The sequence below is a fragment of the Dendrobium catenatum genome, unplaced genomic scaffold, assembly GCF_001605985.2.
Source record: "Dendrobium catenatum unplaced genomic scaffold, ASM160598v2 fragScaff_scaffold_651, whole genome shotgun sequence".
Classification (NCBI taxonomy): domain Eukaryota; kingdom Viridiplantae; phylum Streptophyta; class Magnoliopsida; order Asparagales; family Orchidaceae; genus Dendrobium; species Dendrobium catenatum.
The window spans coordinates 676,833-748,921 of record NW_021319113.1 but is presented as its reverse complement, the minus strand read 5'-3'; the positions used below and the strand labels follow the sequence as shown (position 1 = coordinate 748,921).

The following is a 72,089-nucleotide window of genomic DNA, read 5'->3' as shown; positions in this document are numbered from 1 at the left end:
CAATCTGACTCCACAAACTAAAATTTGATTGTTGAGAAGATCCATGTGAAGACCCTTCTTCAATGGATGCTTGATTTTTGTGTATATCCCTAAGACATATGTATATATCTTATAAAATAATAATATACTCATAATGATATTATATAAGATGGTTGTGAAACCTACAATGCTTTATGGTGTCGAATTTTGGCCATTAAAAGAGAAGCATAATACTAAGTTAAGTGTTGTAGAGATGAGGATGCTCAGGTGGATGAGTGGCTTTTCTCTTAGAGATAGGATACAAAATGAGCATATTCGTGAAAAGGTTGGAGTAGCTCTAGTGGAAGATAAGATTAGAGAGAGCGTCTAAGATGGTTTAGTCACATAAAACGGCGGCCTTGTGATGACCCAATTAGAAAAATAGAGGTATTAGATTTGACTTATGTTAAGAAAGATAGAGGTAGACCTAAAAAGACTTGATTAGAAAATATTAGAAATGATCTTTTTTTATTATATTTAAACAAGAAATTGACTTTTAACATGACACAATGAAGAAAAAAGATTCATGTAGTCGACCCCACGTAGTGGGACAAAGGCTGGTTGTTGTTGTAATGATATTATATATTTAAATAATTTATAATAATAATATATTACAATAACTTATAATGATATATCTAATAATCATCCTCTATAATTAGTAATAAATTTCTCTAAAATTTAGTCATTATACGTCTGTCATTTTTCGATCTATGAACACCTCATTTCTATTAAAAAAGTAGCCATCTTTCGAATGCCACCATATTCCTCACAACTTGGCCACCGATAGCGACGTCTTCTATAATTTAGGTCTTTACATTATATTGATCTTTATTCTTAGATAAGAGCAACCAATTATGATCACATATCTACTATTGACTTTCATTTTAAATAATAAAGTACATAATTTATTTCATTGCAATAAGTAAAGCAAAAAGGTTCGAATGCATTCATAAATTTCATAAAACACTATAATGGTAAGCAACACAATACTGGTTTTTTTTTTCCGGAAAATTTTTTCTGCCCGGTTTATTCCAGAGGAATATTTTCCCTCTGAAATTTACTTGAAAATTGTTCGCAACATATCCGACAGTAATGAGTGATTTTCATGTAGTGTAAATTATAAAATCATTAGATTTATTTTGAGATAAGCAAAATATAAATTATAATTAGTTATTATTTATTTTATGATTTCAAATAAAATTTAATAATTTTAAATTTATTTTGATCAATTTATAAACAAAATATCTTAATTTAAATTTCCTATTTACTATTCCATTTTAATATAAAATGTATTTAGACATGAGAAATTACCATTATAATTAATCATATCTCATTTATTCACTATTAAAATGCAAAATAAATTTGGATGGGATATAATACAAAGGAACAAAGTACGGAATATTGTGTGCATTGTTCTTCGTTGGTATAATTAATCATATCTCATTTATTCACTATTAAAATGCATAATAATTTTGGATGGGATATAATACAAAGGAACAAACTAAGGAAATATTAAAAAAAAAAAGAAACCAAAGGAAAAATAATAATGAGATATTAAGGAAAAAAATCAGTGAAACTTTTCTCATAATGATTGTTGATCATAGCTATTGGTTTTGATATCAATTATCAAAATCTGGTTTGGCATTATTTTCTCTCTAATGTAGCTATTATTATTTGTCCTATTTTATCATTAATCTTAGGGGTGATTGATGTTTTTTCTTGTATGGATGATACAGGGATCAATTATCCAAAATAAAAATAAAAACATAACTAGCAAAAAGCTATAAATAAAAAGAGCATTATAAGTTTACCAAATAATAGGGCTTAGAATAACTCACAAAATTTTTTTTAAAAAAAGAGCATCTAGCATAGCTAATTCAATGACGATTACTATGGATGTCAAAACGGGTTGATAGGTCAAGCTCGTCCGAATCGAAATTGACTTGACATAAATCCACTCAACTCGAACCCAACTCGTTCAATTAACGAGTAAAAAATTAATATTAACCCGAATATGACCCACTGGCAACTCGAATGACTCAAACATGACTCATTAACCCGTTTTGATTATTTTTTTTATAAATTATTAACTATAAAGTTTATGATATTTGATAAAAAATAAAAAGATTTTAGCCACAAATTAAAAAAAAAATTAAGAAAAAAATAGATTAAACGAATCATTTTCGCGTTAAAATGAGCTCGGGGGTCAACCAAAATTTGATATGTTTAATAAAAGACTAAAAAAAACTTAACCTGAAGTTGACACATTTATTAAGCAGGCTAATCCGAACCTAGATATTTTGAGTCAGGTTCAGATTGGATTGGTGGGTTGGGTCGTTTATTACCGTTCCTAATAATTGTTATCCAAGAAAGCAAAATTTTAAATTCTATTGAAGAATTGTCAAATTAGTGTATGCATACCAAACATATTATGCATGCATGGTTCTTATGAACAATAAATGATAATAAAAACCCTATGCAACATATGAAAAATGAATAGAAAATTATTTCTATTAAAAATAAAGGCTCGTTTATAAAAGAGAGATAAAGAGAAAATTTTATTAAAGTAACCATTTTATGATGATCCATCCAACTTACAAGGACACACTTATAATTGAGGGACTAATGTTCTTTGTATTGTTTTATTTATTATAATATTATATGTTGAATTATAAATTTTGAAAAAGATGATATTCAAATATTTTAAAAGTTTGATAATAATTTTTATGATTTTTATCAATTAAATTAATTGGCACTAACTTCTTTGTATTAATCTATTGTCCTATTCACTTTATTTGACTTTAAATGTTGGGTTTCAATTGGTAAGAAAAATATTAATATATATTATGAGTTTTTTAATGCACTAATAAAAAATCGGCTTGATCGTGCACGAATGTCAAAGCATATTTAAATTAAAACTTTCAAAATTAAATCAAGGACTATCCTAAATCTAATTTCAACAAATTTACAGTCAAACTGAACATTTAAACATGAAAAACCAAACAATAAAAAAATGACCAATTTTGAGTTCAAATGAGCCCAGACCAAGCACTTGAAGCTTAAGTGAAATTAAATTCCATGGCATTAATTGAGTAATCAAATAATCTCCAAATTTGATATGCTTATAATCAAATCGACCTTCTCGACGAGACAAATCAAACGAACCCAATATCTACTAATTATGCCCTCCTCCACGGCTCCACCCATAGGTATGTTGAATTTAATTTTAGACGAGACAAATCTACTCACATGTCTATTACAATTCATACACCTCTCTTATATCTGTATGTATGTTAGATGTTCATATAAAATTAAGACGTTAAACTTTATCTCTCTACTGCCATAAATATTTTGACACCCAATAAATTTGATATTAAAAATTTAATAACACACTAATATTTTTAAAAATACATCAAATAGGCATAATTTCTTAATTTTTTATTTTATTTATTTGACCAAATTAAATGTACGACAGTCCCTATTGGACAAACATCTAAGAATTAAATGCTGATATCTTACAAATTTCAGCTATTTAAAGGCCAACAACATTTTGAAAGTATCAATGACATCACAAGAAGGTGGCGAATTTATTAGGAGGCAAGATTTTCCACAGGGAGTTGTGTTGTCCTGTACATTTTATTATTATTATTATTATTATTATTATTATTATTTTGTCCTGTACATTAGTACATGTTAAATTTGACATTTAAATTTATATTTATATTTTTTATATTTATATTGTATTTTTATTAAAATGTTTTTTTAGAAATTATAATTTATATTTTGCTGCTAAAAATGTAAGAATATTTTGATAGAAATTGTATTTTTAAAATTATTAAATTTATTTTGATATAACTATATTAGTACAGTGTACTAATTTGGAAGCAAATATGTTTAATTTTAATTTCGATATAAATTATATTAAGATATTTTGAAATAATATTTTTAGTAAACATTATGCAAAATATTATTTATTTTTTTTTTTAATTTGGGTTTTTCCTTTTTAATCCCTACAATTCAATTATGGTAATAACATCTTTTTAATGTAAAAATAGGAGAAATTACATGCATAACATTTAAAACTAATGGAAATTTTAAATAATATAATAAAGAGAATAAATTTTAATCCAAATAAAGTAATAAAAATATTGATTTCCACATATGTTCGAACTCACGATTAAACTTAAAATTAGCTATGCGATTGAAATTATTATTCGTCCTATTTTATTTCATGCCTAATTATTTCAATGGTGCTTATTATTTATTGCCTTCAATTTTATATAACCAAATATTTAGAAATTTTAATTCAAGTCAAGTTAGCCCTTTTCAACTTAAGCTAACTCGGTCTAGTCGATATTACATTAAAATGAACTCTCAAGCGATTACTATCTATAAACTCATCCTTAACAAAAAAAAGTGAGGCCTATCAAGTCGATTCTAATGAGTACAATCTATCAAGTTGGACCTAACGACTACTTAAGTGTACGACTTCCTTCATATGGATATTTAGTTGTTCATTCATCTATACATGCCAAGCCAATGAAAATTGCTTGGTGGACGACTTTTACAAATTTGAAGTTCTAAATGTGCTTGTTTTTATATTTTTCATTCAATTTTTGTATAGTCATATATGTATATAAATTTTGCAATACTCAAGCCCCAACCCCTTTTTTTTAAAGAAATTTTCATTAGATAAAAGAGGCATTACAACACAAGCCCAAAAAAGAGGCCACATATAAGGCAAATACAATGAGAGGATAGAACAATTAGTGTCCGGCCAAACAACCTGAACAAGACAATGAAAAGGAAAAATCCCAAAGCAAATAGACTCAGACCGCCACTTGGTTGCCAATCTTGTGTCATCCAAGGAGGAAACAGAGGTAATCACGTAGATTCCAAACACATCAGGTTCACCAAAGTAAACTAATAAGGAAAAGGACCACCAATGTTGAAAACCAAGCCATGGCCATCCTCGGAGCATGCGGGGATATTGCTTTATCATAGTTCAAAGCCAATTCCAAAACCTCAATAGAGCAAGAAAATAACCCAAGCAACCGAGCCATAGCTCGATCACCAAAACCAAGCCAAAACGAGCCGCGCGCACCTGAGCATTCCAACCCAAAAAAATCGAGAGTAGCACAAGCGAAACAAAAAATAGCCAGCCCTGCAAACAAAAACAAAAGGGGAAAGAAAAATATTCTTATCTCCTAGATTTGCATCGACGCCGTTTGCCACCACGGGAGAAAGGGGTCCAAAGCACGAGAAACCTCAAAACCATACAAATATTGTGTGGCCCCAACGTCACCCCCCAAGTCATCCCTCCGAACGAAGAGTCTTGAGAATCATCCAACCAATCAATTTGCCTCAAACAGGACTCCCCCGATCTCAATAAAATTTGCGACTTAAGAACATTAGACGAATTTTGCTCGACAGAAACATCAACCAAAGAATCACAAAAACAACACTCCCCCCAACAGAGGGATGTTTGACTGGAGCACCATGATCCAAATGGTCAACACCATCAACCTCCTCCACTCTAGGAGCCAAAGCAACACAACAATCCTCAACCACACTATCTTTAATCAAATTAACATCCACTGACTCAAGGAAAGCTACATTAGAAGAAACCAAATTATCAGGGTTAAGGCAATCAACATCAACCAATGTAGCCATATTTTCTTGCTCCCCAGCATTAATTATAAAAGGATCACCCCCATCAGCACTATTGTTATCTAGAGGGACATCACCAACACAATGATCCACCACAATGAAAGGCAGAATATCACCATCATTTTGTGAAGTATGAGCACCTATCGGAGGTCCCTCCACCATAAGAGGGCAAACATCTTTCAAATGACCCAAATCAGGAAACATAATCGGGCAAACATCTCTCACATGACCCAAAGATTTATAATGGGAGCAGTACAGGGGAAATTCTTCAATCTCCATAGACTGAATGTACCCCACAGAATCAGAGCCAATCCACTCTTGATTAGGATAATGTTTAGTAATATCTAACTCAACAAGTATACGAGCCACCAAAGATCTAGTGCCACTAATAATAGCATTATTAGTACGTAAGGGTCTACCAAACAAAGACCCTAACCCAGGAAAAATGCGAGGGAAAAAGAGATGCAGGCGAAGGTAGGGAAACGACACTCAAATAGGAATAACATGAGATTTAACATTCACATCAAAGTGATAAGACCACTTGAAAAGCTTCATATAACAGTTGTTGATAAAATATGAATGGTGGGAGAACACCCGACAGTAATCCAAATAATTTCTCAGTTTAATCAAAATATTCTTAGGGTTCAACAAAGTAACAAAAATTTCACCAATCAATTTCAAATTTAGACGAGCAGGGAACTTCCCAACTAAAGCAAACTCAAACGGAGTAACAAGAGAACTCATTTCAGCTTTTGAAATCAACAAAGCTGTCAAACCATGGCGAGAAAAAGGTTTGAGCGGAGGAAACAACAGAGAAGCCGACTCACCAGACAAAACCTCACGAAAAGACTATGATTTGTGTTTATCATCCAAAAATTTGGGGTCACTTAAACGAAGAGCATCCATGCCAGCTTTTCGGAAGAAAATTTGAGAAAAAAAGGCATTAAGAAAGAAGATGCGAGGTTACCCGGCCCGACTTAAAGATTCATGAGCGAAAACCCTAGACATCGCAGGAAAAAGGTGAAATAGTTCGGCTTGGATATTTGTAAGGAGGTGGAGGCGGAGAGTGCAGAGCTTGGCTTTGTTCACGTGGAGGAAGGAAGTCGAACATGTGGAGGAGGAAGACCGACTGGGTCTCGATTTTGGTCGAAACAGAAGCGAATGGTCATGGGATTCAAAGAGGAGCAGTCGCTCCCTGCCTTGTGCTTCCCTACAAGCCAAAAACCCTCTCTCATGTTGCCTCCAGCGTCAGATGTTGCACCGAAGCTCTTCCTCGCCGCTCATCAGTCATCAAAACCCTAGCATTCTCTTTGAATCTTTCCTCCAGTTGTTCTGATTTTTGGAAAACTAAAAAATGGTACTCAAGCCCCAACCCTAAAACTATAAATAGGAGGTCAAAGGGTGAGCTCAATTTATGAAATTTTTTTGCACTCAAAATCATTTTACACAAATGTTAGAAAGCTCATTGAAATAAAAGTGCCTTAATGACATTAGAATCGAAAGATATTGAACTCTTTAGATTTCTCTCATTTAGATACTCATTTTGACTCTAAACATGTAGAAGTTAGACATCATTTTGTCCTTTAAATATTATCATGAAGTTTTCAACGACTATGTCTCACGTGCTTTATTTATGTTCATTTGGACTCAAATGAAAACGTTTTTTGTGTTGTTGGGATCGTCTAATAAATATATTCATTTTGACTATAAGTTTGCTAAAACATGAGTTTGAATGGTCCCAAAATAGATCGTCAAAGTTTCTAATTCACATACTTGCATCAAGATCTATGTTTGATTAGATGTATATTTTGGTGATGTATCAATAGCCTTTTTTGAAGCATTGAACCTCGCAACTTTAAATTCTAAATATGGGATCAAAAGATAAGCTTAGCTGAATCTAACAAATTCATGTCACGTCAATCATATAATTTTTGACACTAAAGTTTAACAAGATCCTCGGTAGTTCTCTTTCTCTCACTTTTTTTTCACTCGATATGTTTTCTCTTAATGCTCGAATTATGCTTATTAGTAAGACTTAGATGCCACTCACAGAGTCAATAATCCAATAAAATCAATCCTTTATAGGTTACATTTATGGGGCCAAACAAGATGTTGAAATAATATATAAATAAATATAAAAATAATAATATATTAAATATCTAAATGAATAAGAAATATATAATATGTAAGTGAATCTTTAAAAAATGGCTCCATAAAGAATTCTTTCTTTCTTTTTTTAATATAATAATAATTCACAATGATTAATTCCATCTGATAGTACTAAAAATTGCAAAAGGAAATTATCCATTGAAGGGAATTTGATTAATCATCATTGAAGCCTTAGGTCTAATAATTAGTGCACGAAGAAATAGAGGAATAATATATATATATATATATATATATATATATAATCAATAATTGGACTAATTTGTATTTTGTAATTTTCATTTCACCTTTATAAATAATATACTAACTTAAGTTGCTACTAATTAAGTTTAATTGGGTTATTTTTTATTTAACTGTTATCAAAATTATTTAATTAAATCTTATTTATATTAAATATATACTCTCTCATTCATATTTTAAGAAGCAAAATGTACTAATTTAAGTATATGTTAATTAGCTTTAGTGATAAAAATTGATTAAATTTCATTAATATTAAATTATATTTTGACACTCAACGTTATTTAAAAAAATGCTAATTTAATCGAGTAGGATCTGACCCGTTTTAAGAGAAAAATTTTGATTAGAATATTAAAGAATACATTATATTTCCAATCATTAATTTATAAATAATAATTATGAAAATATTTATTGAACAAAATTAATCATAATACTTAAAGCTCAATGAATGTTCTATACAAATATCAACAATATATAATTTACTTTCATAATGATTAAATAATATTGAAATATAAAAATCATAAATTTAATATAATTGAAGCTATCACTCAAAAAAAAATATTGATGCCTTTGATGATAATAAATTTCAATTATTATTCAATTTTAGTATAATAAAATATGAATCAAACATAAATAATATTAATTTGTATTTTCTTCAAATTTACATCATTCATTACCCAAAAATTAATTTTTATTTTTTATTTTTTATTTTGTTAAATCATTCCACGTGACTCTCACATGTGATATCATGGAGATAGAAGTTTAGAGCCAGATTTGTATAATAAATGCTGTAAATATTTAGGAAATTTAGTACTCCATTATTGATTCAGAGGTTCCTTATTTAATATTATTATTGTACGAAAATTCCTTGTTTTGTAGGGCACTGCATGTTACCTGCTTCTCTTGCTTTGAGCTTTGGCAAAGGGGCTATTTACTAAATATAAAGATTAGTTATCTCTTATTTTCTAGCAAGCCTGTCGAGGGAGCCCACGAATTGAAGTGTTGAACATGCGAGGATGAAGAGGGTGAGGAGAGTATAGAAAAGTGCTATAGAATGCTCAAGAAAAACTATAGATTTAAAACTAATAGAGTATTTGTTAGAAGTAAAAAAAGTTCAAGATCTTAAAGTCTTCAGATTATTCATTATCACTCCTTATTTATAGGGTTATAAGAGTTATATGAAAGATCGCATAGAGAAAAAGTTAAAAATATAGTGCGACACATCATATTCATACAATGCTATATGTTACTCTAGACATTTGTCCCCTCCCGATTGTCTAAAAGACAACGAGGTCGGAGAGCTTCATCGAGTTACTTCCAGGAAGTCCTATAGTATTGAGTAGACATGGGCGAGTGTACTCGGGCAAGTTCTGTGAGCGAGTATTGGCATGAAAGGGGACCGATGACTGGCGTGCTTGCAAACTTCGTCAACAATTTTTGTGTGAGCTCTTGGATTGCCTCAGGAGAGAGAAATGGTCATGACAAGGTAAGCTAAGGGTCCCATGAGTAACACTCTTATAGTTGAGTCTGGTCATTCTCAGGAGGAGCGATCGAGTGATTAAGGTGGTAGTCTAGGCATGTGGTGAGTTACTAGCCTGATGAGGAATTCTCGATTCTCCGCACACAAGATGAATTCCATGGTACGCCCTAAATGAGTAGTGCTTGTTGATTACTTTGGGAGAGTTCATTTTGAGTTCCAAACAAATTTTTATCGTTAGGAGAGTTCCAAATATGGGCCCTTCTTGAGGATGAGTTCTTTTGTCATGATCAACTAGCTTTGTTAAATATCCAATGTGGCCTATATGAGTATACAATATCGGGAAATTTCTATATGTTGACCCATATATTTATACATATAAGTCAAATATTATATATTAGACGCTATCTAAAAATTGCGACAATTAAATTCGTGACCTATTTAAGAATTAAATCATTATTTTTGCTTATGTGTCATCTCATCTTAATTTGTATGAAAATAATTATTTGTGTAGTTGCCTAGTATTTTATTGCTGATCCTAATAGTCCGCTTTTGGGCACCTGATGTTCTTAACTCAAAGATGAGAAATGAAATAATTATACTAAATTATGTATAATTTCATTTTCACTAAATTATGTATAATTTCATTTTCACTAAATTATGTATAAGTTTTTATATCTTAGATTGTTTAGTAAGTTATTGTAAATGGGTCAGGTCCCCTTAGTTTTTCTCATTTAGGATTTTTCACATAAAAAATTCTATTTTTTTGCAGCTTTTATCTATACGTACTGAATTTTATCCAAAACTAACATATTAATTTTTTTATCCTAAATCCATGCGAAAAAAAAAGCTTTGAATTTCTTAAATATAAAAAATTTGCTTAATTTATATTTATCATTTTAACTTTGATGCTATAAAATCCTTCTAACAATTTTCCTCTTATATGTTGGTCTAGAAGAAAATCAGTTCAAAGCTATTTAATGTTCTAAATTATGCAAATTCAACGCTATGGATTTTTCTTTAAAAAAATTTAATTTCTGTGATGTTTCTTAACATAGATGTTATATTTTTTCGAGTGGTCATCGGTAGTCAACATTCAAACTTGATGAACGCTGACCTTAATCCTTATTCCTTAGGTTTTATAACTCCGCAATTTAATTCAGCAAAAATAAATTTATTTTTTATTTTTTATTTTTATGATGCAATTGTAATTTTTTATATTCTTAAAATATTAATTTATGTCTTTAAAAATTTTACTTTGATCAGTATGAATCTTAATGCAATATTTGAAAGTTTTTAGAATTAAATTTTGAATCCTTCGAATATTGATTTCATTAATTTTATAGTCAAATCGAGCCTCTTGATGAAATAAATCTAATAACAGTAAAGATAATTTGATCCAAGTCCAATAAGCTCAATCAAGTGATTGAATAATAGTTTAAAGTTTTGGGACATTAATTGGATGACCAAATGGGCTCGGAATTTTGCATTCTTATAGTCAAAATGAGTGATTCAACGAGACAAATCCAACAAGCCCAAGATAACTTGATTCCGAGGACATTACAATGCCTGAATGCTGAATAAATAATTTATTATTAAAAGATTTAATATGAATTGTCTCATTAAGTGTTTTGAAATTTGAACTAAATTTATAAAATGCTCACATTAATTAAAAGTATTATAAATAAAGCACTATTCTCCACATAAGAGGAACCTAGAATTAAGTCAAGAGAGAGCTTAGAGCACTAAAAACTCTAAAGCAGCCAGTCACTGCAAACCACAACTGTCACTTGATTGTCATCGCGCTTGACTATGATCATTCAATTATCAATCATTATCGATTGGCTTCTATTGTATGACCTCAATCGCTTGACTATCGTCATCAAACTACCAAGAACTTCGTCCAACTTCAATTATCTTACTGTCATCACCCAATTATCATAATCTAATCATCATCTTCTAACTATCATTATCTGATTGTCATTATCTAATCATCATTACTCGACTAACATCATCTAATTGTTATATCTCTAACATTCTCCCTCAAGTTTACATAAATACAAACTTGTAATCTCATCTTCTTTAATTGAGCGAGAAAGCAAATTTTTGTGACAAATTAAATTATTTCATTTGGGCTAATCCTCGTGATTTTTTTTCATGTTCTTATTTTCCCAAAAAAATTAATTGTTATTATTTTTATTATCTATGTGTGTATTGGATCTTTGTAAAAACTAAGTCTTTAAAATTTAATATATATCTCTACGAACCTTCAAGCACACAATTAAATAGGTAAAATCCATGAAATATATAAAATAAAATAGCAAAGGAAAATGATAAGTAAATAATATGATAAAAGTATTTATCATAAAATTGAAGAGGTTATATATATATATATAACATTTAAATTTTTATATTTATTTATATAATAACATGATCTTTAAATCATATTAAAATATTATTAATATTAATTTATTTAAACTAAAAATAAAATTTTATGGCCTGCCCATCTCATATCTCAACGACTGAGGAGCATCAACTCCCACATTGTGATGCAGTATTGGCTGTTCCATTGATAATTTTTTTTATATTAAAATTTTATTTGAGATAATTTTTTAATTGTTTTATAAAGTATATAAAATAATTTTTTAATGCCACTGTGAAAGTTAATTTTTTATTATAAATTATTTTATTAAAGAAAAACAGTTATAAAATAGAAATTATGGTTGAAATTTAAAAAATAAAATAATTAATAATTATTTCAAACCAAAGTAGAAACCTAAATATATAAATATTTAAAAATTTGATAAAAGGGACGGTCGTCCCCACTTCAAGTGGTCTTCTTCATGGAGTCTTCCACTTTCCTTTGAGGTTCAAGCTTTCTCAGCTTTTCTTTAGTGCTCTTTCCCCTGAACCACTTCTTTCGCGCCCCTTTCGTCCTTCTGGTAATAGAAAACTCCCGCCTAACTAAACTCCGGCGTCATCAAGGCTCCACCGTTGCACTAACTCATTTCTTTTTTTCTTCTTCCCCGCAGCCCAATAAAAACTCAATTTTTATTATTTTTGGGAGCAGTTAAGCCGATGATTTCACAGACTGCGATCAAGTTTCATCATTCGTTTTTTAAAATCTCCCTCGAATGCGACTAGCAAACGAGATTTTAGGTAGTTTTCTTCTGCTCCGTTTGTTTTTTTAGAGGAATTCCGGTTCTTCTGTTTCCAGGAGTTTCTTGTTCTTGTTCTTGTTCTATTATTAGGTAGGAGTTCTGAACCCTTTCATGCCCAAAGTCGAAGCGCTTTTCGATTTGTTTTGAAAAAAAAAAAAGTTCTTTTTTCATGTTGTTCAGGTTGAACAAGATTTCAGAGATCCTTTTCTGTTTATAGGAGTCAGAAAATCAGGATGGTGGTTGAGAAGGGATTCGCTGAACAGGAAAAGGACAGGAAGGAAAGATGTATTTTTGTTGGGTTTCGAATTGATGGTGATGGAAGAAAATTGCTCGGTTGGGCTCTCGCAAATATCGCCAAAGAAGGAGATTGTGTAATGGCCGTCAATGTTTCCCCGAATCATCCAGGTATTTGAAAACCCACCGATTCAGAAATCTCTTAAAACTCTTGGATTTTTGTTTATTTCTGTTTCGTATGCTTTCTTCTTTCAGAAATAAGCAGAACTCCAACGCTTACTTTGTTCAGAATCTTGAACGAGTTCATGGAAGACCATGAGGATCTCTGTACTAGGAAGAAGGTGAGCTTTGTAAATGAAGTAAAATTTTCACCTTTTCATTAAGAAGCTAACTACCAGGCTTCTCTAACTAGTTCAATGATTTCAGATAATTCTTGGAGGCCGCATGGCCCGGGGGAGCTCAGTTAAGAGAATCTTGGTGAAAGAAGCTGAGTTTTGTGCAGCTAAGACAGTTGTTCTTGGAGCAAGCAAGAACTTCTCTTTTGGGTATTTTTTAGGAAAAACACACTCATAATTGTATTTCTTTTGTTAAATTGATACTCGATTGTTCTTATTTTTTCACTTTTTCAGGTTCTCAGCATCTGTGGCTAAGTATTGTGCCAAGAAACTCCCTTCAACTGTTTCTGTAATTGCAGTTCATAAAGAGCAAATAATCTTCGAAAGGGCGCCAAATCAACCGAAACCAATTTCAGGTTCCATATTCTGAATTCATCATCTCAAATTTCATTCTACAAGTTTATAGAATTTTAATTTTCCAGAGTTCCAATAGGAGTACAAGGGAAGCAAAACCTTCAAAGTTTCTTGCATCCAAGAATTGGTATGGATACTAAACTCACAGCTCCAACTTCAGCTCGAATATTATCAGATGAAAGAAAGAAAGTTGCAAAGAAATCTATGAAAGAATCGAAGGATTACTGCCTTATTTCTTATGATAAGATGAGAAAAAGTAGCAGAAATTCAGTTTCAGCTTTGTCAAGAAAGTTGCCTGAACCGAAGCCTGGTTGGCCGCTACTGTGCAAATCTGTCACATCCATTGAAGCTTTGAAGGACAGTGATGAGAGGAAAATGTCTGTAGTCCAATGGGTGATGAACCTGCCAGATAGGTCTTTCTCTTCTATAAAACCACAGGTTAATCTGATTAAGGAGTTGGAGATAATTGTGGCACTAAATTCTTCAACTTTCAAATTTTTAAAGTACGAGGAACTGCAATATTCTACTAATTACTTCTCAACAGGTCCCATTTCTGCTTCTTAAATGTCTCTTTTGCATATCAAATACATTTGATGTTTACATTTCTTCACTTCATGAACAGAAAATTTGATAGGCAAAGGAGGAAATAGCAAAGTTTATATTGGTTGTCTTCCAAATGGTCATCAAGTGGCTATTAAAGTATCAAAATTTTCTGAAAAATCATCAAGAGATTTTCTTCTTGAGGTAGATATCATCACAAGGCTTCAGCATAAGCACGTCATGTCGTTAATCGGTATCTGTGTTGAAGACAGCAATCCTATCTCTGTTTACTCTTTCTTCTCAAGAGGAAGTCTTGAAGAGAACCTCCATGGTGAGATTCTGCAGAAAATTTTATCAGAAATTTTGCTCAGTGAATGATTTCTTTTTCTCATTAATACAAGATTTTGAATTTTTTTATTGTTTCAAGTTTAATTGAAAATTTTCAAAAGTAATTGTTTAATGTTTGAAATGAGCACAGGTAAACGAGCCAAGACTCCACTAGATTGGGATATGAGGTTTAAGGTGGCAGTTGGAGTTGCTGAAGCTTTAAACTATCTGCATAATGGCTGCCCAAGGCCTGTGATTCATAGAGATGTCAAGTCTTCCAACATTCTTCTTTCTGATGAATGTGAACCAGTGGTAAAAATTCGATCAGAAGTTAGGATGCCTGACCAAAAGTTTGATCCTGATGGGATTTAGTTTTCATTTGGAACAGCTTTCTTACTGCTTTTAAAGTAGCTTTTTGAAACTTTTGTACTAGAAAGCTACTTTAAGAAGTATCAAGAAAGCCGTCTCAAACAAAGCCTTAGTGTCATTGGATTTGCTTTGAGATGAGTGTAATATAAATTATGTATTTTATGCACTCATGTTAAGGTAAATCCGACGGTTTTGAAATTTGATCAGAATGCCCTGATTTTTTTTTCTTTTACCATAATTTAAAATTTTCTAGAGCTAATATGATGTATTTGACACATGTGATTCTTTTGTTTGACAGTTATCTGATTTTGGTTTGGCCATATGGGGACCCACTTCTTCACCATACCTAACTCATGGTGATGTGGTTGGAACTTTTGGGTAAGTTGAATTTCTCCAATTTGAATTCTATTTGGATTGAATCTCTTCAATTGATTTTCTATTTTAAGCTTCATTTGAAATAGCTTTCTTCTTGCTTTCTAAAGCAGTTTTTTAGTACAATTTTTTTTTAGTTAAAAAAAAAAATTATTCTAAACAGCTGTTTTAAGAAGCACGAAGAAAGCTATCTCAAAAACGAAGCGTTGGTCGCAAAATGTTTAAAATAGTTTTAAAATTGATTTTATTTGGCAGATATATAGCTCCTGAATACTTTATGTATGGAAAGGTCAGCATCAAGATTGATGTTTATGCCTTTGGTGTAGTTCTACTTGAACTCCTAACAGGTAGAAAGCCAATCAATGATGAAAGCCCAAAGGGGTTGGAGAGTTTGGTCATTTGGGTAAGTGATAGACTCTTCTCCTCTCACCATTCCTTTTATTCAGCACCAAATAATCTGTCAGAATTTTGGTTATTATTATTAGGCCACGCCAATATTAGAGAGAGGAGATTTTATGGAGCTATTAGATCCCAATCTTGATGGAAAATATGAGGAGAACCAGATGAAAAGAATGATTTTCGCTGCGTCGCTCTGTATCAGAAGATCGGCTCGTTGCCGTCCTCAGATGAATCAGGTATCAATCTTACCAAGAAGCCATGAAAGTATTGGAGATAAGGAAGTTGGCCCTCACTTCTTCTAAGTTTAAAATTTTTTGTAGATATTGGAGATTCTTGAAGGGGAACAAGAGATTGAGCCATGGATGGGCTCAAATGTTAGCAATCTCACTGAGCAAGATTGCCATGATGAAGAAGCCTATCCTTCATCAAGCATGGAATCACATCTTGACCTTGCATTGCTTGATGCAGATGATGATGCTTCAGTGATTAGCTTTGAACAGAACCATTTAAACTCTTTGGATGAATATCTTCAAGACAGATGGAGCCATTCTTCAAGCTTTGACTAGCTTCTTTTGTCAAGTGTTGGGGGGCTAGATTTTTCATAATTGTGTGGCATTTTGAAGTTTTTTTCTTACTTGAATTTGTACAGTGCAGAATAGTATCTCTTTGAGCTGGATGGCCAAGAGCAACCATAGGTTAGAAGAGGTATTGAGAATAATACAAGCTTGAATAAAAATAATATTCTTTTTTTTTTGGCATTTTTTCAGCCTCTTTTTTTGTTTGTTTACTTTTGTGGTAGAAATGGAAGGATTTTTTTTTTTTTCAAAAATTTCTTTATTGAAAATAATTTTGAGGAATTATATAAAGAAAATTGTTTTTTTTAATTATATTAAAGAAAAATAAAAAAGCATGAGCCATCCTAAATAAAATCTTAATTTTTGTCATAAACACTTTGCTTAATTCATTATTATATGAAGGCCATGGGCTAGGAAATGTATTAAGGATAGTAATAATTAAAAAAATAAAAGACTAAAAAATTAGATATGTTTTTAATAATTTTGCAAAAAAAAAAATAACAACTTTGGCAATTTTTAAGTGATATTTGTACAATCTCTAATATGCTTAAATGTAAATTATTTATAGCTCAAAAATATATAATTATGCAATGCATTCTTTTTTTTTTGTATTTTTTATTATTTTTTTTTATGCAATGCATTCTAGTTTTGTATATTTGAGTTCTAATTACTATGTTCTAAATGTTATTAAATTCCATAAATTTCATCTTCTCTAAAAAAAGAATAATGTGAAATTGAAGAGGGTAATTAGACCTTACAATCAAATAAAATTGAATATAAAAATATAGTTCAATTCTGATTCTATTCTCATAACGCTAGCCTTCTGATGATCCTATTAGGAGGGTAGATATATTAGATTCAGTCTATATTAAAAAAAGTTGAGATAGACCTAAAAAGATTTGAGAAAAAATATTAAAAAGGATTTTTATTAGATTTAAATGAAAATTTATCTCTTAATTATACACAATGAAGAAAAATGATTCATGTAACCGACCCCACATAGTATGATAAAAGCTTTTACTCGAAATCATAATTTTAAAGATACAATTATTTTTTTTAACCAATGAGTCACAATGTAACAATCCAAATTTTTAACTATAAGGCATTGTTCACTTTGGTCTAATGACCTCACGATTTTATCATGTTGGCGTAACTTTCCAGAATATTACCCATCTTAGAATTGTTGTCGCTGCTAGCACACTTAACTTTAAAGTTTTTTTTATAGGAATTTCAACCATTACACCAAAAAATATATTGATATTTAAGAGTTTAACTTTATTTTCTTAAGAGATTTCACGCACAGATAATTCAAAAAAATTCAAGTTGATTTTTTACTACAATAATAGTAGAAGTAAATGGAGTTAGTGGGCACTAATTTGATACCAAAAACCCTAATTCACACCTTTATCTTTTGCTCAATTGAGGGCCCACCACCACTATCCTAATTTTTCATGACAAGAAATGACAAATAAGTGACTGAAAAATTCTATAATTAAGAAAATGTCCCCATCCCCTTTCAATAGAGCCAATCCAAGCAAGCTCTTAGATTGGAGGCATTGAATGATTTCATACAAATGAGCTATCCTTTGGCCGGTGGATGCTGATGCACATGCCTTTAAGGCTTTAATGAGTATTGTTAATCGCATGAGTCCATGACATCTTCCTCTCCCCACCACGAACAATTATTAGGTCCCCCACTGGACGTAGAGGAACGTCCAGTCGGCACTAAAATCCCGTCAAAAAACTCGGTATTGCTAGGTATTATTTGGTAATAACGAGGAATACCGCTCTATGAAGACCAATACCGAATTGTACCGAGCTATACCGAACAATACCGAGTTTTTTCTAGGAAAAACTCTGTATTTTTTTTTATAACTCGGTATTGCTCGATATAGCTCGGTATAACTCGGTATTGGATCTTCACATGATGATATTCCTCATTATTGTTTGATATTGCTCGGTATTTCTCGTTTTTTGGCGTGATTTTAGCTCCGATCGGACGTAGCTCTACGTCCGGTCGGAGGACCTAATAATTTTTCCCCCACCACAAACCCTAAATAAAAATAATAATAATATTTTTAAATCTCACCTCTAAAACAAAATAAATTGAGTTTTGACCACATTTTATTTTAATAATATCATTAAATGTTATATTTTAAAAGTGGAATATATAAGTATATGTATCCATATAAATCTATAATATTTTAATTATCTCACTGCATAAGAAATATTATTGATATTACTTTATTTAAAATGATATATATATATATTTTTATGTATATATATTTAAATGTGATTTAGGCCCTAAATTACTAATAAGTAAAAATTCAATGACATTTATGTAAATTTCTATTTAAATAATAGTAATAATAATAAATATAGTTTTTAACCATATTATTTAAAAAAATGTGATTATAGCTCAACATTCCCATAGTGTGTCGCCTAATCAAAATATCTTAAGCTTCGTTTGGGACGGCTTTCTTACTGCTTCTTGAAACAGCTTTTTAGTAAAAAAATTAAAAATTTTATACTAAAAAACTGCTTTGAGAAGCAGTAAGAAAGCCGTCTCAAACAAAATCTTAGTGATATTTTCACCATCACACATGAAATATAAATGTCACATGCAATGTGTTGGGCATTAATTATCATATACTAAATATTTATGGAAGTAATTTTGAGCAGTTATTGTTGTAATATATTTTTATTATTGATGATAAATATTTTTCTTATTATATATATATTTTTATTATTATTATCTTTTTTTGGCCTATATAATAATAAAATATAATCATTAATGCATTATTTATTTCCACATTGGAAGGAGAATTTTTAACTTTAAGGGGCCATGTGATTGGATGCATTATAGAGTAATACATTCCAAATATATACATTTCAAGAATTGTTGAAATGTTTGGTTGATAAATTTAAAACGCAATATAATATTGAAATTCGTAAAATAATATCATATTTTGAGGAGAAAAGATGAGCAAAAATAATAATTTAATTTTGCTGATTTTTTTTTTTATTTTACAGCGGTAGCATTTTTTATCGAAAATTTTTCTAGAGAATTTTTTTCATCAGTAATTATTTTTCGACACATGTTTTACCGGTAAAAATGTTCTGCCGGAAATGTGTTTATTTATGGAAATTTGCATATTTTCGATGAAAAATTCTGTCAGAAATCAATCATTTTATTGTAGTGAATTCACATTTGGTGTAATTGAAAATCATGAAATCTAATTGATTTCCAAATACAATACAAATTATGTCATTTACGCCCGCAAACTATCGCCAATTACCACTTTCGTCACCACCTGCCATAATTGTCAGCTGTAGCTCGGTGCAACTCGTTGCAACCATCACCCTCGCTTGCTGACCTCAAACAGCCATCATCATTGACCTTTACATTACATTTATTTTACTTCATGCAAAAAAAAAATCATATGCATTTATTTTATACTCATCCAAACAACTCCAAACATGTTAAATACATTACATTTTTTTTTTATATTATAGTGTCATTTAGTCTGCAATCCTTTTTCATCAACCCCTGATTATTATACTACATTTATCAAAGAAAATTATTCTTAATATTATTAACTGCGAAAGCCAAACGCAACTTTTCGTTCGGACTCCAATCACGTGAATACAATCGGATTTTCTCTCTTATACACACCCAATGTATAAAAGAGAAAAAAAATTCACATGTCTTCACGTTATTGGAGTCGGAATCGTCCAGACTCCGCATGTAATAAGTTTTCCATCTTTGGAGGGGAAGGATGAGATTAGTAAAGCATTAATTTTGTAATTAATTAATTTATGTCTATATGTTAAGTTCAAATCAAGAGTCAGCCATATTGCTTTCAAAATCAAACTTTTTATTACAAAAAAAAATATTAAAAAAAAAAATCATTTTGATAAAGATGACATCTTAATCTTGATATCTTTTGCATAATGCCAAAAGATTGTGATCCATTAGTAGTCTTAGTGCTTGTCAGATTCAACATTGAAATAAATCCAAAGAAAGAAGATACAAAATTCAAGTTTTGATTCCTTTAAAAACAAAGTGGTCAAGAAAGGTTGGCTCTTTTTATAATTAAAATTAAATTTTAGGTGGGTTAAAATGTAAGGACATTATGAATACAGACAGATATGGGGTGTAAATATTAAATTGTTTAGCCAACGACGGCTGTGAAGAAAATTATTACAGGACAGGCCAGACTTTTGCTGAATTGGACAGAGTAAATAAATTGTTATTACCATGTGATAAATGCAAACTTTTTATGCAAAAAAATTTCTTTTTTTTAAATGGCGTCTAAAATTTTGTTAGCCTCAAATTGCACAAAAAACAATTAAATGGTTTTTTTTTAATGTATGGAATAAATAATAAAATATATGAGATAATTTTTTTGATTAAATCGTACCTTTTATGCTATAATATGTGTTTCTATAAATAATTTTTATTTATGAGCTAATAAATAAATGATTATTATATTCTACAAAATGAGATTAATAATTGCTTTTAATAAAAATTATTTGAACCGCATAATAGGCAAATCATCATTTAATTTACTCTTCATGTTTATAACAGATTTCTTACTATTTTATACATTAGTTTTTTAGCATAAAAATCTCTTGAAAGCATCTAAAAAATACATCCTTCCCCTACTTAATATTTTTTAAAAAATAGATATAGAAGGGAATTAAATTAAATTGTTGCCAAGTAAGGTTTCATTTGAGACGACTTTCTTACTACTTTCTAAAACAATTTTTTTAGTACCTACCAAAATTTCTATTTCAAAAATTTTTTGTACTAAAAAACTGCTTTAGAAAGTATTGCAAATCTGATATAAGCACTGTGTTTGTATTTTGATGATAACAAATATTATTGTGTCTGATATTGTTTTCTACTGGTTCTATGATATTGTTTTCTACTGGTTCTATGATATTGTGTTTTGTTATGTGTGTACTAACGTTTCAGGAATTCAGTCAACTGTTCACTTGCAATTCTGATTAGCTCAAGATTGAATAGACTAGAATTTCAATATATTCTTTTCAATTTATTCTGTAATTTTTTTTTCTTTCTTAAGTCATATCTTGTATTTGGGTGAATATCTTTGCTAAGCAACATTGCACACACACAGAGGGAGAGAGAAATATGTTTTTGATAGAGTCTTTCTTTTTTTGTAATTCGTATTGTACTATTTGTCTGCGTACTATACGATACATTTATCGTACTGTACAATTTTATTTCGTACCGTATGATATGTTGTGCTCTATCAAACCCTAGCCGTCAAAGATTAAGAAATATATTAATTATGTATTGATCGTATATTACGATTTAGATAGTATTGTACGCCCTAATTAAAATCTTTCTTAATTAATCTCGTGATATCAGACAATCAAATCATGAACAATTATTATGATTAATCGTATTGTATGAAATAATTCATATTGTATGATTACTCGTGTATGAAATTGGCCGTCCCTTGGATCGTACCAAATGAAATCCATGATTTTTGTACTGGTCGTATCGTATGATGTCCACAGTGGTGAACGATCATCCGCGTATGAAGTTGGTCGTCCCAAACGAACAGAAGGAATTTCTTCATATCGTACCTTACGATTATTGATCGTACTGTACAATGTATTATAAAAGTTGAACATTTCATATGAACAATCTTGGTGGAAAAGTCTGAATTGAACTGATCATATCGTACAATACGTGTATCATACTATACGAACAAAAGATGACATTATGAATACAGACAGATATGGGGTGTAAATATTAAATTGTTTAGCCAACGACGGCTGTGAAGAAAATTATTACAGGACAGGCCAGACTTTTGCTGAATTGGACAGAGTAAATAAATTGTTATTACCATGTGATAAATGCAAACTTTTTATGCAAAAAAATTTCTTTTTTTTCAATGGCGTCTAAAATTTTGTTAGCCTCAAATTGCACAAAAAAATTAAATGGTTTTTTTTTAATGTATGGAATAAATAAAAAAATATATGAGATATTTTTTTTGATTAAATCGTACCTTTTATGCTATAATATATATTTTTTATAAATATTTTTATTTATGTGCTAATAAATAAGTTATTATCATATTCTACAAAATGAGATTAATAATTGCTTTTAATAAAAATTATTTGAACCACATAATAGGCAAATCATCATTTAATTTATGCTTCATTTTTATGACAGATTTCTTAGGACTTTATACATTAGCTTTTTTGCATAAAAATCTCTTTCCACTACTTATTTTTTTTTTTAAATAGACAGAGAAGGGAATTAAATTAAATTGTTGCCAAGTAAGGTTTCATTTGGGGACTACTTTCTTACTACTTTTTAAAACAATTTTTTTAGTACCTACCAAAATTTATATTTCAAAAATTTGTTGTACTAAAAAATTACTTTATAAAATATTGCAGATCTGATCTAAGCATTGTGTTTGTATTTTGATGATAATAAATATTATTGTGTCTGATATTGCTTTCTGCTGGTTCCATGATATTGTGTTTTGTTCTGTGTGTACTAATATTTTAGGAATTCAGTCCACCGTTCACTTGGAATTCTGATTAGCTCAAGCTTGTATTGACTAGGATTTCAATATGTTATTTTCAATTTATTATGTATTTGTTTTCTTTCTTGAGTCACATCTTGTATTTGGGTGAATATCTTTGCTAAGCAACCTTGCACACACATAGAGGGAGAGAAAAAATATTTTTGAGGGTCTTTCTTTTTTTTGTGATTCGTATTGTACTATTTGTCTTAGTATTGTACGATACATTTATCGTAATGTACCCTTTTAATTCGTTCCGTATGATATGTTGTGCTTTGTCAAACCTTAGTCGCCAAAGATTAAGAAAGATAATAATTCTATACTAATCATACAGTACGATTTGGATCGTACTATACGCCCTAATTAAAATCTTTCTTAATTAATCCTGTGGTATCAGACAATCAAATCATGAACAATTATTGTGATTAATCGTACTGTACGAAATAGTTCATAATGTATGATACCCGTGTATGAAATTGGTCGTCCCTTGGATCGTTCCAAATAAATCCATGATTTTTGTATTGATCGTTTCGTATGATGTCCACGATGCTGGACAATCATGCACCCATGTATGAAGTTGGTTGTCCCAAGGATCGTCCCAAACGAACAGAAGGAATTTCTTCATATCATGTCGTACGATTTTTTATCGTACTGTACGATGTATTATTAAAGTTGAACATTTCGTCTGAACGATCTTGTTGGACAAGTCTGAATTGAACTGATCGCACAGTACAATACATGTATCATGTTGTACAAACAAAAGACGGATGGCTTGAAAATTAGGATTTTTGAAGCCCTCTATTTAAGGATTTCTAACACTCTTGTTAGATATCTTTTGCTGCTTAGGCTTCTTGTGAGGGAGCTTGAGGGAGAGAAGGAGAGCTTGGTAAGAGAAGAGAGAGAGAGAGAGATTTTGCAAGGGAGAAGTTGTGAGAGGATTCACAAGGTTGCTCCAAACAAGAATCTTGCCTGGGACATACAAGCGTATGTTTGGAATCTCTGTGGCTCCGGAGAAAAGTTATTCAGCAAAAATCATGGTTCTCTGACCATCACCTGGAGAGTGAAAATAGATTTATGGCTCTCTAACCATCACTAGGAAGGTGAAGATAGAGTTAAGGTTTTCTACCTGTAAAAGAGTCATGATTCTCTGTTGGACCGAGGAGGTGAAACCGTGTTTGTACAAGTTTCTCCGCCTTGTTGTGAGAGCAAAAAGAGAGTCGCTTTTGTTAATTTTTCAAAAACCTTCAATTAATTATCTTTGGGAATTCAAACAAAAAAATGGCGATCGTTATCGTCATATTAAAATAATCGATAATAGATAATATCATCTTTCTTTGGGAAGATATATTATTTTATTATCGTTATTTTGATTATGAAATTAACGATCTCTTATCCGAATTGTTATAGTTAAACAATTGATTGAACGTCATTTTGATCTTACGAGATCATATGTCGTTCCTCCTTGAGTTTGACTACGATAATTCGGATGAATTTAAAATTTTAAAATATGAACCCATTAGAGAACGATATGATCACCTCCCGAGGTGATATACTGTTCATAATGACGCGTTCAATTTTAAAATTAAAAATTTAATATTCTCAAAGATAATTAAATATTTTTCAAAACTATATATACCTAGATATATTTTTTTTTTAATCAAAACATGCATAGCATCTATTAAATGTGAAATTTGATTGAGGATATCATACAGTCTAGAAAGAAAGGGCTTCAATGATAAGGTGCTCAATGTCGTGCGTTGGATGATGCCCATATGATGATGACCAATATGGCGATGATAATTAGGGGTATCAATATTTAAGACGACCTGAAAATTTTGGGTTCAGATTAGGGATTTCAACCCGTTTGTAAAACAAATTCGAGTTAGGGTTGACCTAGAAACCCAAAATCAACCCAGTTTAAACCGTTTTTAATTGATTTAGGAGGATTTTAAAATATTGTTATGAAATAAGTAAATGTTACTTCCAAAAAATAATAAACCATATTAACTAAACTAAATTAAGCTTGATTTATTTAAAATTGATTGAAGTAAATATTACCTTAATTCGATTTAGGTTTAAATAAATTAAATTAAATTAAAATATTTTAGTAAAGCATGAAAGAAGCGAGTCGGTTCGGGTCCAAAAAAACCGACCCATTTGTAAAAATGGGTTAGATTCGGGTCGGGTTAAAAAGTGTCGGGTCATATTCGGGTTTGACCTAAACCCAACCCTAAACTCAATTTTAACAGCCCTAATGATAATGATAATGATGATAAGCAGTTTTATTCACACAATTCCAAACTTTTTATTTAAATGGCATCATTTATCATAATTTTACTCCAAATTCTGTGTGATTGTAAATGCAGAAGAAATAATCTTTGAATCCCAAAAACTCTTTAGTTTTATTAACTTCTTTTTTTATTCTTATTTTTGTTCTTTTCATGCTCTACTGCATGTGGGGAGACAGATTTATGCTAACAAGCTAAGAATTATAGGAGAGATATCTTTATATAAATAATATTATGATAGATATGAAATAATTTCTTGATAAGTATGCCTTCTTACAAAAATATCCTCAAGGCTCTACTTCTCTTCTCTCTTTTTAATACACTATAATTTATTTGAGAGGGTTATAAAGTTTTATAAAATTGATTGTAAAATAGTTATGGGGTAAGCAACTTAGGCTTAGGTATCATTTACAATAATTTTTTTTTGGCTATTAATATTTCACTATTTTCAAGAAACTTTTGCACTCGAAAATTGATGCAAAAAATAGTAAAAAAATTATTCCAAATAATGCCTTTAGCTATCATGATTTAAAAGAACAGCTTTTCACCACAAATTTTTGTAAAAAACTACAAGAAGACAGTTGCAAAAAATAAAATAAAATTGTGATTATTATTTGAGAAGTATATAGAGAGAAAGTTATTTCACACAAATCCTAAATGGCATAACCTCCAAATATGAAAAATTTAGCAAACTTATTAAGCTGATTAAAAAAAAAGGACATATCATTTTGTTGTTCAAATAGTAATCACAGCTTCACTTAACTACGAATTTCTTACTATTTTTCAACATTTCTTTAAAATTTTTGTGAAAGAAAAAAACTTTTCGTAACCAAAACAACAAAGTTAGTTTTCACGTAATAATTTCACAATCAATTTTATAAAACACTCGATCATCCCAAATAAACCCTAAGGCTTCGTTTAGGACAGTTTTTTTACTACTACTTAAGGCAGCTTTTTAATACAAAAATTAAATTTTTTGTACTACAAAGCTGCTATAAGTAGCAGTAAAAAAAGCTGTCCCAAACGAAACCTAAATTTGAGAACATAAAGCATGTGGATGACTCCACCCCACCATCAATCATGTGAGATTTTTCTTTTTCTGGACATTTATAAAAAAAAATCTCTTCAAGCCCACTTAGCCACCATCTGCTTCAAGTCCTCTTTAATTACCTGGTAATTGCACCATAAAATAACCAACATCCTAACCATACAAGTCAATTGAAGACAAATTTCCAATAATATTAGGGTAATTTTAAAGAAAATAATGCCACCAATTTCAACCATCAAGATGGGTTGTTCAACTAATATGTTGGCAATTAAAAAAAAAAATGCAAATATCCTAATCTCAGTATAGATTTAAGAGCATTTAAGTTCATCCACTACAAATTTTGTCAGGATATTCCTCTGTAATTTTTTTCTTCTATGATTGCATGGTAGTTGAAAAGGAAACAAAAGATAGAATATATAGGACAATATGGTAAAATAGAAATGATAATAAGGGTACTTTAAAGTTCAAATCTTGAAACTGTGGACCATCATAAGCAAATTAAACTGTTAAAAAAAAATTTGTTCAGCGTATCATAATCAAATTTGTCACAATGACTCTCATACTATTATATTTACTTTGATTGATTTTTCATGTACAACACTAATCTCAAAGTAAATATAATAATTTTAAGAGTTTTCATAACAAAAATTTAATTAGGATATCCTGATCCATCTTTTTTTTTTTTCTATGAAAATATGCAAAGGAGAAAGAGTTGATAACATTACTCGAAGGCCCATTGGTTCTCTCTCCGGACTTCTTCTTCTTCCTCCGGAGTGAAATCATTCTTGATGTTGAAGGTTTTGCGTATCTCTTCAGGAGTCTTGCCTTTGATCATGTCAGCGACTGTTTGGCAGGTGAGGTCAAGAAGGCCTTTGATGTACAGATAGTTTGCTGCCTGGTAATAAGATAAGAAGCGTGGAGGTCAGGTAATCAATGAACATCTAGAATGGTAATACAAGTAGTAACGTTCAAGCAACAATCAATTAGCGGTTTACTATTTAGGAGGGCTGTGAGCATTTTTTATGAGAAACCAAATTCTAACAGCCTCAGATTTTCAACATAAAACAATGAAAAAGCTTTAGCTCACTCCCAATCCAACCTAGGGGTACAAACGAGTCAAGCCAAGCTCAAGCTCAAGTTAGAGGGTGTTTGGTTCAAGCTCGACCGTCAAATACTGAACTCGAGCTCGAGGTCGAACGTGAGTCAAGCTCGACTACATAGAGGAAAAAAAAAAAAGCTTGTCGAGCTGCTTGAGCGGCATTTCGAGCTCATTCCGTCCGTCGTGCCATCGTCTGTCGCTAGCGTCCACGTCGTCGCTAGCTTCTCGCATCGCCATCTTCCGTCCGTCGCAAGCTTGCGTCATCACTAGCTTCCGTTCGTCACCAGCTTCAGTCTATCGCAGCGTTTGTCGTCGCCAACATCCATTGCCAGCATCCGTCATTTTCCTGCGCGCGCTTCCATTTCCCCGCTGGCGATTTCATCCGCGAGCTGCTTAATGAGCTCGTGAGTTGAGTTGTGGGTTGTTCAAGCTCGAGCTGGATAAGCTCGACGAGTGAAGCCTATTACCGAGTCAAGCTCAAGTCAGCTCGTAAGCCAGCCTGAATGGGTTGCACCCCTAGTCACAACACAAGCCCATTAGAAATGGTTGCATGCCTTACAGCACAAACATCTATATTGGCTCACAAAATCCACGTATCAAACATGAATTTCAATGCAATTTTATAGATCCAAAAAAATTATTCAAAATTGAATACAAAAATTTTAGAAAATATTTTGAAAGCCATCAGGATTCTGATTCCAAGAGATTCGTCGTCGTCTTGAGAATGCATTTCGCCAAGAAAATCCAAAGATATCAAAATCATACAATTTCAAGCAGATTTCGGTATGAACCATCTGAATCCAAGGCCAGTCGGCTCTATCCCGTTGGCGTGATGATAGCCTAGCCAACTGCAACCCTCAACATTTTACTTCATTTTAAGCCACTACTTCTTAATTTTTTATAACGTGAACTTTTTCACTTAAGTATATGTTATTAATTAGATTGAAAGTTGCTCTGGAAGTATCAAATTTATGATGATTAATTCCATTCATGATCAATATTTAACATGATACCAAGGTTGAAAAAGTTTGTCAACATTTAACACAATTATATCAAATATATATTTTGAAGTAATAGACAACAATATAAAGCATGATGCGCTAAAGAAAAAAAAAATCAAGCAGCAGTGACTGTGCACAACTTAAAGGATAAATAAGGCAATTCAGAAGAAAATGACACAGTATGATTAAAATAATCGTCAACTGAAATATACGAGTATTTTTACTTTCAATGGAGATCAACGTATCTACAATAATAAAAGCTGTATCTCAATTTGAAATATTTAGGAAATTAAATTGCATAAATTAGGAGGCTTGCCATTTGACATAAAAATTGGAGCAAGATCATGTATGTTGAGAAGGTATGTAATGATTATATATAGTCTGATTCATGTTAGTTAAATTGATCTAGTATCACGTTCACTATTCAGGGCAACATCATTAAATTAAAGGTTTAAATTGATCTAGGGGTGCAACCAAGTCGAGCCGGCTCGGACTCGACTTGTCGAGCTTATCGAGCTCGACGACTTAACGACCCCAAGTTCGAACACCCTGCTGCTCGACGAGCTATTAGCAGCGAGAAAATGGAAGCATCATGCGGGATTGCGAGAAGATGAAAAAGACGCAGGCGGGATTCGGGAAGACGAGGATGCGGGGAAAATGAAACCGCGGGAAAATGAAAACCGGACTCGCAACTCGTTCAGACTTCGGACAAAGCGCTTTTTCCTGCGGGAAGACGCAGAAGCGGGGCTTGTGCCAGCGAGAAGAAACGGATGACAGAGGGGCTCGTTAACAGCCTCGAACTGCGGCTTAGCGAGCTCATTTTCCCATACCGAGTCCAGCTCGAGCTCGAGCTCAGTATTTGATAGTCAAGCTCTCAAACACACTCTGATTCAAGCTCGACTTGACTCATTTGCACCCTTAAATTGATCAAACTGAAACAAGAAAGTCATTCTTTAGGCTTGGACATTTTTACAAATTTTAATATAACGGTGTTAGAGCGATTGAAAAAGCATGTAAGAGTTTGTATGAAATATTTAACGTTGGTAATTACTACAAAGATGAGAGAGGAGGCTGAAGTTGATTATTTTGTAAAATTTCAAGTTTTTTAGTACTATGGATTTTACACAGTTTTCGGCAGAATTACTGAAAGGCTTGTGAAATTGATTACAATGTTGACCATAGGACAGTGACATCAAAGGATGCTACCTTGTTAAGGCACCAGAAAAAAAAACACAGAGCAATGCTTCACCCCCGAAAAAAATCCACAAAATATGGTGTTAGCACCACACATACAAGATATTGTATCCCTCTTTAATCAAAGATTCAAAATGCATGAAGTTAATTTATAATTTATTTTATAAATTTGTGCCTAAAGCTTAAATATTAAATTATTTAGTTAAATTCAATAATTTTTTTCTGCGACCTAGCGCATGCATTTTAATAGCCAATTGCAGGGGACTTTTTGCTGGAGTGGATGAGCTCGTCATTTAAGATATTGAAACCAAAAAGCGTTCCCAGTATTTGGTGCAATTTGATGATTCCTCACAATCCTATCCCTTCTCCCACCAATACGGAGTCAGCTTTTTGGTGCAACTAGTGCAATGTGCATATGTAAGGAGAGGGCCAACAACGCATTAAATATGAAAAGCCTGCTTGGCTTGGAGATGGCAAAATCAGTACGCACATTTGCCTAATTCAAAGATCAGATGGCCAAAATGAAATAATCTTATGTAAAAAGGCTGTATCTTGGCGAGCAAATTTATACAAGTTAGTTAAACAAATGGGTCTTTGTGGCGTTGTGTTAACCCTTTGAGTTGGCTAGTAAATCAAAAATCGCTCAAAAATTGGATTGATTCTTAGCTTGTATTAAAGTCAACAAGCTAGCTAACGAGCCAAGCAGAACTACAATCGAGTCGAGCCTAGATTGAATCAAGCTACTCGAGATTGGATCAACATATATATAGATTGAACTAATTTGTGTGTGCATAACTAGATCGATCAGCTTTTTGCTTCAATCGAATTTAATAAGCCATGCGTAGCTCAAATCGAGATCAGAATGAGCTAGCTTGTAACAAGATTTGGCTAGGCTCAAGATCAAATTGAATTGCTTCAAGCTGATCTTGAGTCAAGATTTAGATCAACCCAAGATCAAATCATTAGTAATCCTAGCTTTGTCAAACAAAGCTAAATCTTCCATTTGATTATTTCTTTTGGTTAAGTTTAATGACTTCCAAGCATAAGTGCAAGATGAACATGAAAATAGACCTTATAAAGAATTAGATGAAATATCAAATAAAGAATAAAGAGGAAAGGTTTGATGTAAACTAAATTGATCTCATGTTAATTTGTGACGAGTATTTGACGATAATCTTTTTCTAGATCTGCTTTCTTCTTTTCTTGAAATTAACTAGGATTTTCCTTCAGATGCAAGGCAATTAAAAAGACCACACATTTAGAGAAACCAAGTGATGCAGAAGTTGATTTAAAGGGCACAAAGTCTTCATGTAATAGGCGGACGGTCAAGAGCAGGAGATATCAAATTCAACTTAGAGTCAGCGAAAAAATTTCAAGAGAAAGACTTATGGGAAGAGAAAAATTGTTCCCAGTTAAAGGTAAAAACCAGACGGAGGGAGATAAAGTGATACGAGAGAGAGTTTGGGGCAGTTAAGAGAGGGAAGTTGCGGATATAGAGAGGAGAGAGAATAAATGAAATACTTTCAAACTCAATTAAGTATTCAATAATGCACGATAAGCCACTAAATTTATATTTATAGAAATAGGGTAATAAAATATAACCAAACCAATATGTAGTTAAATCTAATCGAAATTAAAATAACTCCTAATAATCCTAACATCTGATGTAAAATAAGTTAACAAATATAATTTCCTAATAAAAAGTTCACATAAGCCATTTACTAGGAAATCTGATTTTAGTGATGGAGAAAAAATAGCTACTTCATTAGCATCTGTTACTTTAGCATGTGTAGTCTAAATATAGAAAGTAACATCTAGAGCTTTCTTATCCAACCTTCGTACAACTTTCATAAAATAATACTACTAAAAATCTCATAATCACATGGACATAGCAGAAGTACCAACACAAACGCAAACTGTATTTTTGGTGAAAAAACATATTAAAATTTTGGCACTAGAGGAGTGTTCTGTGTCTGCTGAAGAACCTTGGATCGAAATCTAATGGAGCAGATATCTTTGTTTCAATATAATTCCTCAATGGCTTTATTTTGTACTTCTAGGCAATATTTCTTCCAATCATCAGAAGGCATTCTTATATTGTTACTAATTAATGTAACATGATGTATGAAACATACAATCACATGAATCATATAACTCATCCACATCTAAATTACATACATAATAAATATTGTGCATTTAGATTCTTATGAGCTTGATGAAACATGTAAAAAAATTTAGAATAATGATTCCTACCTGACAAGAGCAAATTTCTATATTTAAGATGCATCTTCTAGTAGCTACAGTCAATGCACCTAACACATCAAATTTTAAGGGTCATAACACTAGATGGAAGAAATTCATATGACTTCGAGCTAGAGTTTGGATATAAATACCATCAAGAAATTTGACTTAGATGCTAATTTATGTACGATTGATTAGATGCTAATTTATATACATTTTTGTTGTTTTCCATTGGAGTTGTGGACCGTTTTTGCTGTTTTTACCAATAATGTAGGTTTTACTTGAAATCTTCAACTACTTCCTATCAAATTGGTATCAGGCAAATTTTGGAACCTTTTGGGGGGCTATTTCTGTGAATTTCAGTGGTTGTTTTTGGGCCGGAGAAAGAGGAGTTTGCTATTTTTTGGAATCAAAATTCAGATTTTTAGTCCAACAAAAATCTAGGTATCAATGGCAGCCAAGAAAGTGGATGTGCTGGAGGAACGCCTCAAAGGGGAGATCGGATAAATGAAATTTGAAATTTCATATTTAGAAACTCAAGTTTCATATTTAAAGAAAGTAATTTTAGTCATCCATGATAAGATCAATTCAAATTATTCCATCCTGGGAGAGATGTTGAAGAAAGTGCTAGAGAGCCAAAACAAAAAAATCTCGTCGGAGGTAAGGGAAGTCACCGACAACTAGGAAAATGAAGCCAATAAGTCACAGGGAAGATCATGAGGTAGAGACTCGAAAGAGAGGAGAGAATACCTTCCCTAGAGCCTATTCTAGGGGAAGAGCCAGGTAGAGGGTATGAGGAGAGGCTTGAGGAGGCAGGGCAAGAACGAAGGTGTGCTGAATTTAGGAGGAAAGGAGCGGATTTTGATAGGGAAATAAGGAATTATGACCGAAGGGGTGGCTGAATTTGAAAGGAGAATGTGGAAATTTGAAGAAAGGTTTAGGTATGAACGTAGAAGGGATGATTGGGACACTTGGGGGGAACCACCCCCTTGGGGAATGAGAAATAATGGCGGGAACAGAGGAAACAAAGACGATCCGAGGGTAAGGAAATTGAAGATGCTAATCTTTGAGTGGGAGATGCGCACGGATGGATCTACAAGGTTCAAAGATATTTTGCCGTCAATGGGTTGACAGAGGAAAAGAGGTTGACAGCAGCAGGTAGGGGTGTCAATTTCGGGTCACGGGTCGGGTTCGGGTCAAACCCGAAATTGACCCGGCACTATTCGGGTTCGGGTCGACCCGACCCGTTTTTGCAAACGGCAAGGTACCCTTGGACGAAGCAACCCATGGCTGCCGACAAGGATCCTTCTATCAGGTTGGGTCGACTACCTCCTCTGACTAAATAGACCAGGGACCATGATGGCCCGGGACGATGAAACCATGGGATCTTGATCGGGTCTATCATCCATTCTCCTACCATCTGCTTTAAGTGTAAGATGGTGCAATTTCAAGTTTTAAATATCAAACCCTTCAAATTCCCAAATATTCAATCTTTCCAATCTCAAACCCATTGTTGCTACTATATGCCAGATAACACGTGTCTCTACGTATCTGATTGATGACTAGCCTTAATCGAAAGTTCTCTCTCTTAGTGGGAGGGGTAATTAACTATAGGGGCTTGCGCCTATAGGAAACCAGAACTCCTATCATAAAGTCCTCGCAAAATGAGGACGAAATCTCAGGTTAGTGTCTTATCTACAAACCCATTTGCCTTCCAAAATTTACCTCGGAACTTATCAGTTAAAACTCCCTCGCCGAATAAAAGAAAAGCGAGCGGAGGCCGGGGTCGAATTTTCGGAGCCCACACAACAGCTCAAGAGGCCCGTACAGGATGACCACCACCTTATTGAAATCCAAGGAGCCAGTACCAGATACTCTTCAGGAGACTTCGAAAGAAGAGACTGCAGGAGGAAGACCTAGGGACAACTTCAAGAAGCTCACAGAGATGGAATTACAGGAGAAGGGGGTGAAGGGGCTCTGTTTCAAATGTGACGAGGGGTATATGCCGGGGCATAGGTGTAAGGATCGAACTCTTCAGGTTTTTATCATTTGTGATGAAGAAGGAATTGAGGAGGGTGTCTTCTTACCACCTTGCGGACAAGGTGGATCTTTGAGAGGGGAGTATTGTTCGACAGGTCCACACAAGATCGGGCCTGCACAAAAGAGGCGGAAGATTTCCGCCTCTTCGGTGTTTCGTTCATACCGCAAGAGCCAACCGAACATTTTCGAAAGGATTTTTGAGGGTTTGGGGAGGAAAATTTGAATGTAGGGATTATTTAGATATTTCCTTTTGGATTGTATGCATTAAATAGTTTGTTTTCCTATGATTAGGGCATCTTGAATTTGGTTGGAATTTAAGATCTCTTAGATTTAGATTTTTTTGGGGCTCTAACGGCGTCTAGAGATTCGGGAGAGATCGATCCTCTCGAATAGAGGATCAATTGTTTCTTGCTGTTTTTCTTCTTCTACTATTGAATTTCAAGTATTTTCCCTCATATTTTGCAATAAAATTACTGTTTTTGATGTTTTCCATTGGATTTGTGGATCGTTTTTGTTGTTTTTACCAATAGTGCTAGGTGTTACTTTAAATCTTCAAGTACTTCCTATCAAAGGCCGCCTACTATCGCTTGTCGGCCGTAGCCCACTGTTATTAGTACTACCCACTTGCCACCACCAACTGCCGTTAACTCCAATGCATTTCAAATACAATGTATTCCTTTTACACTGTTTGCCGACTGTCGCCACTTGTCACCGTCGACCACTGCTACCAATGTTGGACGCTCGCCACCGCCAAAGACCACCACCACCCACCATACCCGTCGCCGCCACTGATCGCCACCTACTGTAGCTGCCACTGTCATCCACCAACCACCACCATCTTTGAACCTTACATTGCATTCATTTTTCTTCAAGCTAAATAAAAAAATAATCATCTGTATTTATTTTATACTCATCTAAACAACTTCAATACATTTCAAATACAATGAATTCCTTTTACATTGTTTGTCGTCTGCTTTCTCGACGTCGCCCATTGCTACTAGTGCTGCACGCTCGCCACCGCCACCCACCATAGCCGCCGCCACTGATCGCCACCTGCTGCAGTCGTTATTGTCATTCACCGAGCACCACCATCTTTGAACCTTACATTGCCTTCATTTTTCTTCAAGCCAAATTAAAAAAATAATCATCTGCATTTATTTTACACCCATCTAAATAACTCCAAAGCATTTCGAATATAGTGTAAATATAATGTATACCTTTTTACACTATATTCTTTTTTAGCCAACCAAACAACCCCTTAAGCTCTTCCTATAGGTGAAAGATCATTTCAAAGGACTGCATTGTTAAAAAAATATTGAGTGATACAAACATTTAATTTTAATGGACAAACGTTGACCCATGCTTTAAATGGAGATATCTAATTTAGTTCATAGTCAATTGGAGAAGAGATATCTGATACGTTGGGGGGCCACAGTAAGGAATGGGAGCTGTTTAGGAAGGTTCTTAATCAAGGAGTTGTTTAGAAAAGTTCCTAATTAAGAAAAATTATTTAGGAAGTATCCTAATCAAGGGGGAGTTGTTTAGGAAAGTTACCTAATTATGTTTATGCTATTTAGGAAATGTTTAATTATTTAGAAATATTTCCTAAAATATGTTTAATTATTTTAGAAAGTTTCCTAAACCATGTTTAATTATTTAGAAATATTTCCTAAATTATGTTTATGTTGATTAGGAAAGTTCTATTTATTTAGAAAGATTTCCTAAATTATGTTTATGCTAATTATGAAGATTCTAATTGTGTTTTAGGACTATTTAAAGGGGAGTTTATCTACAGTTTAGGGGATGATATTGCTGAGTTTATTTTACTAGTATTTGTTGTGAGTTCCTAGCGGCGTCTAAAATTTGTGGGAAAACTGATCTACCTCTCGAATAGTAGATCAATTATATCTCGCTTTATTATTGAAGAAGAAATAAGAAAATCAGCCCTGTCTTGGTATTCCTACATTGTTCTTCTCTTTTATTAGTTGTTTTTACGTCCAAGGCGCATCAAATTGTGTTCTAGGGTTATTTAAGGGAGTTTATATATGATTTAGGGGATGATATTGCTGACTTTATTTTCCTAGTGTTTGTTGTGAGTTCCTAGTGCGTTTAGGGTTTGTGAGAGAGTTGATCAACCTCTCGAATAATAGATCAATTGTAACTTGCTTTATTATTGAGAAGAAATAAGAAATCAACTCTATATTGGTGTTCATACACTGTTCTTCTCTTTTATTAGCTGTTTTTACGTCCAAGGTGCATCAATTTGATATTAGAGCACTTTTTTTAGACCTATGACATCAAAGAAAGTAGGGGTGTTGGAAAGTAAGATGGAGCAAATCAAATCCGACATGGAGAAAAGGTTTTCATCCATGGAAGGAAGACCTTCTAACCTGGTAGACATGGTGAGGAAGTTGAACGAGATGCAATCGAAGGCTTCACAGGCTATTCATAGGGCCGAACCAAAGAGGGAAAGGAAATTCTGGAGGAGATGATGAGGAAGCTCTTAGAGATGCAATCAAAAACTCCACCGTGGTTTTGATGGCTAACCCTAATCAAGATTTGACTAGAATTTCCTTGGCCAAATCAAAGGGAAAGGAGATCAGACAGGAGAAGTTCAATGAGGAGAGTTTCTTTCATCAAGAGCCACCTCCTGGGGCTCCGACAAAGGGTGGATCAAGGTTTCCGTATGAGGGAACAAGGAGGGATTTTTTTGTGGAGGTGGTATGGTGGTCGACCATTATGAGAGGCATTTCGGGTAATCGGGGTGGGCCGTCAGAGAAGGAGGGGTCAAGAGCCACCTCCTAGGGTTCCAATAAGAGATGGAATAGAGTTTTCGGAAGGGGGGCTGCAAGAAGGGAGTTTCATGGTGAAGGTGGTGGGGTGGCCGACCACTATAGAGATATTTTGGGCAATGGGAGCGAACGACGGGAGAAGCGGCTTTTGGACAAGGGGAGTGGATGACCGAAGAAGGAACGGGTAGAACCATGGGGATTGGGTCATGTGAGGCGGAGGGAAGAAATGTGGGATTCCAACCCTCGACCCACAAGGGAAACAAGGAAGGATCACGACAACCGTTACATAAGAGGAAAAAGCTATTAGGGCGGTGCCGATCTTACAATGGCGATCCTAGGGTCATTGCATCGTAGTCTTGATGTGAAACAAGCTGAATATCTTCCAACAAGAGTTGTACCTATTCATACCAATTCTCAATAATTTAGTTTGTATGGTGGAAGAATGGATGTAGACTCGCATGTTTTACCCATTCATGGACAGTTCATGATTTTTATGCAATACAAAGATACCAAAGAGCTCTTTACAGTTTACAGCTTCCAACGAGATAATGTCCCAACCGAGACTGTTATACATAAGTGCGTCATACATTTTGTTCCTCTTAACAAAAAACTATCAATTCATTCTTAGCACCATGAGTTTTTTGTTCAAAATGTACTTTTTATCAAGTGGAAGAATTTATCGGAGCACGAAGCCACATAGGAACCTTACGAGCTGATCAGGAGATAGTTCTCATCCTTCCACCTTGAGGAAAAGGCGCATTTTTGGGGAGGGAGTATTGATACACTTGGGAGGGGCACAACCAGGAAGGAGAGCTGTTTAGGAAGGTTCCTAATCAAGAGGGAATTCTTTAGGAAACTTCCTGATTAAGTGAAATTATTTAGGAAGGTTCCTAATCAAGGGGAAATTATTTAGGAAGTTTCTTATTTATGTTTATGCTATTAAGGAAGTGTTTAATTGTTTAGGAAAGTTTCCAAAAATATGTTGAATTGTTTATGAAAGTTTCTTAAATCATGTTGAATTGTTTAGGAAGGTTTCCTAAATCATGTTTAATTATTTAGAAAGGTTTCCTAAATTATGTTTATGTTGATTAGGAATATTCTACTTATTTAGAAATATTTCCTAAATTATGTTTATGCTGATTAGGAAGGTTCTAATTGTGTTATTGTGTTCTAGGGTTATTTAAGGAAAGTTAGCTTATGGTTTAGGGAACGATATTACTAAGTTTATTTTCCAAGTGTTTTTTATGAGTTCCTAGAGGCATCTAGAATTTGTGGCAAAGTTGATCTACCTCTTGAATAGTAGATCAATTGTATATTGTTTTATTATTGAAGAAGAAATGAGAAAATCAACCCTATCTTAGTGTTCCTACGTTGTTATTATCTTTTATTAATTGTTTTTACGTCCAAGGCGCGTCAATATCCAAAATATATATCATAAAAAATTATAAGAGAGTAGAGAAGGATTTTTGGTTGGAGATAAAAATTGGATGAGAGAGACAAGAAAGGAGATTAATTGGTAATAGAAGAAGTTCCGCATAGGAAAGAGAAGAGCGCAGTAGAGAGAGAAATAGAATTAGGAAAGAAAATATTTTCAAACTTAATCAATCATTCAATAAAGCAATAAAGCCCTATTTATAAATGTGTCGGAACAAGATAAGACCAAACTAATTTGACATTAAATCTAATCTAAATCTAAATAATTCCAAATAAAATAATCACCTAATTTTGAAAAAAATTAATCCAACTAAAATTAATTAAAAAATAATTGATAATATTAGAATATTTTTGAAATATTTTTCTTGTGTTGCATCAAATGTGCAGGAATTAGGTTTTGTTCAAGAGACCAAAACAACAAGCAACATCCATCATTTGTCAAATTCAGCACCCCGGTACATAGAGAAACTATGTAGCTACAAAAATATTTTGGACATCACATTATTTGTCAAGCAAAGAATATATTACATCAGAATGTTAAATCTCTTTCTAAGGGAAAGCTGATCTTATACATCCTAGGAGGTACTTTTCTACTCAATTACAGCCACAATTACTTGGTAGAATCTTGCAGCTAAGCATGATGCTAAGATTTATTACGTAAGAATAAGGAAATGTTTGCATTGCACATTGAAGAAAAATTTAAAAATCTATGAATAGTATTGCTACAGTGCACGGATCAAATGCATTATAGCCCGAGTCAACTATTCTCGGATGCAAAAAGGTAAGAAAATATCCAAAATGCTTAAAAATAAAAAAACAATAATGCAAGTTAAAACTATTGACTAAAATATATGAATAACATCTTGCTGGCCGTGAGGCCTATGATACAAAAAGAAAAAATTTTCAAAGAATCTTTGTACTATATCAGCAAAGTTAACAAGCAAAAAAATAAAATTCATATTAGCATTTGCCAAAAAGAAAAGATGTTTCTCTTAGAGACAGCAGTAAATAATGCATCTCGAAACAGATTAACTAATGTAGAACGGAAAACGCTTTGCTATGGATGATGGACAAACTCCAAATGTCTCACAAAATCTGAAATTTTCTTCAGGTTTTTTAATTCTCAGATTATTTGGTGTAGGAGATGGGGGTTGGGAGAAGAGAACTCAAAGCATCCAAAAACTTAGCTTAAGGAGAGAATCTGGAGGTTGGAGAAGGGGGAAGACGGGTATGAGAGGGAATGGGAGAGGAAAAATAGCTTCAGGTTTTCTTATTCAAAACCTGAGAGATATTTAATCAGGTAATAAATAGAGGAAGGGAGACACGGGTGGGAATTTAATTCTTAATTCCTGAAATAGGCATGAGGGGATTTGAGATGATTTGAGTTTATTGCCTAAATGCCATATTCTGTACTTAGGAAATAAATCCCAATTTAAATCCAGGGGGGGGCGGCTGCTTGCATGAATCAAGTGGCAATTAACGTGGAGGATGGCGGGACACAGGAGAGAATTAAGGAATTTATTTCCTGTATGGGGCCGGCGGCTTGCATGAATAAGGGGGGCATTTAATGAGGTGATTTAAGGCTCCTAAATTTGATTTTAGGAATTATGAAAGTAATGACATAAATCCAATTTGAATTTGAAATTCAAATGGATTTAAATTAATTACTTTCCTAAAATAGGTGGACTAAAATAGGAAAGAAATTTGAATTTAAAATTTTAAACAATTTGAATTTCAAATTAATTCTTAATATCATGCACTCCTAATTAGGAAATCCAAGGAGAGAGGGGAAAGGATGAGGCCGGCGGCTAGGGAGCCATGGCCGGCGGTTTGTGGTGGATCTTCGGGTGAGGTGACCGGCGGCTTTTGGTGGAAAATGAGGACGACGATGGTAGAGGACGACGCAACAAGAAGGAACTAAAGTAAAACAAAGATAGAAACGAGAGATAGAAAATAAAAACCGCGAGCCTCGGACTCTTCCGAAAACTGACGGGTGATGCTTTGCCCTTCTCCAAGGGACTTCAAATCACGAGCCCAGACCCATCCTGCGGCTGGTGACAACTCTGATTCCTTCCCATAGGAATCTCACTCTCGTCCTCTCTCAAAAAGAACACAAGTGTGGACAAAAATTTTTTAATATCAAATCTTCCTCCCTATTACAATAGCTTAAGGCCCAATATATAGGCCACAATATGAGAAAATCAAAAATTATAAAAATGCCCCTTGGGCCACAACACTCACATAAACTAACCTAGGGGTAAAACAGGAAATACATAAAACAAAAGCTAAAATTCAGTAAATAATTCATAAATGAAAATTTAAATAATAGCCGTTGATTTACGACGCCTCCTGTGATAGATGCGCCAAATCTTCGTACCGATGTCTGCATCATTAACTTATGTAGTAATTAGCATGAAAGCAAGAAAATAGAAGAAAAGCAAGAAAAGAAAAATGCAATCATCCTTTTTAGATCATACAAATTTGAATCACATCATAAGCAAAGAAAATTAAAAAATTAGATTTACCAATTTTCTTTTCAATTTTCTTTCCTATTCCTTTAACACTAATTTATCTAACCATCTAATGGTGTTAGTTATATTTTCTACCAGTCATTGTACATATCCAAAATCTTCTAAATCTATTTTCAACTACATTATATTCAATATATATCACTCCAATTCACAATATAATCAATCATAAATTTATTCTTCCTAGTTATAAATATTCTTACCATTATCATTTGGATTTTGGACCACACTCTTAAGCATTTTATTTGTTCTTAAATATTAATATCAAAATTATTCTTCAATAATTTGGCATTTCTTTAAAGATATACTAACCAAACTATTTCAGCATTCACCTAACTCTCCCAACCTCAATACGTATCTCATACGAACTTAAAACCTTACAACTATGTATTTTTTTTTCAAAACATCCAATTCATTTTTTTTGTACTTTATTATTTTGTCCCTTGTACACATCCAAATTAATTTATTCTTTAAAACCCTAATTTATAAATTTCTCAAAAAAGTGTATACATCTCTCTTTCATATCTTTATTGTCATCTAAGATCAATGTCTCCTATGTGAATGCGAGAGGTAGTCTTTGCACTTTGTACGGGAGACTAGAGCGGAGACCAAGCTCCGGAGGAGTGCACGAAAGTATCCATATTTAGGCTATCTTTTTTTTTCTCCTTTATGAAAATACAAAATGACAAGCAAATTATCAGGAGTGTAAAGAAACTAAAAGATGACTTAACACATCTAAAGGTTAGAATATATCAAAAGTATCAAATGATGTCAAAAAAGAATATTCACGATACTTACAAAAATATACCACCTCAAAAATAACTCAAAGAAATATAGAGTAAAATGATTGGGAATAGTTCATTGGTTCTTTGGTTCCCAAAATAGTCCTATGATTATTTGAATTTAGCCAATTTAATCCCATCATATCACATTCTCCAATTTAATCCCTTGACTATATAAAATACAAAATTCATCCCAAATGGTCCATTAATTTTGCCCTGGAGGGACTATTTGTGTTCAATTTTGTATGGTTCAGTGATTAAATTAGGGAAATTTGATACTTTGAATTTAAATTGGCCACAAACGAACAGTCATCAGAACATTATGTGCTTTTCACATTTAAGTATAATAAACTACTTAATCGTATTATTAATTTATCATTTTATTTTAAATTATATTAAATTCAATGTTAACTGATATAAAGAGTAAGAAGAAAATATGGTGATTGTAAAAGATTATGAAGATGTCGGTAAGACTAAATCAGAGTAGAATTGTGACATACGATGAATGTTTTGGAGATGTTGAAAGTGAGGAATAGGTCATTGTGTATCATGATTCGTATAGAGTACTAAATTTTAAGAGAGTGCTCACTTTGAATTTTATTTCAAACTTTCACTTCAGATTAATATTTAAGATAGAGTTTAGTTTTCCTTTTCTTATAATGTTATTTTGTGGCTTATGATGATGAATTAAGTAGATATGGTGATGGATTATGTCATATTTATGACTTACTATTAATTTTATGAGGTTTTTTAAATTTTGGGGCTTACACCAAAATCCACCTCAAGGCATAAGCTTAGCCTCATTAAGGAAAAATGTCACAGTTCCTTATTTAACCTTTTAAAACATTGTTGAGATCATATTATCAAGGCATCTAATTTGATGAAAATCTTAAGATCTCTTAACTCTTGCCTTGACAATTTATATATCTCATTTTCTCCTTTAGTACTAAACTTATTAATTATTATATAATATATAGAGATAGACTATTATTGGTTTAGAATGATAATAGCTTTGGTCCCCACACATCTCTCAACCCGTACCGAAAGAATTCAATGTTTGAGATTTAAAGGAACTAAATTCAATAAGACTATAAAGAGTAACAAAAGTTATATTTTAGCTACTTCTATTAAACGTTGACTCTTCAAAAGTGCATTACTTTGCTAGATAACTTTGTATATTTCCGAACTCCAAAGCTAAGTTTCTTTGCTAATGTATGATCTACCTCTAGACATTGTTAAAAACTCATTGTAATCATTTCAGTGGAACTACACATTTTATCCCACATCATATTTGGCTCCACTTATGAATTCTAATTTGTCTCTTTCAGCAACCTATCTTGAAATATTAATTATTTCTAAATCAATCCTCCCAAATTCTATAGTACATCCATCTTAACATTCATATTTCTCTTTTGCTCAACTTTTTTATCAATAACTTTTTTGCTGCCTTACATTCATACAACATATTTGTTTAAGTTATAATTTAATAAAATTTCCAAGTAAGTCTTCATTATATTCTCTTATCATATAACTCTTTAGGCACTTACTAAAATAAAAGAAGCATGAAAAAATAAACTCTGTATTTCTCTACTGCTTAATTCCTACACTAAATAAACACTAATTAAATTTTACCAAGCCAACCAAAAACAAGAGGATTCAAAAGAGTATTCTTGAAAGCACCAAAAAAAAAAAAATTTTAATGCAATTTGTTTTCTTAGCTATTTAGCTTCAAACTCTCGTCCTACTTCACTCGATTACATACTTCTGCTTAGGGGTACCAACGAAGGACCTAAACACTAAAGTATGACTTGAATTCAAATTGGACACATATGAGTTTAGGCAACCGCGATAGTTTTGGGATTGTGTTTTGTCTACTTGCAAGCAAACTAGAAAATATCTAGTCACGTTCTGGTTGAAATGGATGCCCATTGAAAGCCCACTATAAATTATTTTGAGTAAAACCCAACCCGTTGACACATATTGGTCTCCATGTATTTTAAGCACTTTTTGTTCGAGCTAATTTGAGTGAATCGTCTACGATTTGTTTGTCAAACAGACAAGTTTTTCGTCACCCATGTTTTGTTAAATAAACTTTGGCTTCATTTTCATGCCTATTCAATAAACATGTTAGGTTCAAGTTAACAATGATTTAGTGGGGTCATTTTAAGCAGTTCACGCTGGATTTGAATACAAACTAAACCTATTGATACGTATTGACACTAATCTCTTCTCTATCCTTATTCCAACGCAATCACGACAACCCAGCACCCTTTTCACCCTTCAATACTCTCTTCTATATAGTCTTCCTTATGGAACCATAAACACCTACAACATGCTAACAAACTAGAAAAACACATCATACCAAAAAAATAAGGAAAAACAAAGAAAATTATGAATAATAATGTCCAGGAGATAAAATATCTTAGGCATATTAATTTTCCAAGCAATTAGCAATAGAATTAAAACTCCATCCACTATTTTATTCATTATGCTCTTCTAAAAATTAATTCCTTAAAATTCATTCTTAATAATTTCTTAAAATGGCACTTTCTTCTTTCTTGATGATAGTCTCTTTAACTAAAATTATAAATTTTTTGCTTTTAATGAACCTACAGTGATAAAAAATTTTAGCCATAAAATTATTACCTTAGCTATTTCATTTCTCTCTTTCTTTCCTTTGTTAGTACCAAGCTTATTATATAGGACACTAAAAACAATAACTTTTGCTTTGCTCACTACCCAGTCTACCCTCGTTATTAGACTTATAATTCTTTTATAATCATTACAAACCCCCTTATAATTATTTTCTCTTCAAAAGCATATTTAACTTCATTAATAGCAATTATACCTCCTCGCTTCAACAAGAAGTCTCCTTATTAATGTATAATTAAGTTCAATTAGTGTTCTAAACTCTCTTAAATTTCAACAATAATGTTTTTAATAAAATTAGTCAATTTTATCCCACTTCAAATTTGAATCAGCTAACAAATTTAACATGTTAATCTTAGCAATTTATCATGGAAGGTTAGCAGTTTCTCAACTTTCAAATCCCATCACTTTATCCAAAGAAAATTATTTCATTTGATAATTTTCTTTAAGTTTGAAAATATACATCCATAAATACTAACTCTATGATGTGAGTTCAAATTCTCATATAACCTTACAATCTTTGCAATATATATATATATATATATATTGGTGGCATCACTCTTTTATAGTAATTAAATGTTCTTCTTATTTCTTTTATAGCAATTTTCTAGGCTACTACCAAATCAAGTATAGCTTTTCTCACTGTGTTTCTAGTTTCTATTCCAAACTCGTCATGAATCCTCTAATAGGCCAATCTACTTGACCTCCATATCCATTTAAGTAACCCACAACAAAAATCATTTCTTCCCTAAATTGATATTATAAATGTTATTCCATCTTTCATAGAATTGTTTTTCTAAACTATTTTCTAACCAAATTTGAGGAGCAAAAGAACTAACCAAATTTATAATATCCTCATCAATAGCATTTTAATGAAAATTGTAATATAATTAATTCTATTTACCTCAATAATTTTATATTTCAACACTTTATCCAATAAAATCTCAAACTCATTAATAATCTTAACCTTTCCAGCATACAATAACTTATAAGTTATAACATTCTCCACTTTCCCTGAATTTTTTGCCTTTCATCAAGTTTCTTACAAAAAAATGAAATATATTCTTCTTTTAATTATTATATCCATTAATTCTCACATCTTCTTAATCAAAGTACTCAAATTCCATGTAATAAATTTAATCTTAACAATAGACCTATTGTTTTAAAAAACTATCGAAACCTACGACTTAAAATTTTTTTCATTCTAAGGCGCTAGGAAAAAAAAACTAAAAAATAACATTGCCTTCATCTTTCAAAACCAACGCCTCAATTAATCAATGCATGAGTTTTGAAACTTAAGGGTTCAATTAATCAAAGCATAAGTTTTGAATTTAATGCTTCGAAGCCCACTGAGGCGTGGGTTCACATTGCAAATCTTATGGACATTTTAAAATATTTTTATTTAAAACCTCAATTTTTAAAAATTTTCATTAAAAAAAAAACTAATTTTACTTGTTGTAGTAGATTCCTATATTCAAACTCAGCTTTTCATTCAAATCTTTAAAAAATTGAAGGCTAAAACCGATACAGAACTCGATCATGCTTCTCATCCTCATAGCCCCTCTTCATCTATTGATCATCTCCTTTGCAATCTCTCATCGCTCACTCTCTCCACTCTTTCAACCTCTTTCCCAATTTCCCTCTTCCCCTCTAATCTCTCTCACGCAAAAGAAACCCCTAATCTCGCACTCCAAGCATGCCTTTCTCATTCATATAGTCCAAATTTGAGTAAGGAATAATAAACCAAGGTAAATTAATTCACTCATTTCTTCTTCTTCTTCTTTTAGAAAGTTTATTTTGTTTAGTGACTTGTTTCTCCATAAAGTTTGCCTTACCATCTGACAGCCGATTGCCACCCACTGTCGGCCATCACCAATTGCGGGCCACCACTAGTCCCACCGACAGCCGCTATTCGTCGCCTCCACCAATCACCACAATCAATTTACTTTACATTTAATTCATTTACTTCAAGCCAAATAAAAATAAAATAATATCATGTGTTTCTTCTTTAAGAAACCCCTCTTCCCCTCTAATCTCTCTCACGCAAAAGCAACCCCTGATCTCGCACTCCAAGCATGCCTTACTCATTCGTATAGTCCAAATTTGAGTAAGGAATAATAAACCAAGGTAAATTAATTCACTCATTTCTTCTTTTTTTTTAGAAAGTTTATTTTGTTTAGTGACTTGTTTCTCCATAAAGTTTGCCTTACCGTCTGACAGCCGATTGCCACCCACTGTCGGCCATCACCAATTGCGGGCCACCACTAGTCCCGCCGACAGCAGCTAGTCGTCGCCGCCACCAATCACCACAATCAATTTACTTTACATTTAATTCATTTACTTCAAGCCAAATAAAAATAAAATAATCTCATGCGTTTCTTTTAAACTCATCGAAACAACTTTAAACATTTCAAATATACTACATTCTTTTTACATTGCATTCCTTTTACTCTACATTTCTTTTTCAGTAAACCTGATAGCCCATAATGTGTCTTTTATGAACAAAGGTTATATTTTTTATGAACTCTGTCTATTTTCTATTTTTTTCATAATTTTATGACTTTTTGGAGTTTTTAATTTGAAACACAATCGGTTCGATTCAAAACCTATTTTTTTATTCAATTGACGAGTAGCTTCAATTCCTAATATATTTTTTAAATCTTAATAAAACCTAGCCAATTATTGTTTTCTTTTTTATCATGATTGGGATATGTTGTGATGTGCGCTTGTCAATAGCATCCTAGTCAATATCATCTACTTTTATCAAAATCATTTTAATTTGTAGTGTATCACTTAAAGAGTGATATCCTAGCAATTACTTATCAACTTCTCAAAACAATCAAGTTAGGTAATGGTTCGTAGCACCTATCATAATTCAAATTTTGATTAACTCAATTAGTTTTGGAAAGTTTTGCAAATCAACTGTAGACCTAACTTCAACCCTCAACCCTTCTCATATAAGCATAAATGATAACGACAATGGTAGTTTTTCAAGCCGGCTAAATGACAATGCAAATCTTTTCTTTTTCCTATGAGGAAAAGAATATTGTTTTAAAGTAAATTGATAGAAAGAAAACGTAAATCCCTATGAAAGAGCAAAGCAAATCCTTCGTAATAAAGCCATCCTTTTATTCCTTATCATCCACAAAAATAATGCTCCCATCAAAGTAAATAGATAATAAATGAAATTATAAGAAGCAGAAACATCACCAACCATCTAATAAGTCTGGAGCACAGATCCCACAAAGTTCAACAATTTTACGTTTGACATAGTCAATATTCGTAATTAGAAAAAGGTATAGGCAATACCTCGGTTAGACCATGTTAATAACCAATAGAGAGGATGAATCAAAACTTCAAAAACACAAAATCAATAACAAATTATGGAGAATTTATCATGGAATGGTGACGCACCAGGATGAGATCGAACAAAGTCGCTTGATCCACCTTAACGAAGTCGGAGTCCCAGCTTCTGAGCTCCTCCTCAATGGTTTTGTCGCCGCCGGCAGATGCTTCCGCAGGGTCGCACTCGACATGCTTCTTGCAGTACTCTATCACCTTGGCGAGGATCTTGCTGTTAACGTTTGGGAGCGGGATCCCGCTTTCCGCGCAGTCGTCCTCGATCATATGCCGGATCGTCTGCGACAACATCGCCACTGCCCCATCCACGACGAATTCCTCGCCATCAGAGCTCTTCAGAGTAATCTGCTTACCTTCATCTGAAGCCATTGGTGAAAAGAACAGATCCGATCGATTTCAAGCCCTAGAAAGTCTTCGATGGTATGGGGAGGGGAAGGGGGGCAATGCTGACGGGATTGGAGTTTGGGGCTTGGTTTTAACCTTGGAGAGGTCCGCCGGAGCTTACGTGCCGCATAAAGCATATGTTTGCCCGTTTTGCTTAAATAAAGGAATCATGTTTTAAAATAGAATTTAGCTTAAAAGAATTATATAATTTTAAATATTTAGAATTATATTACTTTTTTTAAGTATGTTAACATCTTTTTTATTTAAATGCATGGATGTCAGTATTTAATACGATCTGAAAATTCGACTCGAATCGGATCCAAAAATTTCATGTTAGGGTCAACACATTTATCAAACGGGACGGGTTCGAGTTCAAAAAACTGGCATGTTTTAAAAATCGGGTCGAATTCGAATTGACTTGGAAACTAGAGAGTGACTCGGTTTGCGAGACCCGATTTGGATTAACTGGATTTGCGTAAAATCCAACCCTCTTGCTCTACGACTCACCTTCCGCAATCCTGCTGAAACCACAAGTCCGCACTCGACGTCCCACAGCCCACCGTCCCGTGGCCCGCAGTCTAGCCTTCCCGCCTCTCTCGTGTCTTGTGGCCCCACGTCTTGCTGTCCTGCAACCTCGTCATCCCGCCGTTCCGCTTCGACGACGTTCCTTCAGATCCTACGATTTTGATGCCATCCCGCACTCCCTGCCGCTCCGGCACTCCTCCATCCAGGGTGCCGCTACCAGCCTCCTAAAGAACCTAGCCCCTGTTCCGGAGCTCCGAAAGAAGCTAATCGACGAAAACTACGTGATTTGGCCCACCGACAGTGGAGCAAAATTGTAAAAGCCGACATTTATTTTGGGCAGATCGTGTCGGGTTGACCCGTATTAGAGTACACAGAGATAACATAATCATATCTCTATTTATATTTGTACTTGCTAATTAGGTGTAGGCTTTTGATTGGCTCTCTTGTTATTGAGTTGTACATACCTAGGTCTATATAATAGGATCGTACATTGCTGTGTAAGATAGATCGGATATTATTCTTCATTCTACTTTGCTTTTACATTCTTGTTCTTGTCTTTCTCTGCCCTTCGGTTTCTTCATAGTATCAGGAATATGTTTCTGATCCTTCTGATGGCTCACTCTGCAACCTCTCAGGTCAAAGGACAACGTGATTTACAGGTCTCTGAACATCCAAATCCGTTTCATCCCTACTCTGAAATTCCTTTTTTCAAATCTCAAAAACGTCGTCACGATCCAACTCACTCCAGAAAACTATTATGTATGGAAATTGCAAATTCTAAGGATTCTTCGTGTAAATGGCCTCCAAAGCTTTCTTGATCCTAACTGCTCCCCTCCCGCCCAATCTCTGACGAATCAAGATGGTTCGTCTTCCCCTAATCCTCTCTTCTCTCAATGGCTTCTTACATATCAAAATATTTCAAATTTGATATGTTCGACGATCTCTCCATCGGTTTTGCCCTATGTCATTTCTCTTGAAACCACTGCTGCCATTTAGACGACCTTACAAACAATATTTCAATCTACAAATAGGTCTAAAGTCATTCAACTCAAGAATGAACTCCATAATATTTCCCTCAAAAACTCCACCATGACTCACTATCTCACTAAAATCAAGTATTTTGTAGATCAAATAGCCGTTGTCGGTTCTATTGTTGACATTGAAGACATAATCCTTTACATTCTCAATGGTATTCCTCCCCAATAGCAATCCTTCAAAACTGCCATTAGAATCATGCTCACACCCATTAGTCTTGATCAAATCCATCCACTTCTTCTAAGTGAAGAAGTTAATCTTGCAACGAATGCAGCTCGATCCAATGGTAATTCCGACCCCAGTACAGCGTTATTTACCTACATAGGAAGAGGATGTAGAAAACGCAGTAGAAACACGTTCAACACTATTGTTTCCTCTCAGTCTAAAGCAATGCCAACCTCGTTTGCCAAATATGTTTCAAGAAGGGCCATTCGGCTCAATCGTGTTGGCATCGCCTCAATGTTCAATACACTCCATTGTCAAGAACTACTAACAGAGCGCTCAGAGCAAATTCCGATAACACAGAAGAACACTGCTTCTTGGACTCAGGGGCCTCTACGCACCTCACAAACTCCCTTGACAACCTGTCAATTTCCACACCTTATCAAGGATCTGATAATGTCACGATTGGTGACGACAGATCGGCCAACATAGCTCACACAGAGGTGGGAATCCTCCCGACCCCGTCTCGTAAGATGAATCTATCTCAAATTTTACATTCTCCCTCTATTCATTACAATTTATTGTCCATATCTCAACTAACCATGGATAACAATATATCCATTATCTTTGATCCATCTAGGTTTACCTTGAAGGATATGAAGACGCAAAAAGTCATTCTTCACGAACTGTGTAATGGCGGCCTATATACCATTCTGATTGGATCATCCGCTCACCAAAATCGAGCATTAGTGGTCTCTACCTCTTCAACCAATTATTGGCATCATCGGCTCAGTCATCCGCACAAAAGAATTTTTGATCTTATATTTAGTTGTAATCCTAGTCTCAATTTAAGAAAACATTCTTTTACTTGTCATTCTTGTGAAGCATCTAAATGTCACAAACTTATGTTTAAACATTCTAAACACCGTCAGCATTCTCATCTTACACTCATTCACTCTGATGTTTGGGGACTTGCTCCCACGGTATCCTACCAAGGATACAAAAACTATGTCATTTTCGTTGATGATTGTTCTAGATTTACATGGTTATTTCTGTTACGTCAAAAATCAGTTGTTCTTGATATCTTTATTGATTTTAAAAATCAAATGGCAATATATACTTCACATTAAATAAAAACATTAAGAATCGATGGAGGTACGGAATATGTTAACCATACTTTTACGAATTATCTTTGATCATCATACATCAAATATCTTATCCTTACACCCCTGAACAAAAAGGCTTGGCTGAGAAAAAAACACATACACATCATTGAAACTACGCGCACGCTCCTTCTCACAGCTTCGGTTCCCTACAATTATTGGCCAGATGTCGTATTAACTTTAGTGTATCTTATCAATAGAATGCCCTCACTTACAACAAACAATTTATCCCCATTCAAAATCTTTCACAACAAAAAAACATGAGTACAGTCACCTCAAGATCTTTGGTTGTGAATGCTTTCCGCTAACCCCAACACATTCTCGTCACAAACTTCAGCCAAAAGCCACATTACGTGTTTTTCTTGGTTATTTTGACACATATAAAGGCTATAAATGCCTTGATCCTCGTAATAATAAGATCACCATATCCATGCACACCACATTCAATGAGAATGTGTTTCCATTCTTTATTATAGATTCTTCCCACATCATTGATCATACTAATATTTCTCCCATACTTCTAACCCCATTCTATGTTTCCCATTCCACTACCTTAGCTAATCAACACCAACCGTGCAACCCATACAATCTACCTCTCATTCCTCCCAAACGAACTCTGCTCCTTCTCCTGGAAATCAGTTCACTCAACTGAATCATTCGGATTTTCCTCTGCCATCCAAGTCACCTATCCTACCATTCCACCACATGACTACTAGAAGTATGACAGGAACTCTCAAACTGACTAACATATTAAATATGCTGCACAACCATATATCCAACTCTTCTCAGTCGGATCCAACAACGTACCATGACGTCGTTAAGAAATTTGAGTGGCATTAAGCTATGGTTACATAATTCATTGCTCTTCAAAAGCAAGGAACTTGGAGTCTTGTTCAACCGCCAACAAACGCCTCCGTTCTAGGATGCAAGTGGACATACAAAACAAAATTTCAAGCAGATTGTTTTGTGGCAAAATACAAGGCAAGGCTGGTCGTTCATGGTAACAACAAGAGCACATATTGGATTATACATAAACCTTCAGTCCGATAGCATAATTACCAATAATACTAATACTTCTGGCAGTTGCTCTTTACAACAATTGGGTTGTTCAACAATTAGATGTGGCAACACACATTCCATCATGAAAATCTATCTAAGACGTCATATATGGCTCAACTAAAAGGGTTCGAAGACAATAGCATCCTGAACGTGTATGTCGTCTTCACAAAGCTATTTATGATTTAAAACAGGCGCCTAGACAGTGGTATAACACATTCACTGCAACTTTGGTTACCCTCAGGTTCTCTCACAGTCAATCGGATCCTTCATTACTTGTCTACAACAAGGACAAGGTTCGAATCTACATATTGGTACACGTTGACAACATTCTCATATCCGAAAATTATATGGGCGTTATCATTGATATGCTGGCTAAGCTCAACAAGGAATTTTGAATGAAACATCTAGGAGAAGCAAATGAATTTCTTGGTATAAAGATAACTCGTTCTCCAACCCAATACTTCCTATCTTAGAAGAAGTATGCTTCTCAAATTCTCCAGCAAACCAACCTAACATAGTGCAACCCTTTTGCAAACCCAACCTGCACAAAATTATTGGATGACTTCAATACATAGACATTTCTTCAAGATCCTACTCTCTACCGCCGTCTCACGGGTTCCTTGCAATACTTGACGATAACCCGCCCTGATATAGCATACAGTGTGAATCAATTATCACAACATATGCACCATCCTCTACCTCAGCATATATACATGCTAAAGCATCTTCTACGATACATCAAAGGTACATTAGATTTTGGAATATCAGTTATAAAAACTAATATCGTTCTTCAATCTTTTTCATATGCAGATTGGGCTGGCGATCATATATCCAAAAAATCAAAATCAGGATACTGCTCCTTTCTGGGTGACACGACCATATCTTGGACGGTCAACAAACAGGACATGGTTGCTAGATCTTCCATCGAATATGAATATCAGGCACTTGCGACGCTTACATCCGACATAATTTGGCTACGCAAACTACTCAATGATTTTGGCATTCTTCAAGACTATCCAACAAAAATATACTGTGATAATACCTCATCCAATATTGCTCTGGCAAACAATCATGTCTTTCACGCTCGCACAAAACACATTGAAATCAACCAGAAGTTCATACAGGATCACATTCACCAAAACAACATCTGTATTCTTCCGATAAGCACAATTGGTTAAGTGGCTAATATATTCACAAATTGCTATCTACACCTCGATTTCACAAACTGCATCTCCAACTGACAGTCATTCAAGACCCATCAGTTTGCAGGGGCGTATTAGAGCACACAGATATAACATAATTATATATATGTTTATATTTGTACTTGCTAATGAGGTGTAAGCTTTTGATTGACTCTCTTGTTATTGAGCCGTACATACCTAGGTCTATATAATAGGATGATACATTGTTTGTAAGATACGTTGGATATTATTCTTCATTCTACTTTGCTTTTACATTCTTGTTCTTGCCTTTCTCTGTCCTTCGGTTTCTTCAACCCGAACCCAAAGCGGTTTAGGTTCGTGTTTGAAAAAATGACTCGTTTTCAAAAACGGATCGGGTCGAATAGTGCCGGGTCAATTCCGAGTTAGACCCGAACCCGACTCGACCTTTAGCATTCAAATAAGATTTGAATAAAATTCAATCAAAATTATGATTATATATAATAAAAAATTGATCCACAATTGAATATTCTTCAAATTATAATTGAGCACTAATAATTTTTATTCAAAAAAATTTTGATCAATATTCAAACATAGTTCAAATAAAGTTTGAATAAGACAATATTCAAAAAATTTATAAAATAATAAAATGACAGTATGAATAAAGTTCATTCAATTTTCAAACAAAATTCGCACTAGTTAATCAATAGAGTATAATTTTGTCGAATTTAATCATAAAAATTACAACATAATCAGGTAAATAAAATAGAGGACATATTTTTAATATTAATACTTATATTAAATTAAAATAGCTATAATATTTTCCAACGACATGTGTAAACACATCAAATAAAAACTTTGATACAACTGAATATATTAATAGTAATTATAATACAACTATATTTTTATAAAGTATACAAATTGAATCACATATTTATTATTATAAAGTTCCCATATTTGATGACATATATATTGTTACAACTCAAATTCTTAACTATTGAGATATTGTCCGTTTTTGCTTAATAGACTAAAATCTTTGTCCTGTTTGTGTAACTTCTCAGTAGGTCAGACATCCCAAAATTGCTCTGTGATGAGCACGCTTAACTGCAAAACTTCTTACGAACATTTCAGACATTACACAAAAAAACACATCGATGTTTAAGAGTTAACTTTCTTTTACTTTAAGACATTTCACATATATCGTTACAAATCGAAACTTGTTTTAAGCGTAATCAAACTATATTCATTATTCAGCTTATGATTGAAACTTCTTCAACCATTTTTTTAATATTGTTTATGAAATACAAACATGTTTGATCACCTATCGGGCGTATCTCAATTCTGCACGTGATTTTGCATGAAACAATGCTTCTATAAATTAGACTGTATATTTGAATTATAGCGTCGTATTGATAAGAAAGAAACTTTCGGGTATATTTCTCGAAGAAATTAAACAATGAGCATATTTCTTAAATTTCAGGCAAGCATTTAAAAAAAAATCAGATTTTTTGTTTTTTAGGGAAATAAAGAAAAGTCTTATATTTATTCATTTTAATTAAAAGCTTTAACAATAATGATGGGAGAATGTATGCTTAAATTTCTTGTTTAAGACTTAATGCTAGGCTAGGCACCACTTACATAAGAATATATATATGATTGGACTATAATATTCTAGTTTTGATCAGACAAAAAAAAATTGTTTAATTAAGCATAAATTTTGTCATAAATTTGAGATTTTGAAGCACTAAAAAATGAAGTGATGATTTTTAAAAATTATGATAATGATTAAAAAAATTTGAATTTTGTAAAGTTATATACAAAAAATAATTATTTTATTGTATTTATTTTTTCTACAAAGTAATTACCAGCGGCTTAAAAGCAGCGGTTATGCCGCCGGTAATACCGTTAGTAATTACGATGGTATTACCTGCGGTTCTCCTGCAATCTACGTGCCAGTGAGTTACGTCGACGATAACCGCCAGTAAAAAAGCCGTCGGTTTCAGTTTCCTACGCGATTTTTTCTAGCGGGAGTTGAACAGCCGAAAATTTTAATTACCGTCAGTATTGGACAATTTTCCTGTAGTGAAGGTTTTCGTTTGAGTATATTTAAAATTGAATATATATAGTGTAATTTTAGGAGTAATAGATCTAGTGTGGGATTGTGACTTTGGACGATCAAGTCATTCATAAGAGTAGACATTTTAGATATCTTTGATCTATTGTTTAGAGTGATGGTGAAATATATGAGGATATTATTAATAGAATTCAAGTTGGATAGTTAAAGTGGAGGAATACATCGGACTTATTGTGTAATAGAAAAGACCATCTTAAACTTAATGAAAGAATCTATAATATAGTGGTGAGGCCGGCAATGTTTTATTGTGTAGAATGTTGGTCATTAAAAGACAACCATAATATTAAGTTAAGTGTTGTAGAGATGAGAATGCTCAGGTGGATGAGTGACTTTACTCTTAGAGACAAGATACGAAATGAGCAAATACGTGAAAAGGTTGAAGTAGCTCCAGTGGAAGATAAGATTAGAGAGTCACCTTAGATGGTTCGGTCACATAAAATGGCAACCTTCCGATGACCCGATTAGGAAAGTAGATGTATTAGATTTGGCATATGTTAAGAAAGGTATATGTAGACCTTAAAACACTTTGTTAGAGAATATTAGAAATGACTTTCTTTTATTAGATTTAAATGAGAATTTGACTCTTAACATGACACAATGGAGAAAAAAGATTCATATAATCCACCCCATGTAGTGGTATAAAGGTTTGATGTTGTTGTTGATGTCGACTGGATCTACAACTTCAAATTCAACTTGTTGCTAAGGGCTATGCATAATAGCCTAAAATTCAACTTGCTCGCTTAGATAGTATGAGAGTGCTTATCGCTCTCACAGCCCAAAAAGTTCTATTGTTGTGCTAACTATATTTTAAATCAGTTGTTTTGAATGGATAATTAAAAGAGGAGGTAGTTATAGAACTACCTCAAAGCTTTGTTGCTACAGGAGAAGAAAACAATGTCTTTATGCTATAAACTGCCCTATCTTGACTCAAGCAAGCCTCAAGAGTTTTGGTACAATCAAACTGATTGCTATTTCCTTAAAAGAGTTTTTTGCATGAGCAAGAGTAAGCCAACTTTATATGTGAAGCATCAGGCCAAGAGTTCTCATTGTTGCTTTGTATGTTGATGATTTAATGTTTACTTCAAAAATTATATAGATTATATAAGAAGTTTAGAGAGAGAAGATGATGAAATATAAAATGGTGATTTGGGATTGTTGCATTATTTTACTTAGCATGAAGATCAATCAAGATGCTGAGTCTTCATCTCTCAAAGATTTGAAAAAGCTCTCAAAAAGTACATGAGTTTAGTTTTTTTTTTTTTTTTTTTTTTAATATTTTATATTTTGGCATAAAATAAATATATTTCTCATCTTTGAAAAAATTTATCAATGGTGGCCAATGAGGCAATGATGATTGTGATGGTGGCCAGTGATGTTGGTTCAGTGATTCGTGGTGGTGGCTACCACTACAAGAAATTCACTGAATACATGTGATATTTCCAGCATTATTCTCGGCATTCAGTTGACCGCCAGATCTACTGGCAGTATTAAACGATGAAACTAGCAATTGAAATGGCACAAGATTCATGTTTTCATGGCAGGACCAGACACATTGCAATCAAATATCATTTCTTTCTACAAGATTCATGGGTAAAAATTAAATTTTTTATACTAAAAAACTGCTTTAAGAAGCAGTAAGAAAGCCGTCACAAACTAAGACTTAAAAACAAGTTGAAGACATTCTGTCAGAAGCTCTCCCACTTGCAAAGAATTCACAACTAAATAAAACACAAATGATCATACTAAAACCACCATCTTTCTTTCTGATAAGAAACTTCATAATAATTTACTTGGTCTGAAGCAACCTTGCACTACATTATACTTCAATTACCAATACCATCTATATACAAAATGCCACTAATCATTCCCTTCCAATACTATCTGAATCTAGCAAGCCAGACCTATATGGAACTGAATGGTTCCAAATCCATTCATCTCCTCCTATGAACTCACCCACAGTAAACCTCTCAGCTTCCTTCTTCCCCATCCTCCTATACCCTTCCCATTTCACTCTCCCATCGGTCCCCGCCCCGCCACCATAATTCTCAAACTCTCCATAATAAACAGTCGCCGGCGCCGCCTCCTCGCCCCATTCAACCCATCCTTCCGGCCTCACGAACCCATCCATATAACATTGCATAAAAACCGTAGTCGAGTAATTCTTCCACGGCCGGCCGAGATAAGTATAAAAGAAATCTGTTTTGTCTATGAGATCCTTACCGGGTAGAATCCAGGAGAGATGGATGGAGAATCCGCTTCGGATGGAAGGGCAATCTTTGCCTTGAGCGGTGATGGTGTTGATCTGATTGGGGAGGGGGCGGCGAGGGAGGATTTCGCAGAATTGGAAAACGGCGGCGGCCCGGCCGAAGATGAAATCCACGGTGCCGTGGATGGTGGAGTGGCGACCCGTTTGTCCAACCCAAAATTTTCGGGTCAAGTTTTCGTGTCGTGTCAAATATTGACACCCCTGGTTTAAATCATAGTCATTTTCTCTCTTTCATAATAAATGAGTTGGCTCATGAGCGAACTCAAACTCGTAGAGTAAAACTCGAGCTGGAACTCGATTAGTTAATCAACCTCAAGTTAGAGATAACTCGAACTCGACTCAACTTGTTTACAACCCTAGGTGTTATGATGGTGGTGGATGTAGAACAGCTCATTTGGAACTGGAGAGAAGCCAAGTGCATGTCATCCTTATGCAAGGGCCATAATAACCTTCTCTATACCGTTCCAATTTTATCAAATGTAACCAAAGAGATTAAAACGCATTTGGCTTCTTCTTTAGCACCTTCATGTCATCATAGATTTTCCTTTATAGGAGAGCAAACTATCAGCATTCATAAGTCACCAAAAATCGCCTTAATCGAACACGAATATTGAGGGATATTTGAATTAGAAACTTTCAAAATTAAATTTGGGACCATCCGAACTCCAAATTCGACAAACTTATAGTTAAACTAAACGTCTAGATGATGCAAACTCAATGACACCAAAATTTGTCTAATTCGAGCCCAAATAAGCCCAAATCAATAGTTTGAAGAATTTTTGAAAGCTTCAAAATATTAATTGAGTGACCAAATGATATCCAAATACAACATACATATTGTTAGAGTATACCGCAAGTTCAACTAGCTTATCTGGTTCTCCTATCAAAGTGCAGCAGTGGGAACACTTTCTCTGTCGTTTGTCCGCCTGTCTTGCCTGCTATAGGCGGCTTGTGCAGGGCTTGCTTCCTGCTCTAATATATACATTGTATTTACTGCACTGTGAGACAATTAATGAGAAACTAATGAATCATTCGAAGCATTCAAAGCTTCTTCTTCTATATTTCTTCTAACCTTGTATTGCAGGTTGTCTACATGGTATCAGAGCGTTGTGCTCAGTAAGTGTTGTATGGCGAATCCTGACTCTGCTTCTTCCGCTATGTCAGCTGCGGCTGCTGGTTCTTCTCTTTCAGCGACAATGTCGGAGTTTACTGTTCCTTCTACCTTGAAGTTCCTCATGAGCAACTTGAAGAACATTGTCTCTACCTCTCTTACAAATGAAAACTATCCTATTTGGCGTCTACAGGTGTTTAAGTTGTTCTCTGCAAATGGCTTTGAAGGTTATTTAACGGGAAACACTCCTCCTCCTGCGGAAACTGACTCCCAGGATCTGCGGCTATGGAAATTAGTTGATCAAAACCTTGTTTCGGCTTTAATGTCTACCATTTCTGCTTCGGTCTTTCCCTACATACTCTCCTTGTCTACAGCGCATGAGATCTGGATGACTCTTGAAAAACGTCTTCAGCCGACAAACCGATCACGTGTGATTCAACTCAAAAATGAATTGCATCACATCCAGATGAAAGATCTTACAATGACACAATTTTTAGCTCAAATCAAAGCAATAGTGGATAATATTGCTGCATCTGGAGGACACATAGATGTTGAAGATGTCATTTTACATACTCTAAATGGGCTTCCTTCCATTTACAATCCTTTTAAATCTGCCATTCGCACGACTCAAGGCGCTATTAGCTTGGATACACTGTACTCTCTCTTATGCAGTGAAGAAATAAACCTACAAAATGAGCAGCAAAAGGATGCGTCTCTTCCTTCCGACCACTCTGCTCTGTGGACAAATCGTTCCAGTACCAATCGTGGTCGATCTGCCCCGCGTGGTCGAAGCAGAGGAGCTTCCTTCAGGACAAATAATTCTGGATCTGGTTTTAACAATGTGTCGGCTGCCCAGAGTTCTCAGGTTCGCACTGCTAGTCCTTCAAGTGTGCGTCCGACGTGTCAGATTTGCGACAAGGCTGGGCATGTTGCACTCAACTGTTGGCATCGCTGCAATATGCAGTATGCGCCAACCATCTCCAATTCCACACCTCGTGCTTATTTGACAAATTAGCACAGCACCGTGAGCTCTCTAGTAACTGAATGGGTTTTAGATTCTGGCGCCTCTTCCCATCTTACATCAAATGCAAATCAACTACAAATGCCAACTCCTTATTTTGGAACAGATTCTGTCTCTGTTGCTAGTGGCGCCACTCTTCCAATCCATCAATCCGGTCAAGGGATTCTCCCTCTTCCGGATACAAATCGTAAGCTACGTCTTAAAAATTTACTTCATGTTCCATTGCTTTCCCATAATCTTCTTTCCATACACAAATTGACATCTGACAATAACTGCTCAATCTTGTTTGATGCTCATGGTTTTCTTATCAAGGATCTCTCGGACAATAGTGTTCTTCTTCGTGGAAAATCACAAGATGGACTCTATCCCCTTCTCTCCACAGTCAACAGCACTCGTTCAGCTCTACACTCCACTGTTCGATCCTCAGCTCCGTGGCATGCTCGTTTGGGGCATCCAAACATTAGTACTCTTAGAACTTTAGCCTCTTTAGTACCGTCTATATGTACTCCTCCTACTACCTTTGTTTGCTCGTCTTGTAATGTGGCGAAAAGTCACAAACTGCCTTTCTCTGTATCTCAAAGTAATGTAATCAAACCCTTCCAATTAATACACTTAGATGTTTGGGGCCCTGCACCGGTTTCTTCGTTGCATAGTTTTCGTTATTATGTTGTTTTTATAGACGAATATACACGATATACTTGGATTTATCTGTTACATTCAAAAGATGAAGTTTTCTTAAAATTTCAACATTTTGTTCACCTCATAAATAATGCCTTTAATACATCTATTCAAACATTCCGCACCGATGGCGGCGGTGAATATTCCAGTAACTTGTTTCAAAATTTTCTTCTACTACATGGAATTACACATCAGTACAGTTGTCCTTACACTCCCGAACAAAATGGGCTTGTTGAACGTAAGCACCGCCATCTTCTTGAAACCACTCGCGCTCTACTTCATGCTTCCAAGCTTCCTTATAAATTTTGGGCTGAAGCACTCATGACATCTAATTATCTCATTAATATTTTACCAACCAAAGCTCGTAATCTTAACATTCCATATCAACTGTTACATCATACCCTTCCCTCTTACACGCATCTACGAACCTTTGGTTGTTTGTGCTTTCCTTGGCTTCAACCTATGTCCAAACACAAACTCTCACCTCGCTCCCAGGAATGTATTTTCCTAAGATACTCTGCTATGCATAAAGGTTATCGTTGTTTAAATCTCCTCACTAATAAAATTCTAGTCTCTCGTCATGTTATTTTTCATGAGCACATTTTTCCATACGCTTCTCAACAATCTCCCGTTCCTACTACACCAATAACTCCACCTCAAAATCCTCTTTTACTGACACCCACTTCAATTTCCTCTCCTCTGACATTCTCTCAGGCCATAAATTCTTCTCTTGAGCAGCAACCAGAACATGTTGACTCACTGTCTTCAATTCAATCTGCTCCAGTATCTACATCACACCTTTCCTCTTCACCCCCGGTTCCATCTGTTGCTCCGGCTACAGCTATTCATTCCTCTGTGCCTCCGGTTCATCACATGTTAACAAGACAGAAAACTGGCCATCAGAAACCGAAAGTCATTTTTGATCTGCTCACGGTTCCTCATTCTCAGTTTACTCCATCTTCTTACAGTCAAGCAGTAAAACATGAGTGCTGGAGAAACGCAATGTCGGATGAATTTCTTGCGCTTCAGCAAAAAGGTACTTGGAGTTTGCAATCCCCACCTTCCAACAAACCTATTTTGGGCTGCAAATGGATCTACAAGTTGAAAACCAAACCGAATGGCCAAATCGATCGATACAAAGCACGGCTAGTTGCCCAAGGCTTTGGTCAAGAACATGGCATCAATTTCACGGAGACGTTTAGTCCGGTTGCCAAGTTACCTACAATTCGGCTTCTACTGTTGCTAGCTCTTCATCATAATTGGCAAACTTTACAATTTGACATTCCAAATGCCTTTCTACATGGAGATCTTCCTGATGAAGTTTATATGAAGCAACCACCTGGTTTTGCAGATACACATTATCCCAATCATGTTTGCCGGCTACACAAGGCTATTTATGGGCTTAAGCAGGCGCCTCGGCAATGGTATACTAAGCTAACCAACTCTCTACTTCAGTTTGGATTTGTATTTAGCAAAGCCAATCCCTCGCTTCTTATTTATCGGAAGGCTTCTACTTGTCTATACCTTCTCATTTATGTAGATGATTTGTTACTCACTGGGAATCACTCATCTACTATAGATCAACTGCTCTTTATGCTTAAGACTAACTTCTCTCTTAAACAACTCGGTAATGTGGACACTTATCTCGGTATTCAAGTCAAACGCTTGCCAGGTGTCTTCTATCTTCACCAAACTAAATATGTTACAGAACTACTTCATTCAGCTGGCTTTACAAACTGCACCGCAGTTCCTACTCCTATTACCTTGAAGCCGTCCGAAACTGCAACAGCTGCTCAACCATTTTCTGATCCACAATTTTATCGTCGTTTAGCTGGTTCGCTAAACTACCTCACCATAACACGTCCCGATATTGCATTCGCTGTAAATTCCATTTGTCAGCATATGCATGCTCCAACCAATGCTGATTTTCTTGCCATCAAGCGTCTGCTTCGGTATATTAAGGGAACACAATCATACGGTCTTCCTTTACAGCCAGGAAATATGCAGCTAACTACATTTGTGGATGCCGACTGGGCGTCAAATGCTGCTGATCGCAAGTCTGTTAACGGATTCTGTTCTTACCTTGGGCCAACACTTATTTCTTGGTGTGTTAAAAAGCAAGTAACCGTAGCCAAGTCTTCGACCGAAGCAGAATATAGAGCGCTTTCTTCCGCCACCTCAGATATCCTTTGGCTTCGTCTGTTACTAGATGAGTTGTCATTATTTCAAACTGCACCTACGACAGTTTTTTGTGACAATACTTCTGCAATTGCTTTAGCTCACAATCCAGTTTTTCATGCTCGTACGAAACATATTGAGATAGATTATCATTTTATTGGTCAACATGTTCAGCAGAAGGCTATTTCTATTGTTCATATTCATTCACAGGATCAAATCACAGATATTTTAACTAAACCATTATCTCCTCTTCGATTTTATCTACTGCGGGACAAACTCACCATTCGATCCACCAATGCTGAGTTTGAGGGGGACTGTTAGAGTATACCGCAAGTTCAACTAGCTTATCTGGTTCTCCTATCAAAGTGCAGCAGTGGGAACACTTTCTCTGTCGTCTGTCCGCCTGTCTTGCCTGCTATAGGCGGCTTGTGCAGGGCTTGCTTCCTGCTCTAATATATACATTGTATTTACTGCACTGTGAGACAATTAATGAGAAACTAATGAATCATTCAAAGCATTCAAAGCTTCTTCTTCTATATTTCTTCTAACCTTGTATTGCAGGTTGTCTACACATATAATCAAATCAAGCGGCTCGACTAAATTCATTGAGCCCAAGATCACTCAATTCCATCATCATTACAGTGCTTAAATGTAAAACGAATACTCTATGATCGAGGGAATCAATATGGGTCGTCCGATGGAGCACTACAAATTTTCTCCGAATCTTTTCCATATTTGCATAGCATTTCACTATCAAGATCAATAAATAAACCTCTACTCTCTATATGATGGAGACTTTTTTAGGCTTGGACCCTGGGCTAGAAAATAAATTTGATCAAAAATAAAAAAACACTCCATCAAATAATTCATAGTGATCACTTGACTAAAAATTATTTATCTAACATTTGAGTGCCTTAATGATATCATAATCAAATGTTTTTCGGATCATTTGAATCATCTTGTCAATCCATTCAATTTTGAATCTAAGCGCATAAGATTTGAAGATAATATAGTTTTTTCAATTAATAAATCCTGAAGGTTTCAAATATACTTCAAGGGCTCTATTTGGCTTCATTTTAATTCAAATTAGATCACTTGATATGTCAATGGGTTCATCCTACTGAAATGCTTGGTTTGATAATGAGCTGTTTGAAATCGTAGTTTGGATGGTCCTGAATTTAATTGAAAAGATTTTGTTTAAAATATTATCTTGTGATTCATGTTGATTAGTTGGATTTTTTAGAGACAAAATATTTGCCATTTGATTTTGGATGTCAAATTTATGTCGTCCAAAATATATATTTATTCTTCAAAAAGCATCCCATAATAAAATTATAATTTTATAAAATTAGAAGGCATAATTGCTCCCTCGATGTGAAAATGAACCTCCATTTGAGGCCATCAACGAAGACTTTTTTTTTTAATTATAATTTACGCTTTCAAGAAATTGGCTCATTGATTAGAATAAAAATTATTAAAAAATAATTTCTCCTAATTCTTCAATTTTTTTTTTAATTTCATCTTGAGACTTTTTTAGGCTTCAAAAGTACTAAATTTAAGTTTCAAACATCAAAAAATAATTTTTGGAATCCAAAAATGCTATAATATGCTCATGCAAGCCCAAAATTGGGTCGAGGCTTGATCAGGCCACCTAAGACAACACTGGCGAACACTAACATCAAGTTGCTCCATTTGGCATAGAAGCCTCCCTCGAGACTTTTATCATTTTTTAAAATTTTCTTCTCTATTTTCATTTTTCTTCCTTTTTTTTTTTTTGGAGACTTTTTCCATCATTTTTTTTCTTTTTCTATTTGTCCTTCTATATTTAACTTTTTCAAAACACAACAAAAATTGTAACTACACTTCTCCCCTCACAATTGTAGGCTCCAATTCTATATTTTAAGAGAGAAATTATATTATATTATACATGCAATGCATAATTTCCCTTTTGTAGGCTCTAGTATAATATCATCCTTGATAAGGTGTGTTTCCCCCTTACAACTCCAATGCTCTACCATGAATAACAAATTATCCTAAAAGATGCATGACACTCTCTTGTATAGGTGAAGCGCTCTCCTTTTAAAAGTATCAATATTTTCTCTATCAATAGTACTAAACCACCCTATAGGAGGAGTTGTAAGTGGCACTCAAGTTTCTCAACTTTTTTGGTAGAGCTCCAACCTTCCTCCTAAAGAGGATTTGATTATCCCTATCTCAAAGGTTTAAGATCCTAAAAGAGTTGTTCACCCTATTTCAAAATTTCAATTTTCTCTCAAAAAGGTGAGATAACTATTGTGAAATTTTGATGCAATTCATTCATTAGATAACATTGAAGAAAATACTTCAACACATAAAGTTTGACTTTAACTTAATATTGATTTTTAGTGTTGATATTAGCGATATCGAGTATTAGTGTTGGTGCTGAAATCATTTTATATGTTTTAGATGAGATGAAACTAGTCTCTTTGCATTAAAATTTAATAGGGAAGAGATCACACGTTAAAAGTTGGTGCATGAGTTTGGAGATACATATGTTGTACGATATTGTGTTTGGATTATGTGAATCTAATAATATCATATGTGGCTTTAAAATACATATTTCTTATACATAAATGTGATTGATGTTCAAAATTAATTTGTCAAAAGTAATGAACTCACCATCATCGCATAAAATAAATTCAAACTTGTAAAAATTTGCTTTCATAAGAGATTTAGTTCTTTATATATCTTTGAAATGACTTAAAATCTTTAAGTTTTCATAGAAGATATTCCTCTTAACGTGAAACATAATGAATTCAGCTTCGTAGCCGATAAGGACCTTCTGAAATTTTTGGATAATTTATACATTTTGAAGCTTTAGCCTTTTGAAATTTTTTGAGAATAGAAGAAACTTATACTTTATAAAACTTTTTTGAATTTTGAGATTTGTAAAGAATTGGAAAAACCTATTATTTTAAGGCAGAAACATTATGATTTTGTTGATGAATTGGAGAAATATGTATCTTTTAAGACTTATACCATCTAAAATTTTTAGTATACATGTACCTTCTAAGCTTATAACTTCTGAGATTTTTAGTGTACATTTATCTTATGAAGCTTTTGCCTTCTAATAATTTATTATACATGAACCTTTTGATGCATATACCTTAAAAGATTTTTGGATGAGTGGAGATCTTACTAATCACATGCTCTTGTGAAGTCTTTTTAATGAGTATCTTATCCACTACTAACTTTCTATTGAGGCTACCTCATAGGCATGCCTTCCAGGGATTAGCTAATGTGAACTCTATCCACTACTAGCTATCCATATATTGAGACTATCTCATGAGCATACCTTCTAGAAGTTCTTATTAAATGCAATTATTTGTAAAAAATATATATTGCAAGAGATAGTTACTTGAAATATGCATCTTTATTATTAATAGAAGTTAAGAAAGAAATTTTAATAAGATGAGAATCTCAACTTCTTTAAGTTGCTTAAATGATGAGATATTCCAATATATATAGGCAAATATATTGTGATGAAACTCCTACTCAATAGCTTTTATCAATTTCTATCACAACTTCTCTACTTTCAGGCTAATGATACATATGTTATTCATATAAATAATAGCACAATTTTTTCATGAATTAGTCATTCAATCTATTATTTCAACAACAAAAAATTATTTTATTAAATGTCATCTTAAATGATGAAAATGATAATATTGAGATTGGTTTTCTCCATTTAAATTTTTGTAAGATTTGAGCAATATGAAGTATTTAGAATTTTAGATCTCCATGTAGATTTAGCCCTTGATGTATCTAATGTGGTGTAATTGGACAACTCAAGATAAATTTGGTATGAAGGGTGTTCTTAAGTTTCATGATTGCTCATTTTTTTTTCATTGAGGAGGTCAATCAATTTTTTACTATGAATTCTTATGTTTATTTAAGATTATTAAAATTTCTTTTAATGGGCATAGATGGATTTATCAATAGTTATTTGTGCTTCTACTAAATAAATAAGATTTGCATGAGAGTAGGCTAACTCTCGCATCAATAATGATTAAAAATATTCATGACAAAGAGCTTTAAGAAAATACGTATGAGTATGGAATTATTCCTAGACTTTGATGTACTTCAGAAGAGTATATTTTAAAGTACTCCCTATAAGTTTCTCCCTCATTTAACCAATCTCAAAAAGAAGATGGAAATCATTAAAGTTTTTGATTGGTGATAAATTGTTTAATAAAATATCTAGCTAGATCTATTATTTTAAAGAGAGTAGAATTATTGTACTAGCTTGTTCCTTAATGTATCATATGGGTCAAAAGTTCCATCATATAGATCAAAATATATTGCTAGATAATTGCATCAGATAGCAGTGAGAAATCTTAAAAGTTATGATGAGGAATAAAGTAATTTCTTTCCTTTGAAGAAAATTCATCCTAAACAAGGTGTTTTATATCATCTCTAATAACATTATGAGTTGTGTCAAAAAAGCAATATTGATTTAATTCTTCCATTATAGGTGGAGGATTATGGGTTGGTCAAGTAATATAGGAAGGATGGGTTGAACAGGCACTACAGGAAAATAAGCTTATACCGGCGGACTAGATCCGTCGGTATCAACGAAAATGCGCCGGAAATTGTTGCTTTCACTACAGGAAAATCCGGTAACATGTAAAATCCGACGGAAGTCCTGGGTTTCCGGCGCATTTACGGTGGATTTTTGTGCGCCGGTTTATTGCAAGAGATAGTTACTTGAAATACACAGAAAATACCTTCTGACTATATATATATATATAACATAATAATTACGATCAATTTTATCATATTTTATAAGCATAAAATTGAATTTAATAAATAAATAAATAACTATCGAAATAAAAAAAAGTAATTATTATTTCTAGATTCATATATATTAATTAGTTTGCAATCTAAGGCTTCGTTTGGTATAGTTTTCTTACTGTTTTTTAAAGAGATTTTTTAGTACAAAATGATTTAATTTTTTTACTAGAAAAATGTTTTAAGAAGCAGTAAGAAAGTCGTCCAAAATGATGCCTAAATTAGAGGTGTAATGAGCTGAGTTATGTCTTTAATTCTACGAGTTTGAGTCGATTAAATAGCGGACTCTTTTATTATAGAAAAAAAGATTAGGATTAAAGTAATTATAATAGCAAATAATAAAAAGATAACAAATTAGAAAATAAATAATCAAAATAATTTACTATAATGAATGAATTTGATATGATTTTTAAATATTCTAACTACTTTATACTTTAAGCTTCTGATTGCCAATGTGTTTTAAGTGTACTTGATATTAATATTTTTTAAATGAGTTGACTTAAGAGCTAATTATTCCAGTTAGGATTAGCTCAAATTTGACTTATTAACTCATCAAATTCAAATCTAGTCAAATTTGAGCTGATCTCTTGCCCCTAAGTCCCTAACCAAGTCACCGTTTTTTATTGAATAACTTTATAAAAAATCTCAAAAAATATAAAATAAAGATCAAAGATTCAAAGCATTCCCATTTCCCAATATCCAAAAAATATATAAAAAAATATAAATACAAGCATTATCTTATATGCATTATCTATGAATATTTTCTAAAATAAATTAATAATTTTGCATATAATTACGCATATATTACCATTAGTGATCACTGCAGGTGCCGCTGCCATGCTCGCCAACCTCCTCTCCACGAGCCCAAGCGCCACGCCATACACCAGTTTTGCCGCCTCTACATGCCGGAAAACCTCGCTGCCGGCCATTCCAACCTCCTCCAGCCCATCTAAGCATGAGCCAGCGCCGGCCACCGCTGCGCTCATGAGCGTCATTACATCGTCAGCTTCGGCTGCCTTTATCGCCTTCGAGCTCATAAGCTTCTCCTTAACGAGCTTTAGATCGTCAGCGGCAGCCGCCGTCAGCTCCAAGCAATCTTCCACGGCCGGCCCGACCCGGACCGCCCGGTTGAGGAAATGGGCTGTTGAGCGGGTGATGGTGAGGCTCTGGTCAACGGCGGCGAGGGAGTAGTTATCGGGAGGGATGGAGGAGGATTGAAGGTTAGAAATGAAGGACTTACAGTGGATGGGGTGGCATGAGGTTTCACAGGGAGAGGTGGCGCAGCCGACGCCACCTCCAGCGGCGAGGACGGCGGTTGGGAGGAGATGGAGGAGAGTGAAGAGCGAGCAGAAGGGAAGCATGGTTTGTGGTGAAGGGAAGGCGATGAGTGCTACGATATTTACAGGAGAAAATTCCTAATATATATATATGATGGGCTAAAATGTAATTTTTAAAATAGATAATCATTTTGGACCTACTTAAAAAGTTATAGGGTCATTTTAGAAAAAATAAGAAATATTTTGTCATATAACCTATTAAAATTGAAATAATACTCTAAACAAGTCCATTGATAGTCACTAATTATTACTTTTAGATAATTATATATTCATTTATAATGTCTGAAATTTCACAAAATATATAAAGATAACCTAATTAACTTTACACATTATTTAATATGATGGCATGGGCTCAATGTTTTCAAAAGCTTTTTGACAACGCTCATCTCACAAATAAAAAGTTTTTTTTTTTTTTTGGCAAAATGAAAAAAAGTGGACACTTTAAAGAAAAAAATTTAATATAATTTGTGAGAAAATCTAAGACCACTTAAAACAATCTTCTTTGTATGGATGAATTATTCTGTTCGGACACTTGGACGGGGAGAACCGTTTGATGAAAATTAAAGCGCGCTGCGCTTTTACTTTTCACAAAGACAATCGGAGCTGCGCTTTTACTTTTCACAGATCAGACGAAATCAAATGATTCTTCCCTCCGGTGTCCGCACAGAATAATCTCTTCCTTGTATGAGACTTATTAAAAGATCACCTTCAACTTAGAAGAATATTTGGCTACAGTTAATCTAAGGATATTTAAAGTTAGGATCATTACTTCTGGTCCTCCAATCCTTCTAGAAAGCCATGAATGAAGAAGGTGAAGAACTCTTATAAGATAAAAAGAACATAGAAAGAAAAAAATAAAATAAAATGATATAAGCAAACCTCCCAACCCTTACAAAGTGAGCATAAGACATAAGACCGAATCATTATAACACTTTTTCCTTTCAATTGTCGCACATTGCTTACTCTTTTTTACTGGTATAACATACTATATTTGTTTTGTTCTATGAACTCCCACATATATAAATTGTAATTTCCTACACATTCAGTCAAGTCAAATAAAAAAATCCCCGTTGATAGGCAACTAGGAAAATTTAAGCTTACATGTAGGAATAGTTTCCTAAAAAGTACTTTGATGTATAAGTTAATGAGGGTGCTGAATTAAGAGAAACGACTTACTCAGTTGGGCCTCATTAGAGTGAAACATGGTATAAAATATGATATGTATCTCCCTAGAAAAGGGTATTTATAAACATTTAAACAAAGAACTTTTTTCTCACCTTGATTTATAAATATCCATAATAGGGTTGTCGTGTTCTGGAATATTTATGACGATAGATAAATATATAGTTTAACGTCTTGGCTTTGTGCGAAGATCCAACACACAATCAAATAAAATATAAGGTGCAACATTCATAAGAGAAAACAGAGTTTTTACGTGGAAACCCCTAAAAAGGGGAAAAAATCATAAGGTTTGACCCAGTTTGAAATGATCCACTAGTATTTGTAGTTGATTACAAAAGAGACACTTCATTGGGGGGAAGGAGACTTGGCTTGATGTAACAAATATACATCATATGGAGTGCATTACATCATGGGGATAGGAAGAATCACTGTTGACGTGTTTGTTTGGTCGGAATGATCATATTCGGTGGGCGATGGAGGTCGTAAAGACCATTGTCTGGCAATAGAGGTCAGAAGGATCATAATCGGAGGGCGACGAAGGTCGGAAGGATCGTTGTCTAGCGATGGGGGTCAAAAGGACCATAATTAGCGGGCGACGGAGGTCAGAAAGATCGTTGTCTAGCAACGGAGGTCAGAAGGATCGTTGTCTGACGACATAGGTCAGAAGGACCATAGTCGACGGTTGACAGAGGTTGAAAGAACTATAGTCGGTGGGCAATAGAGGTCGAAAAAGACCATTGTATGATGAGGAATATCCGAAGGATCGTTGACTGGTGACCGAGGTCAAAAAGACCATAGTGAGCGGGTGACAGAGGCTGGAATGAAAGTAGTAGGCGGACAATAGAGGTCGGAAGGATCGTTGTCTGGCGACAGAGGTTATTAGAAAGATAGTAGTTGGTAGCCGATCGAGGTAAAAAGGGCCGTAGTCGGTGGACGACCGAGGTTAGAAGCATCGTAGTTGGTGGGTGACAGAGGTTAGAAGGACCTGTGTCAGCAGGCGACAGAGGTCAGAAAAATCATTGTCGGCGGGCGACGGAGGTCATAAGGACCGTTGTCGGGGGGCGACAGAGGTCGGAAAGACCTCTTTCTAGCGACCGAGGTCAAAAGGACCATAGTCGGCAGGTGACGACGGTAAAATGAACCATAGTCGGTGGATAAGAGATGTCAGAAATACCATTATCTGATGACAGAGGTCAAAAGAATCGTAGTCAGCGGGCGATTGAGGTTAGAAGAACCGTTGACTGGCGACTGAGGTCATAAAAATCATAATTAGTGGGCTACAGGGGCCGTAAGCATAGTAGTTAGCAGACGATAGAGGTCAGAAGGATCGTTGTGCGACAAATGTTAGAAAGATAGTAGTCGGCAGGCGAATGAGATTAGAAGTGCCATAGTCGGTGGGCGACGGAGGTTAAAAGGATCGTAATTGGTGGGTAGTGGAGATCAAAATAACTGTAATAAGTTAGTGATGGAGGTCAAAACGATTGTTGTTGACAGGCGATATAGGTTAGAAGGACCATTTTTATGGCTATGGAGGTTGGAAGGATCGTAGTCGGTGAAGGAGGTCAGAAGGACCATAGTCGGCAGACGACGGAGGTTTGAAAGAGAGTTGTCGGTGGACGATGGAAATAAAAAAGATCGTTGTTTGGAGACAAAGGTCGGAAGGACCGTAATCAAAGAAGGAGGCTGGAAGGACCGTAGTCAGCGAGTGACGGAGGTTGGAAAAACCTTTGTCGACGGGCGACGAAGGTCTGAAGTACCGTAATTAGAGGGTGATAGAGGTTGAAAATGCAAAACTCCTTAAGTAAAAGAAGTTAAACTCTCAAACATCAAGACATATTTTGGTGTAATGTTTGAAATTTCATTAATATACTTCGTAGTTAAGCGTGCTCATCCCAGATTAATTTTGTGATGGCTGACCTACTTGGAAGTTGCATCAATAGTATAAAACTGTGAGGCTCTTAGGTCAAAGCGGATAATATATCAATATTTAAGAGTTTCATATGTTACAAGAAAGATTGTAGTCTGATGACAAAGGTCAAAAGGATCATTGTAGGGTGGAAGTCCAATAGTAATTAGAATCCAGATGGAAGTCCAACATTAGTGGCTGGGTAAAAGTTCAATGTCAGTTGGTAGCCAAGCGTAATTCCGACGACAGTTGTGAGCCGGGTGGAGGTCTGACAAAGTCCTATGATAGTTGATAGCTAGGAGAAAGTCCGACGATAGTCGGTGGCCGAGCATAAGTCTGGTATCCTTCGATGGCTAGGTGGATATCTGAAGGCTAGCAAAAGTATAGTGTTGAGAAGAAGTCTGACGTTGGGAAGATGTCCGACGTCGAACAAAAGTCCAGCGTTCGACAATGCCCAAGTGAAAGTCTAGCGTCTTGTAGAAATCTAACGATAAGAGGAAGTCCGATGTCGGGCGAAAGTCCAACAAAAGTCCGATGATGGGCAGAAGTCTCGTGTCGGGTAGAGGTCCGCTATCAGGTAGAAGTTTGACAAAAGTCCAGTGACGGGCAGAAGTCCGACGTTTGGTAAAAGTTCGACGT

The 72,089-nt window shown here is 34.0% G+C and overlaps 4 protein-coding genes and 1 pseudogene across 6 annotated transcripts in view; 1 reads left to right on the top strand and 4 right to left on the bottom strand.

Moving 5' to 3' along the window:
* Positions 1-5,967, bottom strand: part of LOC110115525 (LL-diaminopimelate aminotransferase-like) — a 13,811-nt gene extending 7,844 nt beyond the window's left edge. The window contains exons 1-3 of the mRNA XM_020848787.2: positions 5,517-5,967; positions 5,123-5,182; positions 4,805-4,941 (exon numbers count right to left, since the gene is read on the bottom strand). Coding sequence (XP_020704446.2) covers positions 4,805-4,941; positions 5,123-5,182; positions 5,517-5,967 — 648 coding nt within the window. The remainder of the gene's footprint in view (positions 1-4,804; positions 4,942-5,122; positions 5,183-5,516) is intronic.
* A 6,416-nt stretch (positions 5,968-12,383) lies between these two features.
* Positions 12,384-16,473, top strand: LOC110115542 (probable serine/threonine-protein kinase PBL23). 3 transcript variants are annotated; one of them, XM_020848806.2, is made up of 13 exons: positions 12,384-12,510; positions 12,601-12,727; positions 12,910-13,134; positions 13,219-13,304; positions 13,390-13,508; positions 13,593-13,714; positions 13,792-14,256; positions 14,335-14,583; positions 14,731-14,891; positions 15,247-15,326; positions 15,576-15,723; positions 15,806-15,955; positions 16,040-16,473. In XM_020848806.2, exons 3-13 carry the CDS (start codon positions 12,963-12,965, stop codon positions 16,283-16,285), a joined length of 1,998 nt encoding a protein of 665 aa, XP_020704465.1. In that variant the 5' UTR covers positions 12,384-12,510; positions 12,601-12,727; positions 12,910-12,962; the 3' UTR covers positions 16,286-16,473. The 3 variants fall into 3 exon arrangements, 1 of the variants encoding a protein (XP_020704465.1); XR_003700998.1 differs by having other exon boundaries at positions 12,947-13,134; positions 15,576-15,955; positions 16,040-16,181; XR_003700997.1 differs by having other exon boundaries at positions 12,601-12,819; positions 15,576-15,955; positions 16,040-16,181.
* Positions 16,474-26,588: 10,115 nt separating this feature from the next.
* Positions 26,589-47,848, bottom strand: LOC110115509 (SKP1-like protein 1). The gene is made up of 2 exons (XM_020848769.2): positions 47,374-47,848; positions 26,589-27,094 (listed from the first exon to the last, which is right to left on the bottom strand). The coding sequence occupies exons 1-2, from the start codon at positions 47,686-47,688 to the stop codon at positions 26,921-26,923; spliced, it is 489 nt and encodes a 162-aa protein (XP_020704428.1). The 5' UTR covers positions 47,689-47,848; the 3' UTR covers positions 26,589-26,920.
* Positions 47,849-56,250: 8,402 nt separating this feature from the next.
* Positions 56,251-57,340, bottom strand: LOC110115510 (putative pectinesterase/pectinesterase inhibitor 24). The gene has a single exon (XM_020848770.2). The coding sequence runs from the start codon at positions 57,079-57,081 to the stop codon at positions 56,803-56,805; it is 279 nt and encodes a 92-aa protein (XP_020704429.1). The 5' UTR covers positions 57,082-57,340; the 3' UTR covers positions 56,251-56,802.
* Positions 57,341-57,623: 283 nt separating this feature from the next.
* On the bottom strand, positions 57,624-57,703 carry LOC114579819 (annotated as a pseudogene).
* Between the last annotated feature and the right edge of the window lie 14,386 nt (positions 57,704-72,089).

Excerpts from the sequence above, each read along its gene's own strand:
- LOC110115510 (XM_020848770.2), bottom strand. The coding sequence starts at position 57,081 with ATGCAATGTTATATGGATGGGTTCGTGAGGCCGGAAGGATGGGTTGAA.
- LOC110115542 (XM_020848806.2), top strand. The coding sequence starts at position 12,963 with ATGGTGGTTGAGAAGGGATTCGCTGAACAGGAAAAGGACAGGAAGGAA. Across the intron at positions 13,305-13,389 it reads ATCTCTGTACTAGGAAGAAG|ATAATTCTTGGAGGCCGCAT; the intron begins GTGAGCTTTGTA and ends CAATGATTTCAG. Across the intron at positions 15,956-16,039 it reads GCCGTCCTCAGATGAATCAG|ATATTGGAGATTCTTGAAGG; the intron begins GTATCAATCTTA and ends AATTTTTTGTAG.
- LOC110115509 (XM_020848769.2), bottom strand. The coding sequence starts at position 47,688 with ATGGCTTCAGATGAAGGTAAGCAGATTACTCTGAAGAGCTCTGATGGC. Across the intron at positions 27,095-47,373 it reads CTTTGTTCGATCTCATCCTG|GCAGCAAACTATCTGTACAT; the intron begins GTGCGTCACCAT and ends TCTTATTACCAG.